The sequence below is a fragment of the Prionailurus bengalensis genome, chromosome A3, assembly GCF_016509475.1.
Source record: "Prionailurus bengalensis isolate Pbe53 chromosome A3, Fcat_Pben_1.1_paternal_pri, whole genome shotgun sequence".
In the NCBI taxonomy this organism is placed as follows: domain Eukaryota; kingdom Metazoa; phylum Chordata; class Mammalia; order Carnivora; family Felidae; genus Prionailurus; species Prionailurus bengalensis.
The window spans coordinates 4732514-4804192 of NC_057354.1; positions in this window are offsets into that span (position 1 = coordinate 4732514).

The window sequence follows — 71679 nt, forward strand, 5'->3', positions numbered from 1 at the left end:
GGGGTGGCAACTGTGGTAAATAACCGGGGTTATAAAAGGCCTCGGCTGGCCTCTTGCCCACAATAAGCGGGTCCTGAGGACCTCCGGGCCCAGTCCTGGACCAGGAGCCGGGGGGACTAAAGCCTCTGCCTCTGTGGAGCTCATCATACCACGCAGAGAGCAGAATGTGAAATAGGCACGTAAATTAAAAAACGAAAAACCACACCGGAATTGTTACTCACGATTAAAGTAATAACAAAATAAAGTCAAGCAGGACTGGGGGGTGGGGGGCAGCACGGGGAGCCCACTTCAGATCCGGTGGTCTGGGAAGGGACAGCTAAGCTATGGCTTGGAGGCTGAGAAGAATGCAGACGTGGGAAGAGGGTTCCATGCAGTGGAATGACATGTGCAAAGGCCCTGAGGCAGGACAGGCAGGCAGCCAGTGTGCTGGAGCCCACTGAGGGAGGAGGGCTGGAGGAGAGGCAGGAGAGGAAGGCAGCCGGGCTGGACCGCATGGGTGCCAGGGAGACCCTCCTGTCCTAAGACAGCGGGTATTCACCCAGTTTTGAGGGTCGAGATGAAGAGAGTGAGGAGATTACCTTCTACCTGGGGCGGCGCGTGAACCGTACAAACCCCTCCCTCCCTGCCGTAGCCAGGCCCAAGGGTGCGGAGGGGAAGGGGGGACAGATGGGTGCCGTGGCCAGAAGGCTGGGGACGGTGACCCTGGCTCCTACATGTGAGAGCGGGTTCATGTACCAAGGACACCTTGCCCCGAGGCCAGCATTCAAACAGAGCTGTTTCCTGGGTACCTACGGTCATCAGGGATGTGCGCTGGTGTGCAAAGGCCTCACCTTACTTCAAATCGGAGTGCGCTGCTGGGTTACTGCCCCTCCTCCCCGAGTGCCGAGGCCAGGCCCCCGTGGCTGAGGCGGAAACCAGACCAGACGCCTCGGAGAAACAAATCCTTCGAGGGCTGACCTTGAAACACCATCTCTTACGGCTTCCCCCCCGCTTAGAACCATCGGCCCAAGTCTCTGTGCGTAAAATAACTATTTCAGTAATAGACATTAACAACCGCTCACGTTCCTTAAGCGCTTACAGCACGTCACCCACTGAACCGCCTACGCGACACCAATCACCTCATGTAATCGACACGCTAGCCACACGAGAGGAGCCAAAACTGAGGCCCAGGAAAGTCAAGCAACTTGCCTGAGGCCACACAGCGGGCCTGTGACAGAGGCCGGATCCCACCCCAAACAGTGCGGCTCCAGAACCCAAGCTCTTAAGGGCTCCCAGGACACCTGCTGCCAGTAACAGGAATTGCAACGCGCTAACGTTTACTGAGCACATACTATACACCCCCCACATCGGCACTTTGTAAGCTTTTTCCATTACCATCCCCCGAAGGAGCATTTTGAGATGATTTTTCCCAACTGCCCCTCCCCTAAAGTTTTAGCACCACAGATAAACGGTGTATTTCTGTACGTATCTGTGCTTGATACACAGAGAAGCAGAATCTTTGCCACCCCCTCCCCCCACCTCCAGGAGCCAGATTCAGGCCCCGTGGCCCCCAGGGGGGCAGGTGCGCTCTACCTCAGTGAACTCAGGTTCCCACGACAGCTCTAGGGTGGGCATGACCGCTATGCTTTGGCGGGAGCCTGCCGCTCCAAGAGGTTCGAGTCCTGCTCCTGGGTCACGTGGGACAGCCAGGGTCGGAGCGAGTTGTCCCAGCCGGCGACCATGCTGGAGTCAGTCCTGTGACCCCCCCCCGCCCCCACCGTTATGTACATACGCAGGACACACGGGGATATGACAAACATACACCAGGGTTGTTTCATCAGGGCCCCGTGAACCCCCTGAAATTACATGCCAACGTGTGTTTCTTTTCCCGGAGCAGGTTAACCTCAGGAGTCCCTGACCCCGAGCAAGGCCCCAGGCCGGCCCCCGAGGGAGGAAAAGGCTCCCCGGGGTGGGGGCGGGGGGCCCGGCCTGGCGGCACGACCGGCCCTCCTCCCCTCTTCACAGAGGAAGCCGGGGACGCCGTGGGAAACAGAGCCAACAAGACGGACTTACCCCCCAGGCCGGGCCCACTGACCTTTCTCCTGAGAAAAATGCTCACAGCAAGCACATCCAGGCCTTCACCCGGCCCCAAAATAACGCACTTCCGGCCTGGGCCTCCGCGTCCTGAGCAAGCTCCTTGCGACGACCGGGAACAATGGGGCATTGTCGGCCAGGGCCTCCCAGACAGGAAGCCGGGTCCTGCAGAGCCATCCGACGGTGACCCCGCCGCCCTGGGCCGACACGTGTGACCCAGATGCCAGGTGTGGCCTGCCTTCCACCAGCTGGAGCAGGGCGAGGAGAGCGAGGGCAGGAAGTGCCAGATGGCCACCTCACCCCTGCAGTGCAGGGCCTGGGGCAGGAGCGTGGAGGAACCAGCAGGCCGAGAGACAGGGAGGCAGGCCGAGAGACAGGGAGGCAGGCCGAACCCTCGCTGCTCCCAGGCCGGGACGTCCCTCCAGAAAGCTCTCCTGTGACGGCGGGGACGCTGCCCGCTTCCAAAGGCCAACAGTTGGCAAATGTCTGCTCTGTGCCCAAAGACTGTCTTGCGTGGGTCACACGCTGCGTCACTTAGGTTCTCCTCCGTTTCGTTTCCCCCCATCCTGCTCCGCCGCCCTAACCCCTGGCCGTTCCTTGAATGCACCGTGCACCCCAGGGCCTTTGCATTGTTGCTCCAGCCCCCGGAATGCTCTTCTTCCAGCTGTGTTTATGTTCTGCTCCAGTGTTATCTTGGCAGAGAGGCTTCCCTGACTGGCGGGTCTTTTCCCTCCATCCCCTCGCCTCACCTTCTGGGCGATGCCCCAATGTTGATGTATCGTGGTGGTGTTTTTACCGGTTCATTTCTGCCTCTTGCACTCAAACGTCAGCCCCGGGACGGCAGGGGACCGGCTGACTTGCTCACCATCACATCCCAGCGCCTGCACGCACAGGCGCTCGCTTGGCGTCTGTTGAATGGACGACCTGGCGTGCCGGTTCGGTTCGTGTGGTTGGATTCGGCGTGGCTCGAGTGTAGGGAGCGTGAGGCAAGGAGATGGGACCTTGGAAGCCCGCTAAGGGACAAGGAACCAGAAGGCCCAAGACCCGCCGGGAGGCCAGTGAGACACAGCAGGCAAGAGACGAAGGCAGCCTGGCAGGGGGAGCGGGAGGGCCACGGACAGGTGGCAATGGCCTGCGGCACAACCTCAGTGCTGATTCGTGGAGCTGCCACTGTGTTACCTCCAGTGAGACACTTAACCTCTCTGAGCTCACGGGGATGATGGTAACAGTTGCGCTCTGTGATACCTGTCTCTGCGGTCAGAGCTCTGGAAAGGTTCGCTATCGTTGCTTGAACCGTAGGAAACTGCCCTGTTACATGGACCAAAAAAGTCAAACGCTGGCAGTTTCCCGGGGGTCCTATCTTAGCAGGATTAACGGTTCGAGATAGTAGCTAGAGTTTAAAGTCAGATGCGCTTTCGCACAAACTGCCTCCGGGGTACCAGGAGGACGCTGCAAAATCACGTACGAAATTGCTTAGTAAAGTTGCCGCGTAATACAAATGTTATTTACAAACATAAGTATGGGATTCACTTTAAAAGCAAAGCCTAGGGCTTGGTCCCTACAGTCAGAAGGGATAGGAGTTTGGCCAGCTAAAAAGAGCCTCCAGGGGCCCCCGGGGGGCTCAGTGGGTTAAGTATCTGACTCTTGGTTTCGGTCAAGATCCTGATCCCAGGGTTGTGGGACTGAGCCTTGTGCCAGGCTCTAGGCTGAGTGTGGAGCCTGCTTAAGATTCTCTCTGTCTCTGTCTCTCTCTCTCCCCCTCTGCCTCTCTCCCCCACTCACATTCTCTCTCTCTCTCTCTCTCTCTCAAAAAAAAAAAAAAAAAGCCCCCAAAGGAGGGCCATACCTTTTCAGGCACAGATATTAAGCTCCCATAGGTACCCCCAATATTACAGGTCTTTTGGGATAGACTCACAGCAACCAAATTTACAGGAGACTGAAGTATAAGGCCCCCCCCGTTTGCTTATCCATCTGAAGGGACAAATGTGATTCTTGGCCAGATCGGGATCCTTGACTTTGCTCCCCACATCATGTGCTGGTGGTCGTGAAGGAATCTGGACGGTCAAACGTGACTTTGAAAGGTTGAAGTGGGCACAGGAGTTAGAGAAATGCCACCCAGCAGATGGAAATGCCTGAGGGACAGTCTATCGGGCTCCAGAGGAGTCAGATGAACCATTTGATTCACAACGGAACGTGCCAGAAAGCAGGACCCAAGACTTAGCAACTCTCCTTTGACGGTATTGGCTAAATGTACCTTCCTGTTGTCGCACCTGGCTGGCTTAGTCGGTTCAGCGTCTGACTTCGGCTCAGGTCACAATCCCATGGTTTGTGAGTTCGAGCCCCGCGTCGGGCTCTAGTGCTGACAGCTCGGAGCCTGGAGCCTGCTTCCGATTCTGTCTCCCTCTCTCTCTGCCCCTCCCCCACTCGTGCTCTCTCTCTCTCTCTCTCTCTCTCTCAAAAATAAATAAATTAACATTAAAAAAATTTAAATGTACGTTCCTATTATGGCTCTGGAGCTCCCAAACACTGGTGGGAGAGATGATTGTAACTGATGTGGGCTCAAATGTTTTTATTGTGATACTTGGAATCTCGGAAGGCACCAGAATGAAGGGAGACGGAAGCAAAATTCTGGGTTTGGGCCTGCACTCGGGCCTGGCACTCACCATGTTCCACACCCGCCTCCTGCCCTCCAGCCCCACCCACCCCCCACCCTCCTCTGTACTTCACGGGAAATGAGCATGCCAAAGCCATGACCATCAAGCTGCGGACTTTCCTTCAAACCTTCTCCTGATCGTGGGAGCCCATGTTTGAGCCAGTATGGGACGGGGGCTGGAGGGGGAAGCGGAGGAGATGGGGGGGCGGGGAATCTGAGAGCTCTTTCCCTGTGGCTTGTTCCCTTCTGCCTCCCAGGGACGTGCTGGTGTCCTCTGGGCCCCGGGACGGGAGTCCAGAGCAGGATGTGGCAAGGGGGCAGGTGGCGGGACCGGGAATCTCCTTCCCTCCCCGCCACCGAGCAGATTCCTGCCCCAGGGCTCCCCACGGGCCCAGCACACACGGGCAGCCTGTCCCGGCGAGCTGGCAACTCTTGTTGGGCGGGAACAAGCTGACTGCTGTGTGGCCTGAACATCCCGAGCCAGGGGCCAAGGGAAACCAGAGCCGGGCCCCGGCGTGTCCGCGGGGCAGAGGGCTCGGCTGCGGCCAGGGAAGGGAGAGGCAGGAGACGGGGAGCGTGTCTATTTTGGCACGAGCCAGGCTCAGAAAAGCCGCAGAGAACATTTCGCCACAAACGAGCAAGACCCATGAGCAAATGGCCTCTTTCGCTTCCTCCCTCAGGCTTCAAATCTCTTGGTTGGCTCTGGAAGGGACCCAGAGAGCAGAGGTGACACGTAGGACTCAGCATGGGATTCTTGGGCCTCCATTCTTCTGCCCCCTTCCAGCCAGGGGCCCATGGTGGGCCATGTGTTGTGAGGGGTGCTGGAGACCGCGATGAGCAAAAGGAAACGTGGCCCCTGTCTTTTCAGAGCTTGCGGGCCAGGGAGAAGGGGATTATATAATTCCTCCAGGGTGGGCGTCGAGCCACAGCTCCAAGTTCAATGAAGGAGAGGTGTGGGGTGCCGCTGGCAATTAAAATAGAGGGGACAGGCATAGTCAGTGGGCTCAGGGAAGAGAGGGCATTGTGAGCAGAGGAAACAGCACGTGCAAAGGCCCTGAGGCAAGAGGAAGCTTACGAGGCTGGTCACAGGGGGCCAGGAATTGTTTTTGAATCTTCCCTGGCACATCATGGAGAATGGACTGGGAAGGACCAGAGGGGCATGGGGAGCTCAGACGGAGGATGATGTCAACACCAAGCCCTCGCTCAGCCAGCCCTTTGCAGCCGACTAAGTTCTCTACCCGATTCCGTGTTCATCCCCCAACCCACAACAGCCCTGGGAGGTGGGTTTTAAAACTCTGCTCGTCACAGGAGTAGAGTGATCCTCAGAGAGGGTCTCAGCGCTGGGTTGTGTAGAAGCCAGGACTCAAACGCAGAGCAGACTGACGTTGGCATCCCTACCTGCCCTTTCCATGGGTCTATGGAGTGGACGAGGGCTTTCTGGGCCCCCACCCGCCACGTTCGCGGGTCACACCCGGCCACGTCACGTCCGGGGTGCCTATATTTCAAGCCTTTCGACGCACACAGGTGGCAGGGACCAGCTGGCCCACTCTCTTCACAAATCCCACACCCAGGGCTAACAGTGACCCGCCAGGCGGCCACATAGGCCTTCTTTCTCTTAAGAAGAAGCCCCCCGGGCTGGTGTCTCTCCGTCCCCCCACCAGCCACAGGCCAGAGCTGCCAGACCAGTCGATTTGGTTCACGGGACCCATCTCTGACTCTCACTGCCGCGTTCCTGGATTTATTTTGTACCTCGTGGTCCCCTGTGTCCTCACTGTGACGGAGGTTCATTGTCTCACTTACGTCTGGACTTGGGTGCAGCCCGACGGATCCTAACGGCCCCGGGGGCCTGAGCCGTGCGTGCCACGGTGAACGTGCCCACGCCAGCCAGTGTGGCCGTGAACGAGCACGCCGCTCCTCTCCGGGCCCCAGCCTCTGCGCCTGTTCAGTGGGATCGGCACAGAGCTGCCCCTCGGCCGCTACGTACAGGTGTTGAGGCCCTTGCGGCAAAGGCCTGCCTGGGCCGAGGCGTCTGCGAGCCAGCGAGGCAGGGGCAGGGGCGTGCCCCGTACGTATCAGCAAGGACCGTTACTCGCACCGGGTTCCCATCATCGACCGTCGTCATGCTTCGGCGCTGTGTTCGGCACTTGCCTTGTGTCATGTCCGTTCTTCCGACGGCCCGTGACGTCTCCCCACCAAACGCGGGAGGCCAGAGAGGCTGACTCGCCCCGAGCCGTGCAGTGAGTCCAGGAGCCCGGATCTGAAGCCGGGACCACCTGATCTACATTCCAGGGCTTTAAGCCAGGACCCTGAGCTGCCCCTCATCGGTGCTGCCCCCCTCAAGTGTCCCTCCCCAGCCCTGCGGTGCGGGGGCAGGGGGCACGCTGTGTTAACAGACGAGGTGAGGGCAAGGCCTGCTCCTGAATTCATTCTCCTGAAGCACCGCATGTTTCATCCTCGTGTGAATGAATCACCCTGCGCAAGGAGATGTCCGGAAAATGGGGGCAAGATGCAGATTCCGAGGCCCAGCCCCCAACCCTGAATCGCACCCCGGGTCTCTGAGTGGCCGATACCTTCCCTAGGTAGGTAGGGATTTAGGAAAGGAAATTCAGGACACTCAGTTAAACGTGAACTTCAGCTAAACAATGAATAGCGTTTTAGCATAAGTATGTCCCAAATACTTCATGCGCTATGGGCTATACTTATATTAAGAGATGATTTGTTGTTTATCTGAAATTCAGATTTAACTGGGCATCCTGCACTCAACCTGGCAACCCCTTCCCCAGGTGGTACAGGCGCCTGAGTAACAAAAACTCTCACAACGACTTGTGTTCGGGAACCCACGCTGGGCGGGTCCAAATGGAGTCCACAGCTGTGTACCAGCCCTGGCGTGAGCTCAGGGCTCCCGCTCGAGTAACACAGGTGAGGTCTCTGCTCTCTGAAAACACACATTCCAGCTGCACCCAGGTCTAGCCAGGGTCACCACCAGCTTGCACAGATCGGGGGACTGAGGCTGGTAAGATTGTGGAGGTCCCTCCAAGGGAGGCTAGTCAGGGAGGCCCAGAGGCCGGCTGGACCCCCGCACGGAGATGAGGCCCGAGGCAGGCCTTCCCGGTAGTCAGGGGCCATCTGGGCTCTGACTTCAACACCCGGCATCTCCCGAGCGGGAAACGGCCCCCCCTACCCATCCCCCCCCAGGATGGTTTCCCGCCCGCAGTGGCCAGATGGCCCTGCAGAGCAGGGGGGCTGCTGGGGGGCCGGTGAGGGCCGGGAGATCTCGCGCTGGAGCCAGCCCAGATGCCTTCGCGGGGCAAGTGCTTTTATTCCAGCCTTGGAGATTGGCCCTGTTTCTGGGAAGGGAGAAGCCGACGCATGCACAATGCGCCCTATAGCCCTCTGGCTGTTTCATTTCAAAGAAACCCAAGGTTTAGAAAGAATCTAATTAAGCATCTCCTGCACAGTCTTATCATGCGTGGAATGGAATTGCTCATGAAACCTGGCTCATTGCCGACCGTGTGCTGGGTGTGTGTGTGTGGGGGGGGGGTCAGTGGCTCTGCTGGGACCTGGGTGGGTAGGGGGGCTCTTGCCAAGGGGCTTCTTTGGAGGATGCTAGAACTCGTGAGCCAGCCCTCTCCCCTTCAGTCCAGCATCCACCCCAACCCCTCCCAAAAACTCACAGGTGCTTCAGGACTTTTAGGAGTTGACTCTCTTCCCCAGGTCCTCGGAGCCAGACAGCAGTGGATCCGAATCCTCTCGACTTAAGTTATGAGCTTGGGCAAGTCATTTTCTCTTTCTGAAACCCTCACAAAAATCTGTAAAATGGAGCCAACCATTGTTTTGTTCTGGGATTGTTGTAGGAATACATGAAACACAGGCCTATCACATCGTTGGTACCCCGTGAGTCACAGATGCTATTCTGATCATTTTTTCATTTCCTTTCCATTTTGGTTTCCCTCCGTAAGAAGCCCCACGAGGATGGGGCCTTGATTTTGTCCGCTGCTGGATCACGAGCACCTGGCCTCTGGAACAGCTTTGGGCTCATGGTAGCTTTTCAGTAGATAAATGTGTGAAAGAATGAATGCCTTAGGGTCTGGGAGAAGTTGCCATTTTATTTCAAGGAGCCAAGGAGAATGGGGCTAAAGCGGGATGAGTGTCTGCACAGGTCCACAAAATGCTTTCAAAAGTGTTTTCCATGTGGGTTGTCGTCCCCACTTTCAGATGAAGGAACTGCAGCTCACGAGGGAGAATCAAATTCCCCAGGCTGCTGAGAAAGTGGAAACACAAAGGTGGGCACCCGTCACCATGGTCCCCAAAGATTCTGCCTCTTGCTATCCATTCATGCCCTTACATCATCTCCCCCTATACCAAGTAGGGCGGACCTCTGTAGACCTCCATGGCATTGGGGGAAATGACCACATGTGATTTCTGAGGCTGTCACAGAAGACATTCTGCCTTCCATCTTGCCTTGTCTTAGATTGTTCCTTGGGGGGGGACTCCAGTAGCTGTGTTGTGAGACACTCCAGCAACTCCTGTGGCACCTGAGTGCGCCACCTTGAAAGCAGATCTCCTGCCCCAGTCAAGCCTTCAGATGAGGTAACCCTGGCTGACATCTTAACCTGGTACCTCGTGAGGGATCCCAACCAGAACCACCCAGCCGAGTGGGTGAATTCTGACCCACATAAACTATGCGAGATAATAAATGTTTATCATTTTTATCACTACGTTTGGGGTTAATTTGTTATGTGGCAATAGACGACAAATACAACTAACCACATATTGGGGGGAAATGTTTGCCAGGCCCATGTCTGGTAACACAGATCCAGAACGCATGAAGAACTCTCACATCACCATAGTCATAAAGACAAACAAGCCAAGAAAATGAGCAAAAGACTTGAACTGGCATCTCACAGAAGATCTACGAATGGAAAACAAACACAGGAAAAGATGCCTCACGTCATTAGTCATTTGAGAAATCCCAGATTAAAATCACGCTGAGATAAGGGCGCCTGGGTGGCACAGTCGGTTAAGCGTCCGACTTCAGCCAGGTCGCGATCTCGCGGTCCGTGAGTTCGAGCCCCGCGTCGGGCTCTGGGCTGATGGCTCGGAGCCCGGAGCCTGTTTCCGATTCTGTGTCTCCCTCTCTCTCTGCCCCTCCCCCGTTCATGCTCTGTCTCTCTCTGTCCCAAAAATAAATAAACGTTGAAAAAAAATTTAAAAAACAAAATCACGCTGAGATACATCTACACACCTATTAGGATAGATAATATTTTAAAATCTGACAACACCACATGCTGACAACGATACAGATCAGCCAGAGCATTCATTTTTGCAGGTGGGAATGCGAAATGGCACAGCCACTTTGGAAAACAGTTTGGCAGTTTCTTATGAAGTTACACATCTATTAATCAGACGACCCAACCATCACAGGCACTTACCCAAGAAAAATGAAAACTCATGCACACACACACACACACACACACACAGTGGGTGTGAATGTTTATAGCAGCTTTATTGGTATTCGCCAAATCTGGAAATAATCCAAATGTCCCCTTAAAACTTGGGGGTATATCCCTACAGTGAAACACTACTCGTCAATAAAGAGAAACAAACCACTGAAGAACACAAGGCATGGATGAGTATCAGATACGTTCTACTCAGCGAAAGAAGCAAAACTCAAAAGGCTATAGTATGGTTCCATTTATACGATGTGCTGGAAGAGGCAAAAGTATGTGGACAGGAACTGGTGATTTCCTGGGCTGGGGGCTAGGGTGAGAGCTTCACTGTACAAAGAGACAGGAGGGAACTTTGCGGGGCTACAAAGCAGTTCTACACCCTGTTTGTAGCAGCGGTTACTCCCTCGTATGTGTTTGTCAAAACTCATGGAAGGGTGAACTTTAAGTAAATTATGCTTCGATAAACTTGACCTTAAAAGAGATCCCCCGAGAAGGAAGCAAAGAAAGATCTCTCCGACGATGACTCCAACATCCAGAAGTTGTAAAGGAAAAACTAAGTTCAACCACATAATCAAAATTGCCGTGCGATACAAGAAAACCTACTGGAGAATCGAACCCAAAAAGCCTGTGGGCAACATCGAAAGACAAAGTGGCACACTGGTAAAGACAGTCAAAGTGTACGTTGCAGACAAGGACCTAACATCCCTAAAATATAAAGCGCATTTCAACAAATAAGGGGGGAAAACACCATAAAAATAGCAAAAGGATATGAATGGATAATACGCCAAAAAGGAAGTATCAATTGGTTTTAAATATGTGGAAAAGATGTATAATCTCATTCCTAACGTAAGGAATACAGAATAAATTCTACATTGAATTGCCCATTTTTACCTGGCAGATGGATAAAAAACCAAAAGTCTGATAAGGCGCTATGTTGGTTAAACTTTGGGAAAACAGGCATGCATACATTGCTGGTGGGGCTATAACTCAGCACAACCCCTAATGGGATGGAATGGGGCAACATCTACAACAAAGTCGTAATATACTTTGGAATTAGCAATTTCAGCTTAAAAAAATTTTTTTTTAACGTTTATTTATTTTTGGGACAGAGAGAGACAGAGCATGAACGGGGGAGGGGCAGAGACAGAGGGAGACACAGAATCGGAAACAGGCTCCAGGCTCTGAGCCATCAGCCCAGAGCCCGACGCGGGGCCCGAACTCCCGGACCGCGAGATCGTGACCTGGCTGAAGTCGGACGCTTAACCGACTGCGCCACCCAGGCGCCCCAGCAATTTCAACTTTAAAATGTGATTCTACAGAAGTACTTGCAGGTATGAAAATTGGCGTCTGTACATAGTTATTAGCTAAATTATTTTTAATAACATAAAATTGGAAACAACCCAATAACATCTTATGCAGCTATAAAAGAGAGAGAGAGAATAGGAACGTCCCCCTGTCCGCTCAGTGACTTTTTAGTAGCACTTTATTCCCCCCCCCAATGGAGACCTCAAAAGTTGCTCTTTGGGGGCGCCTGGGTGGCGCAGTCGGTTAAGCGTCCGACTTCAGCCAGGTCACGATCTCGCGGTCCGTGAGTTCGAGCCCCGCGTCAGGCTCTGGGCTGATGGCTCGGAGCCTGGAGCCTGTTTCCGATTCTGTGTCTCCCTCTCTCTCTGCCCCTCCCCCGTTCATGCTCTGTCTCTCTCTGTCCCAAAAATAAATAAACATTGAAAAAAAAAAAAGTTGCTCTTTGGCATTTTGGGGACCTCTCAAGAATCACATCCGAGTACTAACGACTAGAAGCAGAGGTTTTTAAACTTGACTTACGGATCAATCTTCAACAACAACAAAGACTGGTTTTGCTTACTACAATCTGTTACATATGTAAACTTGTAAAATAATGGCAGATAAAAAGCCACTGACCACTCCCCTCTCTGATTTAAAGTCTAGAAGAATGAAAAAAAGACACTCCCTTCTATTTGACGAGGCTGCCAAAATTATCCAGTGGGAAAAGAACAGTCTTTTCCACAACCGGCACTGAGACAACTGGATAGCCACACGCAAAACAATGAGGTGGATCCCTACCTCACACTGTATATAAAAATTAATTCAAAATGGATCGAAGATCCAAATGCAAGAGCAAAACTACGAAACCCTTAGAAGAAGACAGAGGGACAAGTCTTCATGACCTTGGCTCAGCAAAGGGTCCTTAGGTGCAACACTGAAACTATGATAACAAACGTGAAAGTCGTTAAATTGGACTTCTCAAAACTGAAAATTTTTTGTGCCTCAAAGGACACCATCACAAAAGCGATGAGACTACACACAGAATGGGAGAAAGTATTTGCAAATCATATATCAGGTGAGGGGCTTGTATCCAGAATATATAAAGACGCTCAGAACTCAACAATAAAACGACAAATGACCCAATTTTTAAAATGAGCAAAGGATCAGAGAAGACATTTTTCCAGGGAAGATATACAAAGTGGCCAACGAGCACATAAAAAGATACTCAGCAGCCTTAGTCACGAGGGAAATGCACACCAAAGCTACAATGAGATGCCCCGTCATACCCACTAGGATTGCTAGAATCCAAAAGTCCAATACTAAGTGTGGGCAAGGATATGGATAAAGGGGACCCTCACACGCTACTGGCGGGATATAAATGGTTCAGCTGCTCTGGGAAACACTATAGCCATTTCTCTAATGATTAAACACAGGGGATTTACCACATGACCCAGTAGCCCAGCCCTAGGTATCCAAGAGACACACAAAAATATGTAACTTGTACGCAAATGTCTACAGCAGCATTATGTTTAACGGCCAGAAACAACCCAGATTCCCGTCAAGTGAATAATGCAACAGAATGTGGTTTATGCAGACGACGGCATATCACTTATTCAGCCTCGAAAGGAAAGGAAGCATCAACGTGCATTACAACACAGATGGACCCCGAAAACGTTATGGTAACAGATAGGAGTCGTCACGAGAGATGAACAGTGTGTGATTCCATGCCTATGAAAGTCAAGGACAGGGAAACCTAGAAAGACAAAAAGTAGATTGGTGGTTATTTAGGGCTGGGGTGGGAGTCAGAGGATAGCTAAAGGTCTCGGGGTTTCTTTCTGAGATGATGATGATGATGAAAACGTTCTGTTTTTGTTGTTGTTGTTGTTTTTGAAAATGTTCTAAAATGACCCTGAAGTAATGTTTGCACAGAGCTGTGAATATACTAATGACCATTGGGTCACACACTTAAAATGGGTGAATTGTATGGCATATGAATTCTATCTCAATAAAGTGCCCCTTTAAAAAGAGGAAAAAGGTGGGGTACCTGAGGGGCTCAGTCTGACTCTTGATTTCGGCTCAGGTCACGAGCTCACAGTTCATGGGTTCAAGCCCCGCATCGGGCTCTGTGCTGACAGTGTGGAGCCTGCTTGGGATTCTCTCTCTCCCCTTCTCTCTCTGCCCCTCCCCACTTGTGTACTCTGTCTTTCTCTCTGTCTTTCTCTCTCTCTCTCAAAATAAATAATAAACATTAAAAAAATAAAATAAAAAAGTCGGGGGGGAGGGAAGAAGATACCCCCAGGTCCTGCTGGGTGGAACGTGGAACCCATAAGCAAAGGTCCAGGTAAAGCTTCTGTGTTCATGGAAGATCCCACCACCTGGCTACAAATGCATCTTCATGGTGATATTTTCAAGATGTTCCCTTCCCATATGTTTTCCCTCTGGGGAACATGTGCCCAGAAACCAGAAACTCTACTCTGGGGGTGAACCTTGGACCACATTTGAACTCTGTAACAACCCCTAGGTGTGGCCCCAGGGGTGTGATTTGAGAGAGTCCAACAAGACTCCAACCTTCTGCACCCAGCAATGCCCCTCCCTGCCGGGCGAGCTTCTGCCCTGCCTTCTCCAGAGAGCTGTTTTAAGTGTAATTATCCCAGGGAGGACATAAGGTACCAGGCTCTTTGGGGAAGAATTAGGTAATGGGATCATTTTTTTCTCCTTGACAAGGAAAAGCCAGGGACAGCTGGGGGATGCTGGAGGCCTATGAGCTCTTTGAGGGGGAAATGAAATCTTAATTACAACTCAGGTCCTGCTAATGGTTGAACGGAAGAACAGATTACCTAAAGCAGGGTGCTCAAAGCGTGGTCCCTGGCAACAGCAGCCTTGCCGGGAAACTAATTAGCAATGCAGATTCTCAGGCCTTACCCAGACCTGCTGGGTCAGAAACTCTGAGTGGGACCCAGCAATCTGTTTTAAGAAGCCTTTCAGGTGATTCTAACGCGAGCTCATGTTTGAGAACCCCCAAACTAATGGGTGATTTCATTCATTCAACAAATATTTACGGAATGCTCCCAGATATGCCTGGGATTACTGGAGACTCAAGGGTTAAATACATCAGGGCACAAGATGTAGTGGTTTGGATGGTCTTCCCAAAAGACATGTCTTCCTAAACCATGATTGTGACCTCACTTGGAAAAAGGGTCTTTACAGACACAATTAAGTTAAGGATCTTAAGATCAGATCATTCTGGATTACCTGGACGGGCCCTAAACCCAATGACAAGTTTCCTTAAAAGAGACAGAAGAGGAGAGAAACAGAAAAATCTAAGCCAAGACACAGGAACAGATTGGGATGAAGTGGCCACAAGCCAAGATGCTTGGAACCACCAGAGCTGGGGGAGGGGAGGAAGGATTCTGCCCTAGGACCTCTGGAGGCACCTCTGTCCCCCAGGACAGTGAGAGGATAAATATCTGTTATTTTAAAACACCTAGCTTGTGTTCATTTGTTGCAGCAACCCCAGGAAACTAATCTACAAGGCAAATAAGGGTCATGACTTTAAAAATCTTATATTCTAGTGAGGGAGATAGATGAGATGATAGATAGATAGATAGATAGATAGGGATGGATGGATGGATGGATGATTAATGATACAGATAGATCGATGGATGGATAGATAGATAGATACATACATACATACATAGAAACATAGATACATAGATCCATAGATGATACAGATAGATCGATGGATGGATGGGTGGACAGACTGATGAATGGATGGATATATGGATGGATGGATGGATGGATGGATGGACAGATGGATAGATAGATAGATAGATGATACAGATAGATCGATGGATGGAAAGATAGATAGATAGATAGATAGATGCATACATACATACATACATACATAGAAACATAGATACATAGATGATACAGATAGTTCGATGGATGGATGGGTGGACAGACTGATGAATGGATGGATAGATGGATGGATGGATGGATGGATAGATAGATGGATAGATAGATAGATAAATAGATAGATGGATGATACAGATAGATCGATGGATGGAAAGATAGATAGATAGATACATACATACATACATACATACAAAGAAACATAGATCCATAGATGATACAGATAGATCAATGGATGGATGGGTGGACAGACTGACGAATGGATGGATGGATGGATAGCTAGATAGACAGATGATACAGATGGATGGATGGATGGATGGATGGATGGATGGATGCATGGATGGACGGACTGACGGGTGGATAGGACAGATGGACAGATAGGTAGGTAGGTAGATAGGCAGGCAATATAAATAAGTGATGAAGATAATCTCGCACCGTCAAAGCACTACCATAGCAATAAAACAGAGTGATGTTCTAGAGAGAAACGGAAAAGAGATCACTGAGTTGAGACCTAGAGGAAGTGGCTCCAGGACCAGGAGCTTACAAACACGAAGCAAAGGGGGCACAGAGAAGCTTGGTGCAGAAGGAAGGACGGAGGGTAAGAGTGAGTGAGTAGAGGGGAGTGGAGGGGAGCAGAGGGCAGTGGGGAAGGGGATGAGGCCGGGGAGAAACAAGGACCATGGGAGGAGTTTGGATTCTTCACTAAGGACGGCGGGAGCCCTTGGAGGGTTAGAAGCAGGAAGCTCGTGGGAAAGGACTGGGCCCGTGGAGTAGAGACGAGCCGAGGGGCCCCTGTGAGGGGCGCCTGTGGACTCCCGTGTAACCGACCCTCAGACCTCAGCAGTGGCCTCCCATCACCTCTGCCTCGTTCTCTTTGCTACCAGGAGGTCACCGGGTCTCACCCACACTCAAGGGGAGGGGGCCACACAGGGTGTGAACAGCAGGCTCACTGGGAGCCTTTTTAGATGCTGCCTACCACACTGGAGGGAAATGGCAAGTTTTATTTAGGACATGTTAAGGTCTAGCCGCTTCTCGGTGATCAGTTAAGATTGTAGCATGACTGATGGTAAAGAGGTAGTTGAAAGATGAATGAATGAATGAATGAATGATGGGTAATCCGTTGCTGAAGGCCGGCTGGGCCTGCCAAAATCGCTTAAAAGGCGCCTGTCCCCAGCCCCCACGGACCAGCTCTTTCTGCAACTGGGGGCTTGCTCCGTCCTGGAGCCTCCCTGCCCTCCCTCTGCCTGCGTGGAGCCAGCTCTGGGAAGATGAGCTCGGCGGTGAGCTTCTGCCCGGCCAAATGGAAACACGGGTTTCCATCCTGCTGCGGAAACGTCAGCGTGCTGGGGTCCGCAGGGGGAACCGCTGGCTGCTCTAAAGAACTGCTGGGAGATCCTGGAAACCCACCGGCCAAGCCGTCATCCTCAGGCCAACGAGCTTGAATTATGACCGAGAATTAGGAGCGGTGGAAACTTGGAGGCCGCCCACGAAGACGTCTGCACGTTTGTTTCTATCTCCAGCCTCGTTTTCCAGCTGCGTGGTACACTTAATCCAACACGACATCTTGCTCATGACATTTTCGCCGCGATTCTAGCCCTTCTCGTTCTCGAACCGTCTTCGGCACCCAGCGGGTACTGTCTTCGATGCCTCTTGGTGCGTGCCCGTGCAAGGTTTAAGCTGAGCCTTTTGTATTTTGCACTGGGTTTTCTCTCAGGAGTCTGTGCTAGGATGCGGGCTGCAGCGGGGGCCGGGGAGGCCGAAGCGTGCACGGGGCCCGTCGGTGAGGCAGGCTCCCGGAGCTGGGTCCCAGAGAGCAGGCAGGCCGGAGATAATTGGTATGGTCAGGGCAAGACAGAGGCTTTTCCAGATTAGCTGAGCGACTGGGGGTGAAGATTCTGAGTTTCAAAAGAAGCTTCCCGAACTTAAGGCTATTAAGTTATTACAGCTGATTCCATGCCAAGGGGCCTCAGCCGAAGGGCAGACCTCCTGTGACTTTATGGGAATGGGGCTGGGGGGGGGGGGGGGAGGCTGAGATCACTGAGAAAAGCTGCCCCACCCGCACGGGCCAGATGAACAGGGCTTTGAATTTTTATTCTTGCAGCCCAGCTGCCATCCCAATGGCCCCTGGGTCTTTGCGGGTGGCCCCCTTCACAGAGGGGGGGCAGGTCAAGATGAAGGTCGGGGGCTGCTGAGGGCCGGGAGTCTCTGCTGGCCTTAGCAGCCCCCCTATACCAGTCCTTCCTCAGTCCTTCCTCCACCAGGAAACGCGTGTTGAGACCTGGTGACGGGAGGGGAGCCGGCAGCTGGCATGATGGAGTAGGGCTGGTGGTCAGAGGAGGAAGCCAGCTGGGGGCTCGGAGGAGGGCAGAGCAGTAGCACCGGGGCCCCGGCATCTCCAAGGGGAAGGAGCTTCGGAGCCTCACGTGCGTCACAGACCCGTGGTTTTTGCTTAGGTTGTAGATTTACTTGGAGTGCCTCGGGGGACCTTATATTATGGGGCTTGGCTGTCACAGCAAAAGGACCGGAAGGAGTAATGGCTTAAGCGACACAGAAATTCATTTCTCCCCCCAGGAAAGGTCTAGGGTCACAGTCCAGGGTCGGTAGAGCAGCCCCGCAGCCCGCAGAGTCAGACCTCCTTCTGCCTCGTTTCTCTGCAATCTCACGCCCGCCCGCACCTTCCCTTCCAAGATACAAAATGGCTGCTCCCGTTCCTGCCATTACTTTTGCGTTCCAGCAAGTGCGAAGGAATAAAAGGGCAAGGAGTGGGCCGCCCCTTCCCTTTCAGAGCGCAGTTTCGGAAATGGCTTACACACTTCACATCGCGACGGCCAAAATCCGTCACGTGGCCGCACGCAGCTGCGAGGAAGGTGGGGAGACGTGGTCTTTATTCTGGGCGATCACGCACCCAGCCCCATTCTGTTCACGTAGAAGGAAAATCAGCGGCGGTTCCACAGAGGAGGGTGACGGACGAAGGGCGAGAACCAGAGCCTCCAGCCCGGGGCCCCTGGGGCACGGACGTCCCTCGAGCTATAGGAATGGCTTCTTCTGTCAGCATTCACGACAGCATGCAAAATCCACCTCCTCCAGGCAGACCTCTGAGATTAGGAACGCCGCCCGCTGGCCAATGGTTCAGCCTCAACCCCAGCCCACCCTTCCTTTGGGGGGTGGTCCCTGGCTATTTAGTTCCCCAGGCATTTCCAGACTATGTTTCCTGAGTCAGGGATCCGAGTTCCTCGTCAGCGTGCACCCCGTCTCCCAGTCCTCCCCACGGATGAGACAGAAACTGGTTCTGGGAGGCTGCAGATGGAACCAGGGGAGCAGCCCTGCAACGGGTCCATTTCGCACCTGGACATTAGGTCTCCCGGCACCTTCTCCCCTGTCCAGTGTATCACACGCCCCCACGTCAGCGCCCAAGGTTCCACCTCTAACCCAGCACTTTTGGCTTGTTTTGAATAACGAAGGGTTGGCAAACTACGGGCCGCTGGCCAAACGCAGCCGGGGCTTACTTCTGCAGGTAAGTTTCATCGGCACACAGCCACGCCCCTTCATTTACATATTCATTTACATATTCCCCACAGCTGCTTTTGAGAGGACAGAGCCCAGGAGTCGCAACAGGGACCTTCTGGCCACCCCCCCGACACCTGGAGTTGGGACACAGCCCCTCCGTCCGTCTCAAACCGAGGGCGCGTGGACTTAGGAGTCGGGGAGCAGAGGGGGCAGGCTGCAGGGACAGCCCGGGTGGCCCGCGGGTAGAGAGAGGCGGTGTTGAGAAGCCCCAAGACTCCCCGAGACGTGCTGTATTCCGGGTCCCGTGACGCCCCCTGTATCCCTTACAGAACGCCTCCCTGTCCCTCAGGTGTATCCGTGGACTTTGGTTATTTCCCACCATGGAACTTAGGGGAGACAGTTCACCTCCTTCTGCGAGCGGTGACACCTTCTGGGGCAGCCAGCCACCCCCACTGTCCTTCTTTCTCCTGCTGGGGCTCCTCTTTTGCTGTTCAAGGGCTCATTTTTCTGGAGGAGCTCAGGACATTACCCGGCTAAATGAAGAATGTGGAATGCTTGAAATTTCCACTCACACACTCCTTGGAAAAAACACATTAACCTTTAAGAAGGGAATAATAGCTTCGTTTTCAAGTGACCTTATGTATTAGCTCTCGCTGAGCACTTTCTGGAGGGAGCCGTGGCCCATGGCAGGGGCCCAGCGGGTGCAAAAGATAAGAAAACATAAAGCCCAGCAGAATCCTTGGCTGGCTCTGAACTGAGGCAGACAATTGTCGACTGATAGCAGCACTGACGTCCCTCCCTCCTGCGAGACACCAAGTCGATGGGCGGCCACCTGCTTTCCTGGATTCGCCCTTGACCTGGGGCCGAGTGAGCAGCCGACCGACACTTGGCCGGCCGGGCCTCTGCTCTCTCTTTCTGGCAGAAGATGCACCTTCCTCCGCAAGACAGCCTCCCCCCACCCCGGGAAAAGCTATCCCACAGGGATACTGTGCGGAACCCCCTCCCCCAACCATGGACTCCACGGCCAACGTGTTGTATGTAGACAACCGCATCATCTACACTCTTCGGGTCTTGGGGGGGGGGGGGGTGGAATTTGCAAAGCACATTAGCATGATAAAAGCTCTGAGAAGTCCTGCCAGAAAGAAACCTGTTTCACTTCGTCGAACACCAGTATTTTCCAAACTCTTCTGGCCGGGAAAGCTCCCGCCCTCTTTGTGTTTTTTGGATAACACCTGTGAATGTTGGGCAGTGCTGCTTAGCCATGGAGCGTGCTTTAGAAACTGCAGACCGTAGAGCGGCCCTTATCCAAGATCATCCGAGCCACCGAAAAGACCAGCCGTCATTCTTCATTCTCCAGTTCGTCCGTTGATTTATTAACGCATGCATTCGCTCCCCCGTCCACCATTCATTCAGCAGCGCAGGTTTCGGAGGCCAGATGCCCCGGGGGAGCAGACACAGGCCTGAGGGCCCCAGCGTCCCCCAGCCTCCTGGACGGCAGGGAAGCTATGCGACGCTCACGGGTTAGGGAATAGAGAAGAAAAGCACCCGGTGTTCCCGGACATCAAAGGCCCAACTTCCAGAGACGCGTTTTGAAGATAAATAAGGGGCAGGTGATTTCAAAAGCCCACCACAGAGTATCAACATTGAGACAGTCAAGAAGCAGCCTGGAGGAGAATGCTGGGAGGAGAGAGGAAGGGAGACTGAGCAGAAAGTAGGCGCTCAATGGCAGCCGCCAGGTCCCGGCAAAGCTTTGGCTGAGGGCCGGCTCCGTGCCCGGCACTGTGCTAAGTAAGAGCTGTTCATACCCCGTGCCTCATTCAGCCAAGAAACATCTAGAAGGTGCCTCTCATGAGCCAGGTGCTGGGGGCACCACAGTGAAGGTGATCTAGCTTTCATCGGAACAAGCCGGGGAGACAGAATCTCCCCCGTAATCACAAGGAGGGTGCACGGCTGCCCCGAGCCGGGGCTCAGAGGCTTGCTCCAGCCCCAAAGCTCGAAAAAGACAAAGCCAGAAGTCCCGCGTGGGGCCCCTGACTCCCACACCCCTTTACCCACGAAACCAGCCGGCAAAGGGACGACAAGCCGATGGCACAGCCAGTCCCAGTAGAAAATCAGTGACATGCCCAAGCAAGAGCCACGCTGGCAGAGGGAATGCTCACGGTGGATGCGAAGGTGAAAGGGGGCGGCCGGGAGACACGGCAGCGTCTAGGGACACGGGCTGTTCTTCCGACAGCAGCATCATCTCGCCCCCAAGCCCACCTCTCGCCGTGGGGCCAGCTAATCCCATCACGGTTCGGCCCCTTCCCGGCGAGCTGGCCGCTGCTGAGCACGGGCCCTACCACCAGCCCCCTCTGCCCTCACCCCTTCTCAAGGCGAGTCCCTTGGTCTCCATTTTTCAGAAAGCCACGGTGCCGCTGTCGCCAGGGTGTTGGGAGACTCTGCGGGGGGCGGAGCTGTGCCCCTCTTAGCAGCCCGATGGTGCCACGAGACCAGTGGGCGGCCACTCGCGTGTGGTCCCAGAGGTGACAGCTCAGCCCTGGCGGCTGCAGTCTGCGTCCCCGAGCCTCCCGGCTCTTCCGGCACCGCCAAAGTCCTGGTGGGAAACCCACCCCGCGGTGCCATCGTTTGGACATCATCTTTCGCGATACGGACTGTATCAGGTTCCCCTTGCTGCTGGAACAGCCTTCCGCAAACAGTGACTCAGAGCGCCACCGGTCCTGAAGTCCAGAAGAATCTATCCCTGTCTCTTCCAGCTTCCTGGGGTGCCTGTGTGCTTGGCTCCTGGCCCCTTCCTCCTCTTCACACCCAGCGGGACAACCTCCCCCTCCCGGGGGTCCTTGATCCCATCTGAAAGTCTCTCTGCCACGTTAAGGTGACACGTTCACAAGTTCCGGGGTTTAGGAGGCGGGCATCACCCGGGCGGGGGGAGGGGGGCCGTTTCAGCCGGATTCGGCCGACCACGGAGTCCCCGCCTGAGGCCTCCGGACTCGGCTGGTAGCTCTGTCCTACTGTCGTGGACACGAGCCAGGGCCGGGGGTCTGGGGCGCTGCAGGCGGCCGGCCGGATGCCTCAGAGGACAAGAGAGGCATTTTGTCCCAGCTGTTCTGGCTCCTGCAGGGTACAGGGGAGCACGTTCTGGCCATGCCGTACCGAGTCAGCCTTCCTGAGCCACGGACTCGGTGTCTCACCGGCAAACGGGGCAGGTTGAGTGCTCACAAGAGCACCGACCGGGGCGGCCGTTGGGAGGACGGCCTGACGCGAGCACGCCACCCGGGGTCCCACGGGAGCACGACGAGCGTTGGATGAGCGAACGGATTATTCTCTGCTAAGTGGTTGTTAGACTCTGGGGCCAAGCCCTTGTGCGGTGAGCCTCGATGTGCTCATCTGTGAAATGGGGGCGTTCACCCCGGCTCCTCCTTCAGAGGGCTGCTGGAGGCCCACCGACGCGGCGGAGGAGGGCAAGAGACGCGAACACCGGTTAACAGCACGGCCCGAGGAGGACGGCCTTTCTTCACCCCCCAAACCCCCACCGAGCCCCACCGTCCGCCCGCCCGTGGGGACTCGTGACGGCACAGCCCGTGTGGTCAGCACTGGCGCACTTACCCGTGCCAGGCACTCTGCCGAGCACGTTGCGCAGGGTGGATCCGTGCTCCACCCTCCTGGGGAGCTTTCCCCACTCACGCGCGGGGGCCTCGGAAGGGGGGCGGTGACAGCAGCGACGTGGCCCCACTGGGGGTGGGTCCAAGCACTTCACCTCCAAGCCCTTTGTTTCGAGGGCACACCCAGCGCTCCGGCTAGCGTGGTGACCGGCCGCCGTCTGGCACGGGCAGAGGTTTGCAGGACCCCTGTCTTGTCACTTTTCCTGGGAGCCGGGAAACAGGATGATTCGTTCGCCTGTTCCGGCCACGCTTACTTATCGAAAGCCTACTGTGTGCCAGCACCGGGCTGGGGGCTGGGTTTGCGCGTTAGGCAAGAGCTACTGTAGGGGACGGGGAAAGACAGCGTGACACCCACAATCCCTGAGGGGCCCACCGAAGCCTCGGGCTTGGGAAGCGGGGTCTGTGCTCTGCACAGACGGGGGCGGGTCACGGGTCCTCCCCAGCCCCAGCAGGGACGGCCCCGGAGCGCACGCTGCGAGGGTGGGGACGGCGGGGATTTCAACCCCGCGCCGCCCGGCTCCTTCCCCTCACCCCACCGTGGGCCTCGATGGCCCTCAGGCCCCGGGGCAGCTGTGCAGGCCCCCCGCTCTCCAGCCTCGAGCTGCACGAACGCTGCGGCCCCCAAAGACCAATCGATTCCGTCCACGGCCCTTTGCCTAGCAACCCAGGCAGAACGGATTCTTGTCACCGCTGTGTTGATTCCCTGGCTGCCCCAGAAGCCCGCGCTCTGTCCCAACCGTCTCAACTGGCATCTTTCTGCAAAAAAAAAAAAAAAAAAAAAAAAAAAAAAAAGGAAAGCCCCTTTCCTGCCGCAGGCTTGGACCCTCCCACCTTATTTGTCTCCAGTATTACTGAGAGGGAAATCTAAGCCTCCTGTCCTCTCTCTCTCCAGGGAGATACCCTCAGATGACGCGACTGTCCCCAGGGTCTCCGGCCATTTGCCATTTGCCCGCTCATCCCATGGATACTTCCTGCCTCCGGCACCTGCTAGGCCGTGGGGGTTCCACGCAAAGCAGGTGGACTGAATCCCGGCTCCTGCGCCAGTCCCCCAGCAACCCAGTGCCTTCTCTTGGCCTTAGGATCAGCATACGCAGCCCAAAGTGCCCAGGGCCAAGGCCAACACCCCACCCGCTCGGCACCCGCTCTGCCAGGTGCGAGGACCTTTTGTGTGCCCGCACGCCCACTAATCCCGGGGCACGTGGGGATTACACCTGACGTTCAGAGGGGTGAAATAACTTGCCCGAGGCCCCACATCTAGAAGGTAGTAAAGTCAGGACTCCCACCCCTGTTGCCCGACTCCAGAAGCTCGTGGTCTTAACCATTAAGCCCTGTGGCCTCTAAAATCCAGCTGGCCTGAGAGGAGGGACTTGTGTCAGCAAAGAAACTCTGAAAGGGTCAGAGGAAAAGGCGGTGAAGACACTCCAGGCAGGCCAGAGGGGAGCCATCCGGGATCGTGAGGTGAGCCGTGGACACCGAGCCCTCAGTGCTCGCCGTGGGCCTGGCCGTCGTCTGCCGAGAGCGCGGCGCTGGCCAAGGTCTGCGCTGCCCAGGACGGTTACAGCGGCTGACCGGGTCCTCACCACCACCCCCACGGCAGCTCCAAAATCACATCCACCTTCTCACGCTGAATTCGCAGTAAAAATAATCCGGTGGGCGGTCACGTTTTGTTGATAAAGGTTACCATCCATCATTAAGATCTGTCAAACTGTACTCAAAATACTAAAGCCATCTTTTAAGGGGCACACTGCTTGAGCCAGCCTTTCCACTTCCGAGAATTGGTTCTAAAGAAATCGTCGTGGATGTTCCCAAAGGCCCGCAAGCAGGGATATTCAATGCAGCATCGTTTACAGTAATGAAGAATTGGAAACAACCGGAACGTCCCAAAGAAAACCTGTTCAACCAATGACAATGCATCCACGCAATGTGAGACTGTGCCCGCAGCACACGCAGGGGTGAAGGGAAGCCACGTTTATGGACACGGAGCGGTGGGTGTAACAAATTTGTTAAGGGAAAGCAGAAAGTTGCAAAACGGTACGTGTAGAAAGCTCTTGTTTTCATTTAAAATATGTGTACAGATTGGGGCGCCTGGGCAGCTCAGTCGGTTGAGCGTCCGACTTCAGCTCGGGTCATGATCTCACGGTGCGTGAGTTTGAGCCCCGCATCCAGCTCACTGCCGTCAGCTTGTCAGAGCAGAGCCCACTTGCGATCCTCTGTCCCCCTCTCTCTGCCCCTCCCCCCACTTGCATGCTCTCAAAAATCAGTGAATATTTTAAAAATTGAAAAATAAAATAAAACACGTGTACACAAAGAAGATGATAGATAGACAGATAGATGCACACACGCTGAGATGGATGGACAGAATGAGAGAGAGAACCAACACATATTAACTGAGCACCTAGCAGGCACCAGGCACGGTGCTATGTGCTGGGATATAGTAATGAACAAAACAAAGGACCCACCCGAGTGGCGCTTACATTCTAGAGGTAAATTGTACATAGACTATTCACCTAGAGCAGGATAGCCGAGTCCTGGGAGCACAGCTTCGACGTGCACATGCAGCAGTGATGTGAGGTTTGGGGTGGGCTCCCGGCAGCCAAGGGCAGAGAAGAACAGAGCGTGGCCGGCACTGGTGGGGGATGGGTGGGGAGAGGCTCCACAGACTATTCCCTCTTCTCTCGTGCACGTCTGAAACTTTCTGAAATGATGATCAGGGGCAAATGGGGGAGACAGCTCCCCAGTGAGACGGCCCAGGTTCAGAGGCCATCTCCTCGCTTTGTGAGTCAGGTGAACACTCACCTCTCCCCACTCGTCACCTGACAGAGGGGGGGACTCATCGCCCCTCCTTGCAGGGTTTGGGGGACACTCAGAGGGAGGCCTCAGCATCTGGTAGCCGGGGTGACAGGCACATTTGCATAGGAAAAGCCAGGAGGCCAGGCATGTTCTCTGTGCAGGGAAATCAAGGTGACTGGACTTATTTGCATTACCGTCGGGGTTTTTGTCAAGGGCCGTGGCTAACTCGGATCATGAAGGTATAATTGGGAGGGTGGGGTACAGGGGGCCTCAGATGCGTCCAATGTAACCCGGTGGGGGAGTGAGGGGCGGTGGGCCCAGGGAGGGGCAACCGTTGAAGGTGCGGGTTTAGAGCCCAAAGACCTATTTTCACATTCTGGACACCAGTCTGCTGCTTATTCTCAGCATGACCTCGGGCCTTGGTCGTTCTTCCCACCGTCACCCCTGTCCTCTGCAGCACAGTATCCAAAGCATGCCCCAGGGTTGCTCTTCACCAAAGGTGCCTCCAGGTGACAACGGTCTCTGGGCAAGTTAAGGGTGGGCACCGTGCAGCCTCCCACTGCCCCTCCTGGAGTGCCGCCGTGCACACGTGGAGCCAAGGCTCTGACAAGTCCTGCAGTGGTGGACAGCCGTCTAACTTTGCTTCATGCCATGTTGAGTCCCCGGCCTGACGCATCGCTGTCTTGGGTCAAGTTCTCAGAAACACGCTTTGAGATGGGGATAGACGGAGAGGGATGTGTTAGGAAGCATTTCAAGAGGGACCAACAGGGAGTAGGGGAGCGAGCCCAGGAGGGGTCGCCAAGCAAGGGGAAGGGCCTCCGGAAGGAAACTGACTCGCTTCTGTAGGGGTTTCCGGAAAGCAGCGGGGGCTGGTCACAGGGTTGTTCCCACAAGGGAGCAGGGTATTTCTACCCTCACACCCACACTCTCTAGTCATCAGCGAAAGGCTGCCCGCAGGACGAGGCATGTGAATTCCCAGGTACTTCCTGCTCACCATGTTGGCAGACAAAGTAAGTTCTGGAAACACGAGGGTGGCCTTCAATGGAGAGACACAGGCGCTGGACCCTGGGAGTGAAAGCTCCCAGACACCGACAAGAAAGTGGCGGGAGGACCAGAGATAGGGGCAGGTCATGGACAGTGTCAAGGCCCTGACAAGTCCTGCGGGAGAAGCCGCTTTCTAACTTTGCTCAATCCAAGCCTATCTGTCCAGGGGCTTCACTCGGCCTCTGTCAGCAGCTTCTAGAAGGCCTTGTCCATGACCACAAACACACAGGCTCTGCCGGGCACCGTGAACCTGCTCTCAGCCGTTTTTAACTTTGCAGCTTATGCTAATAGAACGGCCCCACTCCTGGTTCCTGTAGGGCAGAGATGATGACCTCTTCTTTCTGTGTCCTCCAGGCCTGGCGTCCCCACAGAGGAGAAACAAAACAAATCTCTCCGCGAAGAAAATGAATCAATTCACCGTTTCTTTAAGCTGCGGTGTTCTATAGCTGGCTTGGGGCCGGTGGGAAAGAACCGTTCTCCCCTTGGAAAATGTGAGGCATATGTATATTTAATAAAGTACAAACTTTCTGTGCAGATGGAACATAAACCAATGACGTCAGTAGAGACATCAGTCTCTCGCTGGGGCTGCACAGTGGCTGCAGCACCAGAGAACAGAGCGCGCCGGGAGGCCCGGGGCCCCCAGCCCCAGCACGACTGACGTCAGCGACAGGTCGTGCAGGTGAGGCCACCGAGGGCCTGTGGCCATTGCCGCCCACTCCCAAATCTGACCTCCAGAAGTCCATCGTGATGACTAACGGGCCCGGGAGGCTTGGTACGAGGTGGGAGTGGGGGTGGGTAGCCAGTTTCTTTTTCTTCTCTAATCCTTTAGAATAAAATCCAAACGCCTCACCAGGGTTCAGGCCCTGGGGGGCTTAGCCTCTGTCTGCGTCTCTACCCCCTCCCCCCTCCCCCCCCCCATCAATCCCTCCCCACCCCCAGCCCCGTCAGTCTTCTTTCCATGCCTCCAAACCACCAAGCTTGCTCCTGCCTCGGGGCCTTTGCACATGCTGCCCCCACTACCTGGAAAGCTCTGCCCCACACCTTCACTTGCAGGCTCTTTCTTGTCTTTCCGGCCTCAGCTCCAGCTCCCCTCCTCAAAGGTCCCGAACGGGCAACCCTCACCCCTTGCAACCTTGCCTCCGAGCTCTTCCATTTTCTGAAACTCCTTCTGTTTGTTTTCTTAAGTACTGCCTGGAGTGGGCCTCCAGGAAGGCAGGGACCGCATCGGTATTTGCTCGCCTCTGCGTCCCTCTGTACCAAGAACAAGGACGTGCTCAACCAACGCTTGAGATGATGGAAGGAAGGACGGAAGGAAGGAAAGCAGGAAGGAGGGAGGGAGGGAGGGATCATACGACTCTGCCTCCATTAAATGATGTGGGCTTCTTGGGTGAGGCCAGGAATGGGGAGTAAAAACTCTAAAAATGATCTCCGTCGGCATGGGTGTGGTCGTGGGTGTGCTCCCCAAAAGCAAAAGTACAGAACTCTCGCGAAGGATGGGTGACATTCTTTGAATGTGCTAGGTCCCATTCTGAGTGCTTCAGATATACTTCAATAATGCAGATCGCCATCCCCACGACCCTCTGAAACAGGCTCTGTTAATACGCCCACGTGACACAAGAGGAAGCTGAGGCTCAGAGAGGTTGGGCATCTCGCCCGAGGTCACACAGCCCTGGGCACGCTAACGCCTTAGCCTGCCTCCCGCCAGGACGGCCCGACCGAAGTTCCTCCACAAGGAGGCCTCGCCCGACTTCTCGGTGTCGCCCCAGGCCGCCCGACGCAAGGCCTACAGGGAGCTCGCCAAGTGACCGGAAGTGACATATTTCACGAACCGGTGAAAGGCAAGCGGCCCCCTAGGGCCCACCGCATGCGGGCCGCTGTTCTGCCGTCTTCTCCCAGGATTTGTGACCTGGCCCGTCCACTGGGTTAATGAGGGAAATGTCAACAGGACCGATTGTGACCAGCTCTACAGAGAAACGGCCCTACTGAGTTTGTTTTTAAGTGAAATCTATCCATAATTCATGCCCTGCCTGCTTCCCAAAAGCAGGTGGTTTACGACGAACGACCCCTAACACGGAAGGGCTGTTCGCTAGAAAGAGCGAAATCAAGAGCACCGCGCAGCGTGAGGGGACAGAAGATCCCCCAAATGCCCAGGCTGAGGGCGAAGGGGGCAGAGCCCACACTCCGCTCCCACGCCCCGCATCCGGGCGGCCGGCGCGTCCCCGCGTGACTGCTGCCTCCGTGACTCAGAACTTGGCGCTCGGCGGTTCACTGGGCGCCGGCAGCCTGACTCGACCCCCCGGGGCCGGCCTCCCCTCCTCCCTGTCGGTACCCCCCCCCCCCCCCCCCCCCCCCCCCCCCCCCCCCCCCATCACATCGCTGCTCGAGTCACAATCTCCTCTTCTTTGTTTCACAGGTGAGGGGACGGAGGCCCAGGGAGGGGAGAGCAAGCTGCCCGAGGCCATGGCCGGGACCTGCATGCAGACAGTCCGGCCCCGGGCCACCACTCACGCCCCCGGGGCCCTCCTGCGACGCCCCCCTGCTCTAAACCGGGTGGCCCTGCCCATCGGGGAAACTGGGTGATTGCACAGACCGGCCCTGTTTCCAAGTCGCAGACTGACTCCTGAGTTGTCCACGCCAGCCTCCGCAGAGCGAGCCGCCCGTGCCATCCTGAGCTCTGCGCCCTTCCTTGCCTGCCCTGCTGCTCTGCGGCGGCCTCTTTCTGGAAGGTTCTTTGCTTCCTTCTTACCCTGGCTAGCACCTATTCCTGTAGCTCTCTATAAATACGTACGAAAACAAGGGGGAAGCACCTTCTGTGCTGCTGGGACCACACATCCCATCAGATGGGGACGCTATGGGGGCACCTAGTAAAACTTTCCCCGCGCACGGGGGCCCCCCCAGCAGTCCTGCGTCCACGCAGCTGTCCCAGAGAGGCATCCGCACCCCGTGCCATTAAGCGGGTGCCCCACCCCCGGCAACCGTGAACGCTCTGTCTGTCTCTGAATTTGCCTGTTCCGGGCATCCCGTGTGAGCGCAGTCAGGCAAGACGTAGCCTTTTGTGTGTGGCTCCTCTCACCGCGTGTAACACCTCTGAGGTCTCGCCGTGTTGCCTCAGATGTCAGTGCTTCGCTGCTTATCGTGGCCGCGTGGCCGCAGCGCGGATGTGCCACGTTTCGCTTATCCCTTCCTCGGCTCGTGGCCGTTGGTGGTGTTTCCACCTCCGGATCCCGTGAATAGCGTGCTGTGAACGTTCACGTCCAAGACCTCGTGTGGACGCCTGTTTTCTTTTCTTTGGGGCCAGCCCAGGAGCGGCGCTGCTGGGCACGCGGTCACTCACCGGGGAATCCCGCGTGCTTCTCACCTGCCGCGTGGTGTTCCAGGGCGCGGACCGCGGGGGCTGCTTCCCTCGCTCCTCTGTGGGTGGAGGCTGAGGGGGCTTGCTGGCTTGCCGTCTTCAACCTCGTTCTTTCGGTTCGTGCATTCGTTAGCGTCTCCAGCCTTAACTGAGATGTGACTGACGCAGAACATGCTGCAGGCAAAGGAGTGCAGGCCGCAGGCTAACGTGGACGACGTGGCCCAGTCAACGGAAGAAAATGATTAAGATGCGTTTGAACGCGAACAGTTCGTGGGTGACGAACGGGGTGGCTTTTGGGGGGGAGGACGGAGGGGAAACCCCCACTCTGAGTCCTCCGGGGAGGTGTTTTATTTTAAATTTTTTTTTTTAATGTTTATTTATTTTTGAGACAGAGGGAGTCAGAGCATGAACGGGGGAGGGGCAGAGAGAGAGGGAGACACAGAATCGGAAACAGGCTCCGGGCTCCGAGCCATCAGCCCAGAGCCCGACGCAGGGCTCGAACTCACAGACCGCGAGATCGTGACCTGGCTGAAGTCGGATGCTTAACCGACTGCGCCACCCAGGCGCCCCAGAGCACCCAAATTCTGAGCCAGAATCTCCAGCCTGGGGGTCCCTCCCCAGGGCCAGTTTGGGGAGCACGGCCGTCAGCCCCACTGCAGCTGCCAGCGCTCCTGCTGCCACAGCCCACATCCCCTCTGCCCCTGGCAAGACACTGGGCCTGCATCCACAGCCCTCCCGATGTCCTACTGGGGCCCGGGGCTTACGGGAACTCATGCCTCACGCCAGCCTTCCTCCCTCTGATCCCACAGGGGCCCTTGAAAAATGTTAATGCCCAAGTTGGAAAACTCTTAAGCCAGACAAGGGGCCGCTGTGTCAAAGGTGGACCACGCTCCTCAGATCGATAACCTGTAGCTGGAAATGATTTGGGTTTGGGAAGTGAACGTGACATTGGATCAGAGCTGCCAATTAGCCTGCAGACCCGGCCCCGGCCGGAGGGTCTGTTTGCTCAAGGTGCTGGTCTGCTTATGGAGGTTATGAGCCTTTTATGTGCCAACCTGTGCCCTCCTGGCCTCTTCGCTGGGCCATTTAGCTGTGTCTAAATCAAGACATCTCCATCTGCAGCGACCGTTAGGCATTCACGCACGGGGCCGCCTTTCTTCCCCCTTGTAATCGAAATCTAATTTATTGGCCCGGGGACGTAGGGAGCAGCCTACGCACATAGCTGGTGTGCACTGAAGAATATAATATACAACGTTCCCGTGTAATAAGGCTCTTTATAGGAGGCATTAAGTAGGGGCTGGCTTGGAGCGCCGACACCACAGTGATTAATTCCCGCCTGGAAAACATCTACGTTACAGACCTCAGAAGGCTCTGTGGGGGCAGGACGGGGCCCGGCGCCTCCGAATTCTCTGGCCGGTTTTACATCTGGGTGGTTTATAAGATTAGATGTGATTAAGCTCCCTGAGGGCAGGAGTCATGTTTTATAGGTCCCTCTCCCCCGTCCGGCCGTGATGAAAGGTGTACAATAAAATCTCGCTGAATTAATCTGCATGGAATTGAAGTGAAAAGTTATTCTTTGTGCACTTGCTATGACTTTGGGTTTGGCTTCCTCGGCTGATAGAGAACCGTACCCCCCCCCCCCCCGCCTCGAAGGGCCCGTGAACCGAGGGGGCACGCGAGCCGGGAGGCCTGGCTCCCGTCGGAACCGCCACAGCCGCTCGGCCTGAACAAATCCTTGGTCTCCTGGGGCCTCAGTTTCCACTTAGGCCCTGCAGGGCGGTGGGGGTCCCCTGAGGGAGACTAGAGGCTGCTCGGAAGACGTTCACAGAACATCCACGGAACCTTCTTCGAGGTATCTTTTTCCCCGCCGAACGCGCGGGAACACAACCGAAGCAATCAGTCACTCATTCATTCATTCACCCAACGGAGACCACATCCCCTTGACTCTAAGAAACACAGTGATTCACGTTATAATCTCTTGGACACTAGGATGCCTTGCAACGTTGATATTTTTGATTCAGCAGGAGTCCATGAAGGAAAAGGCAGTGCAGAGACAGAAATCCTGGGTGGAGAGTCCCGGGGGCTGGGAAGCCCAGAGGCAGCACCTGACCCAGCTGGTGGGCAGGTCACGGAGGGCTTCTTGGAGGAGGCGGAATCTACGTTCGAGTATAAGGGATGCCTGGGGATGCATTAGTGTTCGAGCTGAGAGCAAGGGCCTCGAGAATCTGTCAGTCCTCGGTACTTCACGGGCTGTGCTATCTTAACTGAGTCTCGTCATCACTCTGTGCTTCTGTTTCCTCATTTCCGGGGGGTAACTGCGGTGACAGTAACTACGACCAGTAAGAGTGACAACGACAATGCCACCCTCCTGAGGCGGTGCAACAGCAGTTACTTAACAGATTTTCTATTTGCCTGGCCCCGGGGATACGTAGGACACAGACGCAGGCCTGGTCCTCGGGAGGGGAGGGAGAGAGCAAGTCAGCGAGGAAAGCAGTGCGTGATCCTAAACTGGGATAAATGCTCTAAAATGCACAGAGTGGAGGGATGGAAAGCGGGCATGGAGGGTGGGGTGGGGCCAGGGACAAGAGACATAGGTGAAGGCTTGCGGTGGCCGGTTCATAGCCCACACTGGCAGGTTGAGTTCAGCCCCCAACCCGGCAGCATCCCCTGGCCCCCTCATCTCCGAGCCCTTTCCGGCCAGGAGGGTGGCCAGAGTTCACCTCATGCCCCTCCCCCCCACCCCCGACCCGAGGTCCCCAGTCACTCAGGAGTGACATCCAGCCCACAGACAAATTTCACTTGTCCCGCCTGCAAAATGTTTTTTCTCTTCCAAAATTTGACTTCACTGCCAAACGTAGCGACCAAGGGCTGATTTCGCTTCCGCAGCAACCCTGGAAGATCTGGCCACCCCAGGCCACGTCTGCTTCCTGGCTGAGCAGGCCGGTCTGCCCTAGTCTCCACCTCTCCCTTTCCTCGCGTGTCTGTCTGGCTCCCCTTCCTCATACACCTGCCAGCCTACGAGGCCCCCGTGTCTGAACCCCCAAACCAGGTGCTGACAGCTCCCCGCAGGAGCCTCACGTGCCTCCGACCTTGCTCTGGACCCCAAGAGGCGGCTCCTTAGGGACCGGCCAGCAGGCCCTATGCCCTCCAGCTTCCAGGTCGTTCAGCCAGTGAAGGCACCCGCACAAGTCCTGGGGAGATTTATCCTCCCAGCTCTCTTCCGGCCACACCTCCTGCCAAGCAGCCCCCCAGGGTCACCCTCTCTGGGCTCGAGGCGAGAAGAGGCCCGCTGTCACCAGCCCTCCAGGACCACGCCATGCGTCCTGGCTTCCCCTGAGCCCTGCCCATGCCCCACGCCTTTCAAAGAGTCGCTTCGCCAAACCTTCCCAAAGGACCTTCACCCCTGCCCGACTCTGATCCGTGGGTTGGGCACACGGCGGGGGCTCGGTGCACGGACGCGGAATAAACGAACACACTGTTGCCTCTGTGATCTCTGGGCTTCTCCCTAAGACTGTGAGCCAAGGCGCTGGTCGCCTGTGGCCCGTACCCCCAGCCCCCAACGACCGGCACCCCCACCTCCGCAGCCTCGGAGCTGGGCCCCAGAAACGTCTCCGTCCCAGAACCGCGCCACCTTCCTGCCCGGAATTCGCGGGCCCGCTTCAAATGCAAGTCTCGTCTGCTCCGCGAGAGCGTAAACAAAGCGTGTTTTAAATCACGTCGGATGGGGTGCCTGGGTGGCTCAGTCGGTTGAGCGTCCGACTTCAGCCAGGTCACGATCTCGCGGTCCGGGAGTTCGAGCCCCGCGTCGGGCTCTGGGCTGTTGGCTCGGAGCCTGGAGCCTGCTTCCGATTCTGTGTCTCCCTCTCTCTCTCTGCCCCTCCCCCGTTCATGCTCTGTCTCTCTCTGTCTCAAAAATAAATAAACGTTAAAAAATTAAAAAAAAATGCTTTAAATCACGTCGGGACGCGGGGCCAGCGGTCATTACAGGGTCTCTGAGAGGGAGTTACAGCTGTCATCAGGCATTTTAACATGGCCGTGGAAAGCCACGGGCAGGCTCGGTCAAAGGCGCGGCCTTTGTTGGGCCACAGGCAGAGGCTGTCGCAGGGGCAGTGAGGCTGGGCCGCTCGGCCCAGGGGAGTGATTTCCTACACCTTTGAGGACAGAAACAGAGAAAAGAGCACCCCTCACCTGCCCCTGCTCTCGGCGCCCAGAAAGCGCCTCGCCCCAAGCACTTAGGAGCCCCAGCTCTGCCTTCAGCCAAAGCCCAGCGGCGGTAAGTCTCGCTATGGTGCGTGTGCTGAGCGCCTACTGCACGGACACTGTGTTATCTCAGTTTACAGAAGCATTAACTGGGGCTCGAACACGCCACAGCCCTCTCCGCAGAATCGCAGTGAGAGCGGAGGCCACGCCGCCCGTGGTCAAGATCTGCCACGACAGCCCTGCCGTGGGAGGGTGGGTGCCAGCCCGGGGGCGGGCAGGCAGGGCGCCCGCGAGGTCAGCGCTCTGCTTGGAGCCACTGCCCGGCCCGCTGATGCTGACGGAAGACACCGGCCAGCAAGAGGGCGACGCGCGAATATCCACACCCATTGGAGGTCACGCGAGCCATCAGTAGAAACCTGCTTTCATGAGGCTCCTTGGATGGCCTTGGAGAATTGACGGAGGTAGAGACGAGGCCAGCCCGGCGTGGGGGAAGATGAAAGTCCGACATTAAATAACCCGAGTGGAGGGGCGCCCGGGTGGCTCATTTGGTTGAGCGTCCGACTTCGGCTCAGGTCATGAGCTCACAGTTTGTGGGTTCCAGCTCTGCATCGGACTCTGTGCTGACTGCTCGGAGCCTGGAGCCTGCTTCGGATTCTGTGTCTCGCTCTCTCTCTGCCCCATCCCCAGTTATGCTCTGTCTGTCTCTGTCTTAAAAATAAATAAAACACTAAAAAAAGTTTTAAATAACCCGAGTGGCGCAGATGCTCTATTTCTGCAGGAGTGGGGCATGAAATCAAGCATGAGCTTGGAGAACAGTTCCTGCAAGGCATCCTATTGAGGCCATTAAACATTCTGGGATTCAAATGCGCTGCCCGCATGAAACATTTATTGAGCACATACTAAGTGCCAGCCCTGTCCTAGGCACTACGGCTGGACACGAGCAGAGTCCCTGCCCTCAGAAAGCTTGTGGGCCAGAGAGGGACAGGCCGAGGCACCACTCCTGCCAGGGTGACCCAAAGAGGGCAGTGCCTGCAAACCGCAGTGTCCCCAGCTCCTCGTGGCCCAGGCTCGTAATGAGACCTAGTCAGGGATGTGCATCCCAAACAGCCAAAGCTTATCCAAGAAATTAAAAAAGAATGCATTCTAATTTGCTTCTTTTGAGAGAATAAAAACGGCACTAAAGCAAACCCTTCCTTCCTTCCTTCCTTCCTTCCTTCCTTCCTTCCTCTCACACACACATACACTCTCTCTCACTCTCTCTTCCTTCTCCTCCCCCCCCTCCCCCTTTTCTTGGTCTAAGACCTGTTTTTAGACATCTTAGACCTGGTGGAGAGCATCATGGCGATGGAGTAGAATTTGGGGTTGAGGTGGCTCTAGAAACTGAAAAGTTAACGTGTCCACACGGAATTGTAGATGGCAACACAGTTAAGAGAGCTGGTGCGTGAGCAAAGCTTCAGACCTTGTTTCCAGCGAGAGACCCTCAGAGGGTCTGGCCACGGCAGTGCGTTTTGGTCTCGCTGCTGACTTTCACAGAGTACCTCTGTCCGACTTGTACCTACGCGGTCTGTGTTTCACCCTGAAATAAAAATTGCGGTCTCCAGTGAGCTCTTGCTGGCCCTTGAGGATCCGAGGAACATGTCTTTACCCCGTTCCTCGCCCGTGCACACCTCCTTCCGAGGGACTCACTTCACCTCCGTAAATCTCACTCGTGCCCCAACACCGCGTGGTCTTTTCTGTTTCCCCTTTCCTTCCTCTCCTCGTTCTCCTTTATGTCCCCGTGGAGCCCCCTCGTCAGAGAAAAAGAGTTCCCTCCCTCCTCCTTGCCCCGTTTTCTCAGCTCTTCCCCTGCACCCTGGCGTCCAGGTGACCATGCCTCTCGGTTGAACTGAGCCGGTGCTGGTCTGTGCCTGTCGCCCTGGAATAATTTTGAGTAGCTTTCCTTCTCACCCTCGAAAGTGTCTCCGTTGGGACAACCTGTTCTTTCTGCGAATACAGCACCTTTTGGTGAGGCCCACGACTGCCACAAACCTTCTTTAGGTAGGCCCCCTGATGTCCTTCTCCTTCTAGATGGCCTACTCTTTTTCCTCGTGGGTGTCTTACTTTGAAACTCACTATTTTGTTCGAGAGCAGGGCATGTGTTTTGTTTTCCACCTACACTAGGACCTACACAGTGCTTGGGTCCTATTAAAGCACTAAACATGTGTGGTAGAGGGCTGTATGGACAGATGGATGGATGAATGGATGGATGGATGGATGGATGGATACATGGCTGGCTGGCTGGCTGGCTGGCTGGATGACTGGATGGATGAACAGATAGATGGTGGGATGGATGGGTGGATGGATGGATGGAGGGAGGGAGGGAGGGATAGATGGGATGGAGGGGATGGATGGGTGGATGGATGGATGGATGGATGGACAGATAGATGGTGGGATGGATGGATGGACGGACAGACAGATGGATGGTGGGTTAGATGGGTGGATGGATGGGGTTTAGGAAAACCATTAGGAACTTATTATAATCATCAAGTGAGAGAAGATGACCTAGAAGGAGATGATGATAGAGAGAATGGGTGATTTGGAGTTATTTTGGGTGGTAGTTTGGTGACCCCTGCTTTAGGATAGAGAATGGAAATTCTTCAGGTGCCCATGTTACCACAAATATCAGTTGTCAGATGTGTATACAACAAAGAGTTATAAAGTGGACAATTACAGCGTCTGTGTGGTGGTCCCAGGATTTTCTGTGAAAAGATGTGTAAGGAATCTCTTCTTGACATTTCTCTGTGGGAGATACTAAGGTGGGTTTTCTGACTGAATGCTAAACCTCCAAATTGTTGTGTCCTTGGAGAGGTGTTTTTCCTTCCCTCTTTCAACACCGTTCAGGAAAAACGAACCAGTCTTTCTGCATGGGTGAGGAAGAAAGGAAGCAGTGGACTGAGAGAGATACATCATCTCAATTACTCAACCACCTTGAACCCACGCTTCTCCTGGGAATACGTCGGGTACGTGCATAAACATGATTTTTTGTGGAAAGAAAATTCAACTGGGTCCTTCAGACGAACATATTGCTTCTGGACATCAGTACTAAGCCTTCTTAGAAATATTTTCCAGGGGCGCCTGGGTGGTGCAGTCGGTTGAGCGTCCGACTTCAGCCAGGTCACGATCTCACGGTCCGTGAGTTCGAGCCCCGCGTCGGGCTCTGGGCTGATGGCTCAGAGCCTGGAGCCTGTTTCTGATTCTGTGTCTCCCTCTCTCTCTGCCCCTCCCCCGTTCATGCTCTGTCTCTCTCTGTCCCAAAAATAAATAAACGTTGAAAAAAAAAAAAAGAAATATTTTCCAGAGGGTCGGGGTGGGGGTGGTGAGGCCACTCTATGACTAGACCTTAGCTCTTCTGTCCTCTTTCCGTTGAGCTGGTGGCTTCCAAAGTCACCACTGCATAGGTGGCAGGAAAGAATGGGGTGGAGGAGGAAGGCACAGAAAATGGATTTTTTGGAACTGTCGGCACATTTTTATAACAGAATGGTGACCGTATAATGTTATTGTATCATTCAACTGACATGTCTACTTTGGAATGTTTATAACTACTGTAAATCAAGAGGCTGTCAAGCCAGGGCAGCGGCCGCACATAGACATTCCAAGGAAAACGTATAAAATAAATAAAACAATCACACAGTATCAACATTCCATTCCCGGCTAGAAAACGGAAAATTCACAGCTCCCGCACAAATGCAAGCGCCCAAAACGGAGTTTGTGGGAGCTGAGGTGGCCGGGGCCTCCTTGCTAGCTCTCCATAAAGATGTCAAGTGAGAAAAAAGTTAGGAAGGCAGTAAGAACAAAATGCTTGACCCCCGACAGCAGCCTTAGTCCCGCCACCTGGCTTCTTGGGCCTTCCCCCACGGCGGGAGGGTGGCGGCGGGACGGTGTGCGGGTGGGTGGGTCGGGGGGAGCTCACGGATTTCTACATCTACGGCGCGCGACTTCCTGCACCGGGGAGCAAAGTGGGAAATCACAATAGTCCCGCCCCTTCCCTGTTTTATGACTTCTGTCCGATTTACATCATCTCAAGAAAAACAAAGATTTGCTATCCCCAAGGCAAAAAAAAAAAAAAATCTGGGGATTTACAAACTGCTTGAGATTTCTGACCTCACTGATCGTCTTAGGGCTTCGACCACCTTTATGTTTTGACCAGCGGCTTGTAAAATACACGTCGAAATGAATTCCGGCTACACAGACGTCTGGTCACCAAAACTAGGTGGGCCCTTGGTTTGAAGTCCGTAGCTCTGTCATCCTTCTGGCTCATCGGCACTTTCGGGACACCTGGTGCCTGTCTTTCTTTGCCTCACACGCTGGGACGTGTGACAGTACAGTCAGAGCGATGGGTCCCCAGACTGTAGTTGGCTGGTTTTGTGTGTGTGTGTGTTTAAGTGTTTGCACGTCTCTTCTGTGCCTTCTTCCCTGTCTTGAGGCCTCTGAGGTAGAAGGTACGAGCTTGGGTGATACAAACTACCAAAAGTTAAAAATTAATAACCACCGGGGATTAATCACCTCTTGGCGGACTCTCTGGGAGTGGCAATAGTCTCTGCTCTCCAGCAGCCGAGTCTCTGCTCTCAACGCCAGACTCGTTTCCCCTAAAATGCTCGAGAACACAACTACGAGGAACTTTCAGACGCTCCATTTTCGTCTTCTCGAGTTTTTCTTTTTTCTTTTTCTTTGCACATCAAGTCAGGAAAATGGGACAGACTCTGGATTTTTCTGGAGGTTATGTGTGGGAGTAGGAGGGGGGTGCGGATACATCTTCTTCCCCACCTCTTTGACGGCCTGAGACATGTTCAGAAAGTTCAGCGTAAAAAAGTACGGAGTCGCACAGAAAAGAGAATTTCCAGGGGCGGGGGGCAGTGCCAATAACAGACACCCTGGCACTCCACGGCCACTCCAGCCCCTTGGGGGGCAAAGCGTCTCCTTCCTTGGACTTTAATTTCAGAAGGAAAAAAAAAAAACATCTTCAAATTCAGGTCTAGAGTTCATATTTTGAGCCTGGGACCAAAATGCGGGGACAAGTGCAGATATTTGATCAAGTCTGGTTTCTCTCTTGGTGCTTTTCAGAGGAAGTCGGTTCGGAGAGCAGTTGCTTTTTTTTTTTTTTTTTTTTCTTGCAAGCCTCTGTTGGTCTCGGGTTTGAATGCTCGTTTCTCTGGATTGTCAGTCGCTGAGGACAGGGCCTAGCGGGGGGCCCTGTGCCCTTGCAGCCTCTCCTGTGACACTTCGAACAGAACTGAGCCCTCCCTGTACCTGTCCTTCCCCAAATGCTTTGCTATCTGTCCATGGATGGGAAAGAAACAGAGCCTGATTAGCCCCCGAACAGACGACGGGGGCTTTGACTGCAGAATCCCAGATGTTGATATTTGTTATTATTGGATCATAATCACATTTCAAAAACACAACCGCTCCCTGGAAGTTACAGCAATCGGCCCTTCTTTGTCCTTCGTCTGCCTCCTCGGGCGGCCCTCGGGTGATTTATTATTTCAGGGACCCAGAGGGGACGCAGCGTTGCCTCTCTGCAAAGGTCATGCGGTTAGAACAGACTTTATCCGGGTCAGGAGTTGCCCTCGGACACCAAGGGGAAGCTCCTGGTGAAGTTCATCAACACCCAGTCCCGAGCGGGTCAGTGAGCCCAAGCTGGAATCCGGGAGGGAAACCCGGCCTCCCCGCGATCCGATTTCTCTGTGAGCACATTTTCTGCCACCCCCTCGTCCCCCCACCCCCGATGAAGAAATCCGTGTTTTCAAAACATTTAGAGTTCTGGTTCTAGCTCCACTCCCGAATGAAATCCTCGAAATCCATTCTCCATGGAGTGATGCCTCTAAAAAAAAAAAAATCCGTTATCTTGGGCCTTTTTCTCCCCTACCATAGCGCAGCTGGTGAGTGTGGGAAAGACTTCAAACATCTCCACGGCCGGCCCCTGGTAAGCAAGCTGAGGTCCTAGGGGTGCCCCCGCTGGAGTCTGGGGCCTGTTTAGTATAACAAGATGCAAGAAAGAGATAAGAAGGGAAACAACAGGTGAACTCCAAGTTGCCCCTGACGTTTCCGGGTAAGGCAACAGGTCCTAACGCCACTAAGGCGCCCACGGGGCCATCCGGGGTGACATTTGTAAGTTTCAACCCACAGCCACAGCTGTTCCCTCCGGGGCGCTGCTACGTGGCCCTGGTGTGGGGAGTCCCGTCCACACTGACCCGGACCAAGGCTCACAATTTAGACGATGGTAACTCGCCAACGGTCCACAAAGAGCCCCTGAGGACTACTCAGCGCCCCCCCCCAGTACCCCCCAAACTTCCCTTCCGTGTAACTTTTCTCTGGTTGAAGGGACACGCCCAGGTGGGTGGAGGTGCCCGTGAAAAGCGTACCAGGGTCACCGTTCTCAAGAAGATGGCAAGAGGGAAGTGGTGTGAAAAGTAGACGCTGCTTGGAAATCATCCCGAATCCCATTTGAAAAGGCCCGGAAACCCCCAACACAGCAGCAGCTGGCCCTTCCTCCCCATTCGGGGAAGGACCCGCCGTTCAGACCTGCCAGCCCCCCGGGGTCCGCGAGGAGGGCTCCCTGAAGCATGGGGCTGGCAGCTTCTCACGTAACGAAGCCAGTCTTAGCAGCCGCGGGCACACCCCGGGCCGAGCTTTCCTGTGGGTTCCAGCACTGAGATAATGCGGGCAGAGCAACGAGCCAGGATCAAGCACAATTACAATGACTGACTGTCTCCAGCTCTATATTAATCTTTCAAAACGGCTTCGCTCTGGAGGTAAGGGATTAGGTGGCTCAGCCAACTTCTTAAAAACGTTCCTCTTTCTTTACAGAATGTCAAGTGAGATTTCAAGGGGGCATACTTCATAACCGAAGTATGTTTTCCTTAGGGCAAAAAAACCACGACTACGTTTACTCTCCCTTACCCCACCCCCCCACCCCGCCCCAACCCTCCCAGACTTCCAGCCAAAACCTTCATCAGAGAAACAACACAACGCAACACAACACAAAGAACCGGTGGGTGTTTTTTTCAAGTGCGGTGAAGGTCCCTCCCGGGTGGCAGTACAAAACTTAGACAAACTTTATAAATCTCCAGGGAGAGCGGATTTTGGCAGTAGGAAGAGGTCGAATGGGTTTTTCTGTGGGTGTCATTTAACATGGTACCAAGAGGCGCCCTGCCTCCCCGGGTCCCCGGGGTACAGAGGGCTGGCCGGGCCCCCCGCGTGAGTAACGGGACAGCACAGAGGCAAAAAGTCAGGCTTGCTTGACTCCGGGGTACCCACCAGGAAGAAAGAGCAAAGGGCGGGAGAGGGGCAGCTGTGGGGGGGGGGGGTTTACAGGGGCTGGACGGAAACCACGAAATCAATCGGTCAACATGATTGTACTCAATTCTGGGAACCCAAACCGCGCAGACCCAGATGTATCTGTCACCGACTGAACAGGAGCCAGGGCCAAAGGAAGAAATTCGGCGTGATGTCCGTGCGCCCTAAGCTGCACGCCCCTTCGGGAGAAGTCACAACGTGAAGACCACGCTCAACGGAGTGAAGACCTTCTCCGGGGGCCGCGTGATGCCAAGGGGACATCTCCGTGGCAGGGGAGGGTGGCGGGTGGGGGCTTTCTGGGGCAGGAGCAGAGCCTCGGGAGGCCCTAACTGTGTGGCCGGGAGGAGCAGTGGGGGGTCCGTCACCGGCTTCCCGTGGAGCGGCCGGGACTCGCCCAAGGTCACCAAGGGAGTTAGGAAGAAACATTCAGCTCCTACTCTGTCCCTAACAAGCAGAATCCTATAAAGAAGAAGAAAATGACTCTGGGGATTTGAACAAAGAAGCCAGGCTATAAATCCACTCTGCACACAGCTGTGGTTCATCTTCCTGAAATGCAAATCGGATGTCGCCCCGCAGCTATGGGATGCCCTTCAGAGGCGGCCCGGCGCCCTCGGGAAGGATCTGAATCCTGAGCCCCAGCCGCGGGGCCGGGTGGTCTGTGGCTGGACGATATCTGGATGCCACTACCAGCCCCCTTGGCCTCCGCCCTCTGGCCGTCTACACGCGGGCATACCGCCTTTCGTGGAGTTCTCCGTGTCTCTGTCTCTCTCTCTCTCATCCACTCATTCAGTCCTGCAGCAAAGACTTCTCCAGCACTGCCTTTACCCCTGGCCCTGGGCTGAGCACCAGGGACAGAGGAATGAACAGACGGACAAAATCCTGTTCTCCTGGAGCTTCCAGAGAGAAGTTAACCGAACAATCACACACGCATTTGAAATGTAAAAGGACATAGAGGCGCGAATCTGTAAAACCAGCGGCTTGGGCAAGTTCAAGGGGACTGGAGGGCATTGACGAGGCCCTGCCTCAGAGAGGGGTGGGGGGACACGTGCCTGAGAAATGACCTCTGGGGACTGGAGGCAGGAAGGGCAGGTGTGTCCCGAGGGGCCAAGAAGATCAAGGCTGGACGGAGCCTGAGGGGCGTCGGGAGGCCCTGGTCTGGAGGCAGCATCACGTGCACGGGAACGTCTTGCTCTGACCCCCCCCATATCATATAGAGCAGCAGCAGATCTGGGCTTGATGGTGCTCATTCGACTCCCACACGGTCCCCTTTCATCCCCTCCCCCGCCCCCGGAGTAGATGCTGAGGAAGCCAAGCACAGGACGTGCTCAGAAACGTGCCCGGTTGCAAACCTAGCAAAGTGGCAAGGCTGCGATTTGAACTGGAGACCTTGGGACTCCAGAGACCGCTTTTCCCACGCACTTCTGCTGCCCTGTGCCCATGCCTCCCAGGCCCTGGTGCCATCAGAGAATGAGCGTCCGTGGGGATGAGTGAGCAGCATGTCTCCTGGGCTGCGCTGTCCCTGGGCTGAGAGGAACAGCCTCCTTCTGGGAAGGGACGCTCGCCTGCACCAGAACCTTCAGAGGCCGCAGCAGAAGTCCGTCTCACCCGATCGCCTGCCCTACTGAGAAGTCGTGTGGGCCCCGAGGTACAGCGCGCACTTTGAAGGGGTGCTGAGCAGCCTTGGGGGCGCGAAAGACGTACTGACGCCCATCGACAGGGCGTGTGGGCCCGCATTGATCTGAAGGAAATCTATCGTTTTGGAGAAGGCCTCGCTCAGAGGGAAGACAATATGTTAAGACTATAAAACCGGGGGTGGGGAGAAGTTAAGAATCCAGAACTGCACTTTCGGAAGCTAGGAAAATGAGGCACACATTTAAGCCAAAGTAAGTGGAAGGAAAGGACACTCTGGGGAGCAGGAAGAGAGGTCGGGGGAGAATCCAGAACATACACCCTCACCCCCTCGCGTCGAGGTGAGCTGGAACCTGGCTGGGCTTGACCGCAGGCGCGGGGGGGACTGGGGGCGCCCGGGGGCTCCTGCGTCCCCACGGTTCCAGAATGCAAACAGCCTCTGCGTGCACACGGAGGGCAGAGCTCGGACAGCCCCCGAGGACGGACCCGGCTTCTCTCGCAGGAGGGAGTGGGGGGTTCGGGGCCGGGAGCGCGACCTGGGCAGACACACAGGGCCCCGCGCTCAGGAGGGTCCCCACTTGGTTCAATGTTCTGCTGCCTCAATATTCTTTGTCTTTTCTGGACAGACAAGGCCCACCTTCATTTTGCACGAGGCCCTGCGAGCTCCGCATGGGAGGCCGTGGACAAAGGCCACCTCCAGGGGCCCACCATCTGCTTGGCGCTTTCCTGGGGCAGCTGTGGGGAGCGTGGGCTCGCCCGGTGGACGCGATTTCACACTGCCGAAGAAACGTGCTTGCGAAGTAGTGAAGCTCATTTACCCGTGGCTCTGGTCGCCAGTCTAAAGTTAATACTAATTGGGGCCGCTCGCTCCCACTGCCGATGGCTGTGCCTCGCAAAGGGAGCAGCGGACAGGGCAGGAAGAGAGCTTCAGAGAAGCCCTTGCATCCGGAGAAAGGCAAAAAAAAAAAAAAAAAGCCCCCAAACAGCGACAGGAAAGGTTGAGGGGCCTCCTCTCCCCCACGTCTGACCCCTGAGCCCCCCTCGCTTCCCCTGTAAAGAAAGGGACCTGGGCCACCAGTTGGTATGGCCTCCATTCGCATGAATGTTTGCAATCTGATAGGTTTGTGAAACTTCCAATTTTTAAACAATTTCTTAAAGTTTGTTTATTTACTTTGAGAGAAAGAAAGAGAGCCAGCCGGGGAGGGGCAGAGAGAGGGAGAGAATCGCAAGCAGGCTCCACACTGTGATCACGGAGCCGATGCGGGGCTTGAACTCACGAAGCGTGAGATCGTGACCTGAGCTGAAACCTACAGCCGGACGCTTGACCGACTGAGCCACCCAGGCGCCCGCATTCCGATGGCTTTGCTGTGAGTAGAGGACTCACGGCAGGGCAGCTGCGCGTGGGGCCCTTGGCTGCGCATTCATGTGGTCAAATGCAACACCTCCACCAGGCATCCGAGGCCCGGCACAATCTGGCATGAAATTTGCCGCGGGCTCTCCCACCGTCCCGCCAGCTTGCCACTAGGCTGGTCCTCTTGAGCACCTCTAACTGGGCTTGTGACTTCCCTCTGCTGCTCAGAGCCTCTGGGGTCAAGATCCCATTCCGCGTGCCCTGGGAAGCTCGCCTGACCACCCAGCCCCTTCCTGTCTTCCCCCGTTCACGTCCGTCTGGGCACGATGTGGTGCTGACAGCTGAGCTCTTGGGTTACACCGTCAGCTTCGTGCTTGAGGACACGCCAGAGCCAGACCCGGTCGGAGGCCACAGACCCAACACTGTGCTGGGGCTGGAGGCCTGGCGGTAAAGGAGCGCGGCCCTCTCTGCCCTAGCGGATGAAGTGAGATGATGTGAGAAGCCAGAAAAACAGCAATACTGACACTATCCTTGCTTTGATGAAAAACACAGCAGATTGAAGACACAGTAGGAAAGGGGCTGCTACAGATGGGAACATTGACCAAAAAAAAAAAAAAAAATCACTCTGGCAGCAGGCCAGCCAGAACTGTCAAAATTGGACACAAGCACGTCATAAGACCTAGCAGTGTAGACCGAGCAGGGCAAACACGGCCACAGACCTGAAAAGATCACAGTGAGGTCACAGCAGCCCTGCCCGGGTGATGGAGTTTATGACGAGCAATCCTCCGGGGGCACACGCCCAGAAGTGTGATGCCGGGTCAGATGCTAATGGATCTCCGTTCTTAAGAAACTGCTAGACCTTTTGTCCAACCAATAGTGCAGGAGAACTCATTCTTCCACATCCTCACCACCACTTGGTGTTCTTGGTCTTCTTAATCCTGGCCATTCTGGTGAGTGTAGTGAGTGGTTCCACATTGTGGTTTTAACTTCCATTTCCCTGAGGTTTAGCGATGCCGAACATCCTCACGCATTACTAATTGGCCATTCGTGTGTTTTCTTCCGCGAAGTGTCTTTTCAAATCCCTCTCCGTTTCATAGGCGGCTAGTCTTTTTTTATTACTGAATAGTACGAGTTACTTACATATTGTAGCGACAGGTCTTTCGTCGGCTAGGCGTCTTCAATTTTTTCTCCTAGTCTGCGTCTTGTCTTGTTGTTTATTTAATAGTGCCAGAAATTCTTCCTCTTTTTTTTTTTCATTCCAGAAAGTTCCTGCATGACTGTTTTTAATCGACCCCTTCCCTCCACCCATGGGTTTGCTTTTCCCAGATTGTGAGCGTCACGTAAACGGAATCATATGTGATCTCGCCTATTGGCCTTGGATGCATTTCCTCATCATGATGCCCTCATAGTTACCCCCGTGGCTGGGCCAGCCCTTTGTCCCTCAATACCACCAAGGAGCTCCATTGTGAGAATGTCCCACCCGCTCATCAGGTGACAGACATTTGGGTTGTTTTGGCTTTTGGCAATTAGGAATAAAGCCACTCTAAACATCTGTGTACACGTTTCTGTGTGCATCTGTTTTCATTTCCTTTGGGCAAATTCCTAGAAGTGAGATCGCTGGGCCTCGCAGCAAATGCGTATTTAACTTTGTAAGAAACCGCCTGACTCTTTTCCGGAGTGGCCATCCTAGTTGGCAATTTGGCATTCCCATGAGCACAGGATGGGAATTCTGGTTTTCCCTCATCCTCACCAGCATTTGAGAAAGTCGGTATCTCTGGCTTGTGCTTTTCAGCGGATTTATGAGCATTCCGTGGCCGGGTGTTGTTCGGCACTAAAAAGGTCAGTCGGACCGTGCTGGTTGAAAACGTTGGTGGGAGCTTCCGCACCAGTGTTCTTCCTACTTCTGTTAATTCAGGGATGTTGAAACTTCCAACGATAACTCTGGATTTGTCTGTTTCTCTTTCCAGTTCAGGTGCTTTTGTGTCAAGTATTTTGTATCTCCGCCATTTCTGTGTGTCTCTTTAGGATGGTCATGAGTTGACTCCTTGAGCATTGAAGAATGTCTCTTTTTAGCTCCGGCAATATTTCTTGTTCTGAATTCTACTTAATACACCACTTCAGCCTACTTGGACACTTTATTTACTTATTTATTTATTTATTTATTTATTGAAAGGGCGAGAGTACACGTGCAAGCACAAGCATGCACAGGCAGGGGTGGGAGAGGGAGAGGGAGAGAGAGAATCCCAAGCAGGCTCTGCACTGCTGGATCGCAGGGCTCAAACTCACAAACCTCGAGATCGTGACCTGAGCAGAAGTCAAGTCGGATGCTCAACGGACTGAGTCCCCCAGGCGCCCCCAGGCTGCGTTGGATTAGCGTCTATAGAGTCCGTCTTCCTCCACCGTTTCTGGCTCCTCTGTCTTCACGGCGCAAGCGGCTTTCTGGAAGACGGCACGCGGTAGTGTCTTGCTTTCATATCCAATCTGATCATCTCTCTCTTTTAACGGGGGTATTTCAACCATTGCATTTAATGGAGATTTAATATAATTACTGACGTCGTTGGGTTTATATCCACCATCTTGCTGCTGTATTTTAATGATCCCATTGTATTTCCACTCTTGGCTCACAAGCTAGACGTCTTTGTTTCACTTTTGAGAACCTTCACCTTTACCTTATCCTAGTCAATGCCACTCACATACGCTGTGATGCTTTATCACGTTTGATTCTGCTTGCCCCCTCATCCTCTGTGCTTTCGTGATCACACATTTCACTTGTCCGTGTTATAAAAAAATTTTTTTTAATGTTTTTATTTATTTTTGAGACAGAGAGAGACAGAGCATAAGCAGGGGAGGGGCAGGGAGAGAGGGAGACACAGAATCCGAAGCAGGCTCCAGGCTCTGAGCCGTCCGCACAGAGCCCGACACGGGGCTCGAACCCACGGACCGCGAGATCATGACCTGAGCCGAAGTTGGAGGTCCAACCGACCGAGCCACCCAGGCGCCCCTCACTTGTCCGTGTTGTAAACCCCAGCTGCACATTGCTACCAATTCTTTTGAGTATTTATCTTTTTCAATAATTTTTAAATGAGAAACAAATATCTCTTATATATCTTGCATAGCAGCCTTTCTGTAGCCAAGTTTCTACCTGGCATTTTGCTTCTGCTCCGAGAACTTGCTTTAATGCTTCTTCAGGGCACATCTGCTGCTGTTGTTGGATTCTAGCAACTATTTTCTTCTTCCATAAGAGTCTTCATTCTGCCATTGTTCTGAGTAACATTTTTTTTCCGGGTATAGACAGATTGTTTTCTTTCAGAACTTCAAAGATTCCATCATCATTCCATCATGATATTGTTGTGGATTTTTTCTTCCTCTTTACATAATGCGTCCATTTCCCCTGGATATTTAACGTCTCTTCTTCTTTGTCTTGTTCTTCAGCACTTTGATTATGATGTATGCCGGTGGGGGTTGGGGAGGTTGCTTTTGTTTTTGTTCGTTCTGTTCTGTTTGCTGTTTACCCTGTTTGTGGCAAGCTGTCCTTCTTGGACCTGAGCATTTACTGCGTTCATAAAATGTGGAAAATACTCAGTCATTATTCCTTCAGACTAATTTTTGCCTTCCACTCTCCTCCACGAACACGCTTCTCTTCTTGAGACTCCTAATTCCACAGGCGTGGAATTGTCCCATGGGTCACTGAAAGTCTGTTCCATTTTTTTCTAGTCTTTTTTCCTTGTTTCATTTCAGCTTGTTTCTGCCTTCAAGGTGATTACTCTTTTCACTTCACTTTCTAATCTGATGTTAGTGCCATTTGGTAACTGTTACGTTTCTGATATTGTATTTTTCACCTCTAGAAATTCTGTTTGGTTCCTTTGATCTCTTAAATTTCTTCCTTAAATATTGAATTTCCTTAAGTGTTGAATATACATTTAATAGTTATTTTAGTGTCCTTGTTTGCTAATTCCATAATCCTCGTCATTTCTAGGACTATTTCTGTTGACTCTCTCTAGCTTATGGGTCACATTGTCCTCCTTATTAATATATCTAGTAATTTTTGATTGGATGTTGGACATTGTGATACTACACCATTGAGTTCAGATTTGGTTGTCTTCCTGTAAAGCATGTTGGGCTCTGTTTTGGCAGGCAGCTAGCAAAATAAAGACTTTTGTGGACAAAGACTTTTTCAGACAAACTGAACTTATGGTTCAGTTTGACCTTTTGAGGCTTGTTTTTAATCTTTGTTGGGGTGGGTCTAATGCAGATTTTATTCTAGGATTTGTATAGGCCACTATGAAGGTGGTTTCTCTAGTGAATGCCCTGAGAGGCCAGTGAGGACTCTTGACTGTGGTTAATCTAAATTTGAATGCCCCCCAACCCCCAACACACACACACACACACACACACACACACACACACTCACACACGCACACACCCTAGGAACTGTTAGCCTTAGGAACTGTTTAGCTCAGAGCTCCTGAGTCGTTATTTGCATGGCTTCATGAAATTTCATCCTATATGCATGTAACTCAATGTTCAGCTAAGACCCAAACCAACACATATTCCTGGAGTTCTTTCACTGCATAGCTCCCTCCTCTGTGTAATTCTGCTCCACACGTTCTAGGCTCTTTGACCTCCCCAAATTCCTACCCCTGCCTCCTCAACAAATGGGGACTGTTGTGTTTGCTTGGAACTGTGCTCCCCCCGCCACGGCTCCACAGACAGCAAAGTGGCTCCAAGCAGAGAGCCAGGGTGACTATAGGGCTCCCCCAGTTTATTTCCTTCTCTGTGATCACAGTCCTGGACTGCCCAATGGTTACCCCGTTTAGCCCCTGTTACCCACCTGTTATCCACCTGATATCCCTGTTATCCAGGCAGAAGGTGACCCTGATTTTCCACAAATGTAAATCATTTCACGCTTAACTCTTGCTCAGGATACTCTCCGTCATTCTGAGGATAAAGACCACAGTCCACTTCCCCTAAAGTCTTGCCTGAACTTACCCAGGCCCACCCCCCCCACCCCTTTCCCTCTCTGATCAATTGTCCTTCCCTTAGGGAAGACCTATCGGACCATGTCTCCCTATTATATCCATCCCTAACATCTTATGCCACTCCTTCAAAGAACCCACATTTCACACAACGTGTGACTGCTTTGTGTTTATCCCCAAAGAAAATAAGTGCCCGGAGGCACGGACTTCTCTCTCCCCAGCTCCTACCAGATGCCAATCCCATGGTAGGTGCTCAGTGAGGATTACTGAAGGAAGAGGCATCTACTAACAGGCCCATCACCTGTTCCCTTTCTCCCCATCCCCCTTACCTTAGTCTAGACTCTCCCCATGTGTTGCTGGGACCACACAACATCTCCTTTGTGATGACCACCCGATCACACACCCTGGCTACAGTTTCACCTTTCCACACTGCAGCCAGAGTAAGCCTTCAAAACCACTGACTGCGCCACTCCCCTGATTAAAGCCCTCATGGTCTTGTCTTTCCCTGACGGGCTTCCCTCATATATGGAATGCAACAAACAAAACAAAGGAACAAAGGAAAAAAGAGACAAACAAAAAACCAGACTCTTAAATACGGAGAATAAACCCGGCAGTTCCCAGGCGCGAGGTGGGCGGTGGGGGGTGGGGGGAAGAGGTGAAGGAGACGAACAGCACATTTCTTGGGATGAGCTCCGAGTAATGCATAGAATTATTGAATCACTGTATTGTACACCTGAAGCTAATACGACCCTGCATGTCCATTATATTTGGACACAAAAATAATAATAATTACAATAAAGCACCTTATGGAGCTTCCTGTCACCTCTGGGGGGAAGCGGGAGATAAAAAATTTGACCTTCCCAAACTCTCTGTCTTTTCACATCCCATCCCAAACTTGACCCTCTAGCGACATCACTAATTTGCAGCCCCCAGACACCGCACGATCACAGGTCTCCGTGCCGGTGCCCAGGCTGTCCTTGCTGCACGACAAAACACAGACGTGTCTCTGAGGAGGTAGCATGTGTGCTGGCCTTTCTACAACCAGCGCCAGTCTGAGTCAGAGGGGACCAGATAAATCACAGGGGTTAGAAGTTACCACAAGGGGGCTCCTACCTCTGAGCCACGCCCCCGCTCGCATGGCCCCTGAGCTGTTGGACCGTTGCTGCAGATAACCCTTCGTCAGCAAGACGTCCACGGATCCTCACTTGGCCCCCGCAGGGGCCACCTAGGGAATTCCGGACCCCCTGGATCTGGCAGCGGGGTGCTGGGAAACTGTGATGTGCACCAAAGTGAAAACACGGCCACGCTCTCTTGTCACGAGCAAATGACTCTGGACCCAGACCCGCTTCTGGTCCCGCTCTCGGGCCCCATCGCCTCTTGTGGCCTCAGTGGGTTGGCCAGTACTCTTGCCTGTAAAAGCCTCCCTTAGAAGGGCGTGACAGGGGGCCGCCTGGGCGGCTCAGTAGGTTGAGCGTTAGGCTCGGGTCACGATCTCACGGTTTGTGGAATCGAGCCCCGCGTCAGGCTCTGAGCTGAGCACAGAGCCTGCTTGGGGTTCTCTCTCTCCCTCTCTCTCTGCTCCTCCCCTGCTTGTGTTCTCTCTCTCTCTCTCAAAAATAAAATCAGTAAATATTTTTGAAAACTAAAAGAAAAGGTTGTGAGAGGGAGCCCAAACCCAGCAGGCTCCCATCCAAACCCGGACCTCCGTCTCCCTGTTCCAGCTCTTCCTGACACACACACGGCCGCGGGGCACAACGCGACGTCTTCCTCGCGGGGGCCAGCAGCATCCTCCTTGTCAGGCGACCGGGGGCACTTGGTGGCCACCCCCGCTCACACACCGCGAGACCGTTGGGGGGAGGCGGTCAAGGCGTCTTGCTTTGTAGTAACACAGGGACTAGGAAGGCTGTTGCAGCAACTCAAAGAGACTGGGTTGGCTCGGCCGGTCTGACAACGCGGGAGGCCGAATCTAGGGGGGTTTCAGCGAGCTGTTTACACCCCAGCAGCAAAGCAGAGGCTCAGAGGCAAAGCTGGAACCCCCTCCCTGCTGGCTCTCCTGCTGTCCGACTGCTCTGGAAAAAGCAATCCAATAAAGTCAATATGACCCACGGCAGGCGTTGACCTTCCTGGCCCTGGGGAAGGTTCCGGATGACCAGACAGGTTCCTGACAAATCGGAATTTCTCCTGCACTCGGTGAGGGCAGGTTTGAAGGTAAGAAAGTCATAAACCACTGTGGTGCCTTCAAAAAATGAGATAATGCACTCAAGCGACACCGGCATTAGGCGGATGGGGGGATGCCCGACACACTATTTCCTCGGAAGGAGGCCGTGCTGCTAGCCCCCCCAATCTGGGGAGGGGGGTGGTGCAGAGGGCAAGGAAGTCACGGGTGGGGGAGGGGCTGAAGTCACAGCCGCTTGGACTCTTGGGAACTTTTCCTTCAAGCAAATGATAACTTAATGGGGCGAAAAACTTGGGTGGTTTTGAAATTCGAGCACAACGTGCCCCCATCCCCCTCCCCTTCTCCCCTCCCCCCACCGGTGGAGTCAAGGGCACGGGCTTCGGCCTCGGTCACTGATGCTTAATTCAGCCCACGGTCCAGATCCGACAGCTGGGGGACTGGCCACGGGGAGACCATGGAGAACAGCGGCAGAGGTAGATTTAACCGGAATGACGGCAGTGGCCAGCCACGAGGCTGTGACTCAGGTCCAATTTCTCCCTCTCCGCCTCTTGCCTTGGATAAACTCCATGTAGGTGACACCAGAGTGATTGCCTGGCTGCCATTTGAAGGCACCGTGACATATAATAAGCCACTCAAACCATAAGTCAACATTTATCTGTAGGGAGCCACATTCTGCACGTCTAGAAAAGGCGAATTTTCCAGATGAGAAGGACCTTGAAGATTTTCTACTTCAGTGGTTTCCACCCTCCTGGCTTCCCAGCATCACTTTTGTTCTTTTCCCCGCCAGGCCTCGTGTTTGCAAAGATTGTGTCGCCCAAACTGCCTCCGTTAAGTAGTAATTAATTTGTTTCCCAATTGTTTAATTAATCAAAGACATAAATAACTGCCAACCTGAGCTTTTAATCGGTGTGGGGGTAGAAAGGGCCAAAACGCTGACACTTATTAAGCGCCTGCCACGCACCAGTCGCTGGCCAGACGCTCTCCCTGTTGTCTTTATCTTGTCCTCACACAACCCCTCTGTGCGAGGACACGGAGGGGCAGAGAAGCCCGTCTCCTCGTCCAAGGTCACAGGGCCAGACAGAGGCAAAGCAGGACTGGTGCCTGGGTCTACTTGATGTCACAAAGGGTCTACTCTTCCAACCACCCTGTTCCCACCTCTACACTCGCCACCCTGGGGTGCTATAAATCCAGCACAAGGCGGAGGAAAGGCAGCCTAAAACACTGAAAATGCCTCCCGTGTTGGGTCAAGACCCTTTCCACTGCAAGTGGCAGAAACCGGCCTCAAACTGACCCAGGAGAAACAAAGGGAACGGGGGCTGGCTGGCTCACATAGGTAGAGTCGAGGTGGGCAAGCTTCAGGCATGGCTAGATCCAGGAGCTCAAAGTCGTGCACTCTCCCCTCCGCCCTACCATGTCCCGACTCTAATTGGTTCCGCTTCTCCTTGCCCCTGGCTCCCATTTTCTCCTGCCCCAATGTCCCCACTACATCCAGACCTCCTTGAAATCTAAAATGCATCTCTCACTCGACATGGCTACATGGGACTTTCTGACTCTCCTGTCCCGAGATCCGTTCCTCCTCACCTTCCCCCAGCCCCAGGGAAAGGGGCCCCATCTAGCCAGCTGCTCAGGCCTGTTGGGAGAGCTCCATCACCTCCATCCTGCCAGTGTCTGATATCCAACATCCAATATTCCACATCCAATCGTGCACTAGATCCCGGGTGCCGGCCCCACCTCCACAACAGATCCCACATCGTCCTCTTCCCTCCAGCCCCTGACAACCACCCCCCTTAACGCTGTCTAAGGCACCTGGTCCCTCTGTGACTGCACAGCCCCTCGCTGGCCCCCAGCCTCTCTTCCCACCCGCGGCCAGAGCAAGACATCGAAATGAAGCACAGTTAGCATTTTACTGCACTTAAAATCAAAACTCCTTCCTGTGGTCGGCAGACCCTGTGCCATTTGGCCCTGGCCACCTTACCAGGGACTCTCTGGACCCTTCTCACCCTGCTGGCGAGCCTCTCACCCCACTAACATTTCTGTCTCTCAGAACACCTCAGTTCCCACCCACCTCAGGGCCTTTGCACTGGCTGCTCCTACCCCTGCTCTCCCTTGTCTGGCTCCTTGTCCTTCATGTGATGGCTCCAATGTCACCTCTTCAGGAAGCCTTCCCAGAGCACCCCACCTAAAATCGTCCTCCCCTGAAGTTACCCGCCAGGGGACCCCTCAAATATTTATTGCCGTGTGTAATTATCTTATTGAGTTATCTGGTGGCTTGTTGTCTTCCCCCAGTTAGACGGTGCTTGGCTGTCTGGTCAACCTCTGTACCCCAAGCTCAGGACCTGGCCCCTGCTATCTTATGCTATCGTAACTGTCTGTTGAATGTTGAGCCGATGGGTCTATTGGGTGAACGTGTGATTTGTCTGCAGAGCACCAAGGATCTTGTCTCCTTCCAGGGGTGCGTGCGGGTGTCACCCACTCTGTTGCCCCATCGTAAAATGTTCTGGAGAATCAGCACCTGGGACCCAGGCAAAAGGTGTGCAACATTGGGCAATGCCTCCTTTCCCTTCCAGCGTGGCAGAAGGCGTGTGCTGGGGGCCTGTCTGAGGGTGCTGTGATGACAAACACATTTCAGCCTCTGCTTCTAAATGGGACTCCATGTTTCTGAAGCCAGCACCAAAGGAAAGGCATGCCGACTAAAGAATTAGGCCTCGTTAGGGACATTCTTGCCGGTAACGAGGCATCTGGACAGCAGCCTTTTATCAACACTGCAGTCACGACTCAGCCAAGCAGAGACTTGAGGAAGGAGGGGCAGGCCGGCTGGCTCCCCCAACCTGCCCTTGCCTGGGCTCTGGCCCTCCGTTCACTCTGGTCTCACCTGCAGCGATCCGTGGCCCTCGGCTTCTATCTCTCCGTGTCCAAATCTCTCCTCTAAGTAAAAATGCTACCTCCTCCACAGCCCTCAAGGATTCACCTGAGGAGAAGGGCTCTCTCTTTTCCTCAGCTTCTAGTACTTAATTTCCCCAAGGACAGAAATCATTATCTGGTTACTTGTACACAGGAGATAGTTTGTATTAAACTAGAAGCTCCCTGGGGCACCTGGGTGGCTCGGTCGGTTAAGCGTCTGACTTCGGCCCAGGTCATGATCCCACACTTCGTGGGTTTGAGCCTCGCGTCGGGCTCTGTGCTGACCGGCTCAGAGCCTGGAGCCTGCTTCAGATGCTGTGTCTCCCTCTCTCTCTGCCCCTCCCTCACTCTGTCTCTCAGTCTCCCAAAAATAAATAAACGTTAAAAATTTTTTTTTCAAACTAGAAGCTTCCTGAAGACATCTTAGATCTACCAAAGCCCTAGTGTTGTGCCCAGAGTATGGAATGACCCATCTGGAAAATGTTTGCTGGCTGGATGCTGCTTGCTTGGTTGTACGAATGATGAGTGGATGAACGGGTGGATGGGTGGGTGAATGGGTGGGTGGGTGGATGAGTGGATGGGTGGGTGGGTGGGTGGTTGGATGGATGGATGGATGGATGGATGAACAGATGGGTTGGTGAATGAGTGGATGAGTTGGTGGGTGGGTGGCTGGATGGGTGGATGGATGAACAGATGAGTTGGTGGGTGGGTGGGTGGGTGGATGGGTGGAGGTGTGGATGGGTGATGGATGGATGGACAGATGAGTTGGTGGGTAGGTGGGTGGATGGGTGGATGGGTGGGTGGTTGGATGGGTGGGTGGATGTGTGGGTGGGTGGTTGGATGGGTGGGTGGTTGGATAGATGGATGGATGGATGATGGGTGGGTGGGAGGGTAGATGGATGGATGGATGATGGGTGGATGGATGGATGGATGGAGGGATGAGTTGGTGGGTGGGTGGTTGGATGGGTGGGTGGATGGATGAACAGATGAGTTGGTGGGTGGGTGGTTGGGTGGGTGGATGTATGGGTGGATGGATGATGGATGGATGGATGGATGGATGGATGGGTGGGTGGGTAGATGGATGGATGAATGGATGAATGGATGGGTGAGTTGGTAGGTGGGTGGTTGGATGGATGGATGGATGGATGGATGGATGAACAGATGGGTTGGTAGGTGAGTGGATGAGTTGGTGGGTGGGTGGCTGGATGGGTGGATGGATGAACAGATGAGTTGGTGGGTGGATGGATGGGTGGAGGTGTGGATGGGGAATGGATGGATGGATGGATGGATGGACAGATGAGTTGGTGGGTGGGTGGGTGGATGGGTGGATGGGTGGGTGGTTGGATGGGTGGGTGGATGTATGGGTGGATGGATGATGGATGGATGGATGGGTGAGTGGGTGGATAGATGGATGGATGAATGGATGGATGGATGGATGGATGAGTTGGTAGGTGGGTGGTTGGATGGGTGGATGGATTGATGGATGGGTGGGTGGATGCGTGGGTAGATGGGTAGTTGAGTGGATGAGTTGGTTGGGGTGGGGGGAGATGGAAAAAGATGGATGACTGAATGAATGGACAGATGGTTAGTTGAATAAGTGGTAGAGCGGATGAATGAATGGTTGCTCGCTGCCACCTTTTAAAGTTATAATCGACGGCAATGGTAATAGTGTAATGCCAGTTTAAAGCAGTGTATCCCAAAGTGATTTCCACCAAATCCCTAGCCCATGAGAGGTACCTCAAACTAAGCATTCGTACCTAAGTAGGTTTGCAAAACATTGCATATTATAACCCCCTTATGGTGTGCTCATGATGTCCATTAGCATGTAACAGCCCTGAGAATTCCTGCAGCAAGGGAACATGTTCAGTTCAGGGTACTTTGTTAAACATTGGCTGAAAGCCTTTGTGAAGAACTCACTCACAGAGCATCCCTCATCCAAGGTTTTTAAAGCTGGTTAACATTCCAGGCGGGTGAGTGAGATGGTGGAGACCCCGGGCTGGAGGCTGAATATCTGCTAAGTGGAGGTTGGGGACCAGGGAGCCGCCTGCCCCGACCCATCTTCCTTACTCCTGCACCCAGGCCGTTGCAGGGTGGGGGCGGGGGGCTGTTGTCTCACTTTCCTGAGCTTTCACGACCCAAAACTGAGTCATCCCACTTTATCTTCCCTTTGTTACGTTGGCAAGCATTCAGATGGTTTTAGCTGTAGCTACAATACAGCCGCGATGATAAAATACTGTCTATTCTCCTTGGAACAAGAGGTCGTGAGGAATCTGATCATTTTTCCTGAAGAAATCATCTTACATTTCAAACTGAAGACTCTCCAACCTCTCCAGTGGCTACAGCATACAAAAACTTAAGACGCAAAGGCTCAGAGACTGCACGAGAAACCTATCTGCCCCCCCCTTCCCCACATCCCGTAAGGGGGGGAAGGCAGTCTATAGCCCCCACCTGCAGGCACCGCTAGGGAGGGTCCTAACCAGCCTGCAGTGAAACAGCAAAGCTGGGCTTCCGCCCCCCACCACCCCCCGCCCTTTCCCTGCCACACGGACCTTGTGCCCCAGTAGCTTTGTGCACCCCACTCTTTCTGTCTGGATCACCTTCCCCCCACCCAGCAGAGTGGTCTTCGAACACCCCTTGGTGAGCTCAGCTGTCCCCTCCCAAGCACACTCACTCTGACCACCGTTGTCTGCTTCCTTACACTCTCACGATGGCCAGGCCTCCGCCCGCTGGACGTCACATCGTCACACCATGTATCACTCGTCCCCGGCACAGTGCTCAGTGCATAATAGGTGCTCAATAAAGATTCGCTGAATTGGTCACTACCTAAAAGTGGCATTTCTGGGCATAATGAGAGGATGATGTTTTCAGAACGGGGCCACCCATCACCTCTCAAGAAATCCACCCGCACATCTCTCCCATCGGGGTCACTCATGGGGCCAGATAAAGCCATGGGAACAGTAGCCTCGCTTTCCTCTTTCCTTCCTTCTGACCCACCATGGATCTGAACATTCATTCCTGGAAGAATTCTATTTTTATCCTGAGAAAGAAAGGCCCACGGTGACAGGCTGGCCCAGAGCACCCAGCAGTGGGGTTCTTTCTGAGACGCCCCTGCACGTGCATGCAGACTTGGAGCGAAACCGTCCAGAGGCCACTGGCGTTACCCCAGAAAGGGAAAGGGCCCACCAGAAAGTCCCGGCCCGTGAGTCTGTAGCCGCGGATATTTCGGTTTAGATGCCGAGGCCACTGCGCGCCCCCATCCCAACCCCTGTGCACCGAGCAACCTCATACTTGGAGAAGGCTGCTCTGTAATTAGACCCCTCCGGCAGGACTCGGCTGGAGCCATTTCAGAATTCGCTCTTGCTACTTCAAAGCTTTGGGGGTCCCCCGCCCTTCCTTAATTAGATAATGACAGAGGGAGGCAGTTACACAATCTCACCAGCAGAATCCTTTTCTGCTTGCGGCTTTGCTCTCACTCCGAGAATCCATTTTTAGCTTCCAGAAGAGGGTTAAGGGCGCGAGGCACAGAGATCTTAAAAGCGGTGATCCGTCCCCTGAACCCTATCCTGGGAAAAGGATAGGGTTTTCCCTATGTGAGACCCCATCCTGGGAAAAGGCTACCTGTGTCCACTCTGACAAAGCAGGGCTGAATGAGGAGCTGGCTGGGTACCATGATGCTTCGTCCAGCCCTCTCTTCTTCCTCCGCTAGCCCCACCCCCTAAACATCGGCGACTAGGCACGTTCTTCTATTGCTCCCTGGATACGTGGACCCCAGTCCCAGCTTTGGGCCTTTGCCTATACAGCTTCCGTTCCCAGGAAGAGCTGACCCCTTTCCTGAACTCAAGGACTCCTAGGCATCCATCAAAACCCAGCATCCAACCCCCTCCTCCCCTTCTAAGTGCCTTCCCTGACCGCCCCAGCAGATTTGGGTGACTTCCTCCATGCTCCAAAGCCCAGCACACACAGCCCAAGTTGTCTCCCAGCCCGGCAGTGTGGCAAAACTGTCTCTGTACCGTCCCTGCACCAGCCCACGTCTCAGGGCGCCCGATGGTCCCTGGTGCAGTATGGGCGCCTCGAGTCCCTACTTTGCTCCTGGCTGAGCACGGCGGTGGGAGTTCCAAGGCCTCGGTAGAAGCCCTGAATCCGGCCTGGTTATCCCTCAGACTTCAGGCAAGTCCTCCCCTTCTTAGGCTCCCAACTTTCTCGCCAGTAAAAGTGAGGGGAGCACGTTTACTTGTTCAGTTCTCGATCAAATGAAGGGCTTCTTGTTCCTGTTACCTCGGCCTGTCTTCCATCTCTCCCCTCCTCTCCTCCGGTCCACCACTCCTCCCCCACCCCCCACCCGCTGCATCATACAAACAGGGCCCGTGGGAAAACGTCCCCCCGCCCCGGCCACCAGGACAAACCCCAGCGGGAACCCCCGAAGCCGCGCGGCTCTGCTGTCGCCCCGGGTGCAGCCCCACTGGTGTGGGGAGCGGTGTCTGCACCATCTCACTGCTGTTAAGACCCGATCGATCTCTCCAGCAAAGCCTCCTGCAACAGCAGAACTGCGGCCAACAGACGATGGAAGGATTAATCACGGCCGCCCCCGCGCTCCCACGACGTTCCGCACCCACCCCTCTAAGTGCAGTTAATCAGAGAATGTGCAGAAAACCTCCCCCCACCGGCCTCGGTGACCGCAACGGTGCTCCGTCACACCGCTCAGGCGTCGCCTCTCGGGGAAACCTTCTCCGGGCCCCCTCCCCATCCCACACCTGCCAGGGACCCCCCCCCCTTGCACCCCCACTGTCATACAGTCTTGCTGGGCTTTCTGCTGACGTCTTTGTGCCCGTGAGGGTCTGGGTGCCTGGGCAGCAGGTGTGGGGCTTAGAGACCAGCCTCCCGGTGTCACCAGATCTCCTTGGAGCCACTCAAGGGGGGTGTATCACAAAATCCAGGTCTAGGCAAACCCCATTTCTTGAGCCCCAGAGCGTTTGCGTAGGAATGGAGGTTTCTGCAAAAGGACATCTCATTTACCTCCTCCGAGCCTCAGTTTCCCCACCTCTTAAATGGGGGTCACGATCCTGCAGCCTCTTGGGGTGAATATGAGCGGCTCTCAGTAAGGCTCCAGCCTGAGGCCTGACCCCCCTACAGGCTCAATAGATATGAGCAAATCACGTTACTGTTATCATCAAGACGAATGCAAATCGACACATCTCATGGGGAGAACAGGAGCCCCAGAGGGGGAAAGAAAGGAATCATTTTATTTTCACGGATGAAATGCAGTAGTTTCAACTATTGCCGCGATTTTCAGTGGGGGAGGGGTGGGGATAAAGAGCTAAGGAAGCACGTGTCCCTTGGGGAATTTCCACAGCCCAACCTCCCACTGCAACTGGAGTTTCACTCCCGTCAGGTTCCAGCAGGGAGCCAGCGCGCCCCACCCCCACCCCGGACCCGTCTTCCGGGGCGACGTTGCACCCACCGGACCCATGAGGGATCTGAGGCAGAGCGAGGGCCAGCACGGAAGGGATCCAAGCACTGATACACGATACAGCGCCCATGAACCTCGGGGACGTGATGCCGAGCAAAAAGCCCGACCGACACGAAAGGGACAGCACCAGAGGACCCCGTTTCTATGGGAAATGCCCAGAGCTGCTCAGGGCTGAAGGCGCACGGGGCGCAGGGGTGATAGCGAAAGGGCCCGGGGTTTCTTTCTGAGGTGACAAAAAATGTTCCCGAATCTGCTGCCGTGGTGGTCGCGCCCGTCGATGAATATATTAAAAACCATGGGCTTCTGCACGTTAAGTGGGTGAATTGTACGGTGTGTGAGTTATATCCAAATACAGCTGCTTAAAAAGGAAGGCAGACAAGAAAGGGGGAGGCGTTTGCTCAAGGCCACGCGGCCAGAAAGTCTCGGAGGCACGTCTCAATCCGGGTCCACTACCAGGAGACCCTCACCCCTCCACCCCACGTCACGTCTGCAGCCGCCGGCCTCACAGACAACGCTGGGCTCTCAGCGCCTGGAGAACGTCCGTCCAAGGGCCGAGCCCACCTGCCCCGTGTCCCCACCCCGCCAGAGCCCTGTTTTCAAAAGTGCAAGGCGACGATCCATTTCGCGATCGCATAAGCAGTCTGAGGATGGTACTTTCTGGAAGCCCCCCACCTCCACAGGCCCCTAGCTTATCTGATCTGGTACAGACAACTATAAATAAACAGTTACAGACTGCCCTGTCTGGATGAGCCATTTTCCGAGATCATATGAACTTGCTTTTAAGTAGCGGCTTTTCACAGATCGGTTGCTATGAGGCACTTTATTAAAAACCACCCATTTGCAGCTAAAATCCGACTCCGACCAAATCCAATTTTCGTATCTACTGCTTTTTTAGACATAATGATGAGGACATCGTTTCTGTTTCTATGGGGAAGAATGGATTCCAAGGGCTGTTTTTCTGTGTGTTTTCTCTATTTGCCATGGCCCTAGAGGCCTTCAATAGAGAACAAATATTTATGCTTTGTTAGCGCACACAGACATTCTCGGCAATGTTGATTAGCGCTTGGGGCTTATCCAGCCAAGGTCAGGGGCCTGTGCCCCCCTCCAAACTGGGCCCATTAGCTTCTCTTAGAGGTAAAGTTTCGGCCTCAGCCCCCACGCCAACCTCTCTCTGACTAACATATTACTGATTGTACCGGAGACTGAATGGAAGACGTAGGTGGGTGGAAATGGTCTGCACCAGGGCAAAAACAAACAACATACCCTTTCAACAGGACCTGTACATCATGCAACCTTTTTAGAGGCCCAGAGACAAGACGCATAACGGCGGGAGGCAGGGATTCAAGTCCACCATCATGGAGGACCCGATGGCCTCGCATGGCGTTCTTTGGCTGTGTGATGGTGGCTAAGGCTTTCTACCTTGCGTCGCTTTACCTCCAGTGAGGGTCAGGGTGGAACTTGCTTCAGGGGATCGCAGGAGATCAAAACAAGCTCATATGTGCAAAGCCCTCGACACGGAGCTCGGTAAGGACGATACGCCTAATCTCAGGAGCCCTGATGACCACGATGTCTGATACACCCTCAAGACGGCCTACGTCTACCGACAGTCTTTTCGACTTTTTTTTTTTTTTTTTCCTAAATTGTCACTTGTTTTCATCGCTTGCGATGAAATAGATTGGCTCTGACTCAACTTGGAAGCTCTTCCTCAGGCTTCCGTTTCTCAAATGCTCCTTCGGCTCTTTCTCCCCCCATGGCCTGGATTTGAACACACGTGCAGTCGTTTGATAGCTATCTGCAGAGACCTACGGTGCGTCAGGCCCTCCCAGGGAAACTCAAATGAGCAGCCTATGCTTCAGGGCATGTGCATCTCCTTGAGGAATCAGAAACAAATGTGGGTCATGCATGCAGTCTGCAGATACACGGCAGGTCCACAGGAAGCGGGGGCTGTCCCTGCACTTGGTGGGCAGGAGGAAGAGAAGGGTCAGTAGAAGTGATCCCTGCAGCAACGTTTTAAAATCTGGAGACGAGATGTCACGGGGACGGTGGGGAAGAAGCATTAAAGGAAGAACGTCCAGTAATAGGCAGTCCAGTGAGTGGGGCTGGGGCTCAGAAGAGAAATGAGCTCGGGCATCAGAGATCTGGAGGCCACCCTGGTTGGCAAATCGGTCAGGGCGGGGGGGGGGGGGGGGGGGGAGGGGGGCGGAGGGTGGTGCTGGGAAGGGCCAGGCAGGAGGACTGTTAAGAGGGTCAGGTGGGGCGCCGGGGAGGGGGCTTCACGGTAGGGAATTCTCCCTGTAGGCTTTCTTCCATTCACTGATTCATTGCTCACTCACTTTGCATTTTGAAAGGTGACTCATGCTAGCTCTGATTCCTTTAGGGAGCCCTCCTGTTTCTCCCTACCCTCATCAGACCCAACCACGAGATGCTCGCGACGGCTCTCCCCCAGGCTGGGAGAGCCACCTCTGGACTTCAGCATTTGGAGGGATATGGCTCACTACTTAAAAAAAAAAAAAAAAAATTAAAACAGTCATCGGGCTGAAATAAAACTCTCATCTCCGCCAACAACTTCAAAACAGAGATGAAAGGCTGGTCTTAAGACTTAAAGGCACCCGGTTGATGGCTTTGGGTGGGAACCTGTTTCTGCAGAATTCATAGTACCAGCAATTCTAGAAACAGGTTATAATAACAGCATTCACCAGAGACACGCTATGTACTGAGGTCTCTGGATGATGAAGTGGATGGAAATAGCTGATTTCCATCCCCAAATTCACTAACAGAGAGCAGTTAGCCAGGGCAGATCACGGGTGATGACGCTCGGTTGTCTGTGAATTAATTTCTGGACGTACTGCCAGGAGCTAATGCATTTTTCAGTGAAGGAGAGCGTCAAGAAATCTTGATGCTAGTGCGGATTGGTTAATCATTATATTTACATCGTCTCGGTGGGGTGAGGGGCCAGCTGGAATGTCCTCTGGGGTTAATGGACATTTTGGAAACTGTAAGGATGCAGGCTTGGCAGGGCAAAGATACATGAGCCGTCTATCTCAACCCTGGGGCTCTGCCTGTCGTCAGGACTGCTGAATCGCCGCTTGGTCGTTTTGGAATTAAAAATGCAGCTACTCCCTGATTAGCAGAGTTCAGCTTCTTTTGTGAAACTTCTCAGGTTACCTCCACATTTACTCTCAAATCTCTCCTCCGAGGAGAGGCTGGTGTCAGGGCAGAATTGACTCGGCAGCTTAGTGTTAAGTGATTTATCGATAGCGGCGTGAGATAGTCTACAAATTTGGCTTCTCGGTTTGATGTATTGGCCATACCTGATGATAAGGTATGCGTTACTATAAAAATAAACTCATTGTGGCTCCTGAATGCCTTTTTCTTTTTTTCTTTTTGGCTGCACAGCATACCCGGGAAATTATTAATAAGACGTTTCATTTAAGTACCGAGCAATCTAGAAACTGAGCAGAGGCACCGGCGCCCGGATGCAGGAAAGCTTGAAATTAACAGGCAGCCATAGAAAGTATAAGATTAATTTCATTTTCTTTTCTTATCTTACGCTCTTTTTTATGTCTTTCCCCATGTAAAGGGGGAGATTAATTAATCCAGGAACGATCTTTTTGTTGGCAATTTTATATTATGTTTGACTACTTAATAGAAATCTGAACTATAGCGAGGCGCCATGCGGAAAGCGTATCCCGCAGGCCAGAAGGAGTCATTTTCGAGCAGAGACCGCAGATTTCATGGCTACTCTCAGAAGCCGCGGCCGGGAGAGGAGAGCAAGTGCCACAGACATTCATTCATTCATTCATTCACGGATTCATTCATTCCACAGACACTCCCGGCCACCTGCCTCCCTCTCACTGCCCCTCTCCCGGAGAAAACCTTTGGGCCGCACCTGACCAAGTTTTTAGGATGATTTGGAACCGATCTGAAATTCAATTCCATTCGGTAAATATTTATTGAGCGCAGCCATATGTTCAACACCATCCTGGCTGTGTGGGGAATATCAAAAGGGGCGAGACATGGTGGCTGTCACCGAGGATCTCGCATCTAATTGGGGAGGTGAGATACACACACACAATACAAGGCAATTATGGTAATAGCACGCATTTAAATACCACCCTCCTGTTTACCCACACTTTCATGTCACTCTCTCATCCGTTGTTGGAGCCTCTCAACAACTCGGGGAGGGGAGGCAGGGCAGATATGATGAGTCTCATTCTGTAAATGAGGGATCGGAGGCTCAGTGGGGTGGGGAGGCTGGCCTCAAATCACCCAGCCATAAATGACAGTGGCGGCCGGGCCACCGGCCAGAGTCCTCGACCATTCTGTGGTGTGTTTCAACTAATCAACTCCACTGATTAAACGCCCGAAGAGGGGGCACAGAAGGTGAGCTGGGGGGGGGGGGCACTGGCACCCCTCGGCCACCCTGGTGGGCAGAAGCTGACCTCATCAGGGGGTGGGGGATGGGATGGGGGACGTCCATCTTGCTTTTGAACCCTGCCCCGATTTTCCACCAAATACCCTGATGGCAGCCTTGAAGAAGGGCCCCCTTCTCTGTGGCACCCTACCCCTAGAAGAATCCTGCCCCACCCAGCAGGAGACCAGGCAGCTAGGGAACACAGGTCCGCGAACAGGTGGCTGGTTCAAGCACTGGATGTCGAGAATTGGTGCTGATCCCTCGCAGACCCCCCTCTCTACCATCAGGGGTGGGCATCCATTTTAGGGTACCATGGCAGCAAGGGCACAGATGATGCCAGAAGCCAGGTCTCCCCGGGATGCGGGCGTGGGCACAGCGAGGGGACATCCAGTAGAGACTTCTGGGCCAGCGCCTGAATGCAGGCGCCTGGCCGCCCTCGTCTCGGGAGGCTGCCCGTAGACACCCAGCCTGCCTTTGCCTGGTCTCTCCTGCCTCTCATTCTGAGTGAGAAGGACAGATGAAATCAGTCCTACTCAGGCCCATTAGCCACATGGATCGATAGCAAGGAATAAAGTTTGGATTTTTCAAAAATCTTCGCAGCAGACAGCCCCGGGAGACCAATTGCAGGCTAAAATATGACAAGATTCCTAATTAAATATAATTAAATAAGCATTAAGAGAGAGACTGATGCTCTCCTCCACACATTGCGCCACTATGTGCCCAAAGAATATAAAACTGAAGATGTCATTCTCTGGAGACACACACACACACACACACACACACACACACACGGTGCAGCCCAACTCCCCGGTGACCCGGCCGGGGAAACTGAGAACAGAGGGGGTTTATGGATTCAACCAGGGCCGGCCGGGGGTGGAGGGCCCATGACAGAGAGCTGACCAAGAAAAGTAGACCCCCCCCCACCACAAATCCCCTTTGGAGGCAATGCTGTTAGCATCTAAAAGGCTCTGTCATTTGCATGCTGCGTGACCTTGGGCAAGCTGCTCGACCCCTCTGTGCCCCTTTTCTCCCAGCAGACCCGCACCGTGCAATAGGAATGAAATGTGAGTCACATCTGTTGTTTTTTTGTTTTCTAGCAGTCCCATTGTTGTATAGGTAAGACAAGAGTACGTTGTAAAAAGAACAGAATTCGATCACAGGGTTCGTGTAACACGGTGTGTCCAAAAGAGTATCATTCCACATTCCAGCATGGAATCAATATAGAAAATTATTAATTAAGCAGCTCCCCTTCCCCCCACCCCCCAAGTCTGAATCTGGTGTGTTTTTCGCTTACAGCTCCTCTCAGGGTGGACCAGCCCACCCTCGCAGCTGCACACGGTGAGTGAGTGGTTGCCATATGGGACGTCACAGGCCCAGAGGATGGGCCCAAGAATCAAATCCAACCCATTGTCTCGAGTTTTAAAACAAACAAGACGTGAAAGGCACCGAGCAGCCCCCTTGCGTGTCATTAGCGCCCAGTAAACATCAGCGACGACTTATCAGAAAATCCCTGTCCCCACGGTTCGTCCAGACAGGCCTAGGATTCATGGCTCCTGTTTATGAAATGTTCTCTTTCAAATCCCTTCCACAAAAACAACCCTGGACACCGCCGCAGAGGGGATTTCTTTAGTCTCTTGGGTAAAGCTCTTGAAAACAAGTTGTGGCTTTTGGAGCTCGCCCTTAAAGCAGTCGTTGGATCCCAAGATTAAAATTCAAATTCTGTTATAAATGGCTCCACTCCACCTGGGGTCTGGAAGCCAGGCAGATGTAATCCCCCCTCCTGGGGATACACGGATGAAAACCGCCTCCCTCCATCACCCAAAGCTCTAAATCAGCCGTTATCCTGGGCCTGACGCGGGAGGCGTGCGGGGTCCCTGTCTACGGCTCTCTCAATTCTGTGGCCAGGGCTTCCTAAAGCCTGTTCTTACCCAGCAATCCAAATAAAAATAGCGCTATTGATCACAAAGGCATCAATAACGTCAGCCCTAAAGCTACTCGTGCACATTTTTAATTGTCCTGTCCCTTCATGTATCTTTAAATATTACCATAAGCTTCCAGGAAACCTGCTCCTTCTGGTTTCGTCCCACACGTCCAAGAGCACCTCGGTACGATTAAGCATTGTGAGGTCCCTTTTTAAAAAAAAAAAAGGAAAAGAAAGAAAACAAAACACCAGCTAATCCCATGTTGGGCTCGGTGTTCTAACGCGTCCGGAAATGCCGCCCAATTACGCCTAATTTCTCACTGTTTTTCCGACTGGATCGCATCTCAGCAATTACACTTCATTTGCTGTAACAGAGAAAAGTAAAGTCCCCAGCTGGTAGGCAATTTCCCCATGATTAAAGCATCGGGCTGATCAGAAAGTTGACGTCCAATAAATTAATCAAGAAGTGAGGAATGAACACCCGTGTCTGATGTTTGCAAATTGCACATGTGGATCGCCAGATGTTGTGACTCAATTTTTCACCACCACACACACACAAAAAAAAAAACCCTAAGAAAAAGAAAATCGGGAGTTACCCCAAAAGGCAGGCGAGCCCCTTGCCCCGCCCCTAAACGCACAGCGATGGTCCAGCAGCCTCTGGAACTTTCTCGTCTCCGCTGAGGGCGAGGCTCTCCTCAGAGCCTTAAGCGCGGGCCTTTGCTGGGCCTGTGCAAGTGTGCGCAACGTGGACAAAAATTATCGGCTCCGAAATTCAACGAGAAAGCAGCAAAATCAAAATTAATAAATGCTTCATTAAATGGCTGCCAAATGCAGCAGTGAGAACTCCTGGCCGCGTGCTGGATGCAGCGTCCATGATGCAGTGGTCATAAAAACTTCATTACATTTGAGAAAACAGTTGCAAGAATTCCTAAGGATGCCATCGGTCGTGGGGGAAATCACAGGTAATTGCCACTTTGATGAATTACCCACCGCCAGATAATTTAAGAAGCAAAATCATTAAACCCCTTTCAAATATTTTTACTGCAAATAAATTACAGCAAAAGTAAAGCGTGGGTGTGTTCTCATTTGCCTGAGATGGTGGGGATCGAGGTCTCCGAAGGGAAGAAGGCTGCCGGGAGCTCACAAAGGGCTCACGGGTTAGCACCCCGCGGAGGGGGGCTGCCCGGGGGTGGGGGCGTGCTCCCTCTGTCCCTGGACAGCTTAGGTAGCACTAGCCGCCTTCAAGGGCCCAGAGGCCAGCTGCACGCGTCCTGTCCCTGTCATCGATGACACTCTCGACCCGCTCCAAAGGCGGCTCTCCCTCTCCCCTCCCCCCAGCCCAGCGCAGAAACGCGCTCCCCACTTCTGCGTGCCTGCGACTGAGGGTGCAAGCTGGTAATTACATGCTCGCTTAGGCAGTGACACTTCCAAGTGGCGCTGGGGAGCTGATTAACCACCTGGTTTGCAGGCACAGTTCAAATGGGCACCTGGGAGGCAGGTTACGACGACTGGTAGCTGGGCTGCCCGGACGGAATCGTGCACAGGACACAAGAAGACGCCCTCTCCGCTATCTGCGGCCCACAGCCTCGCTCACCCAGCCAGAGGTCTCGAGGCTTCCGGTGATCGTCTCTCCCCGGGAGTCACTCGGACACCAGCACGTCTGGAGACATGTGGGGTTGTCACGACCGGGGCCAAGGCGCTGCTAACAGCATCTAGGGGGTGGAGGAGGCCAGGGATACGGCCAAACGCCCTGCGGTGTCCAGGGCGACCCCGCAGCCCCCCAGCGATGCGGTCCCTGATGTCAGTTAGCACCAGTTCGGAAGCCCCGCCCTGGAGGACCATCTGAACCAAAGCAGCCCGCCTCTGGGGGGGGGGGGGCGGTTTGTCTTTCTTGGGGACCCTGTACAGCTCAGAGGGCGGGAAATCTCAGCCTGAGGGGCCTCACCGATTCCCAGCAGACAAGACACCCGGATCTCCAGGCCGGGGGAGAACTGTGTGGGGTCTCGCCGGCCGCAGAAAACCCACTTGTTTGGCAGCTCTTGCGACTGGACGTGTTTTTGATGGAGTCAGACCCAGATGAGGTCGTGAATCACCAACTTTGGAGAGGACAGAGCTCTCCATTTCTACGCCGTAAATTCAGGACCGGGCCTCTCCGTGCCATCCGTGGCCGCCACCTCCCCCAGGGTCCCCAGGCCAGTGCCTCTCCGCGAGCCACGCTCTCTTCTTCCGCGTACATGTCCCTTTTCAGGGGAGTGTGTTCTGTCTGGGGCTGGTTTTAGATTATTCTTTCAAATAAAATAGCATCAGAAGAGATTAATCATAGCCTGAAATTGAATGGGATGAAGCCACATCCCATGGTGACCTTATAATTTTCACCGTGATTGCCCGCCCGGTCTCAGAGGAAGGCTGGCCCCGGGGTGGGTGGTGATGTTTTCAAAGTGGCCCTCCGCTCCGAACCCCACTCACTGCAGCGACTCTGACAGCTTCTCGGATTTATGAATTAAGCGGTGACCTCGTAAGTATTAGTTTGGAGCCTCACAATGGAAACACTGATAATAAATACTGCTCATCAGCGACTGTGCCATCAGATATAATTTGGGGGCTGTTGGTGGAATTGCCTGGTGCTGGCAAAGGTACGAGATGAGCACCCTGAAAACAGTGACTAATTCCTGCGTTACTGTGAGCCGGGTAGATATTAACTCTATTTTCCAGGAGATGAAACCAAGACAGAAAGGTTAGGCAAGGCCTGCCCTGTTCCACAGGGAACCGGTCCTGGGTGGAAGTTAGAACCCCAACGTTGTGGGCACCAAATAGGAGATAAAACCTTCATCCACACGGTAAATTGCAGTTTGAAAACTCCCTGCGGCAGTGTTGAGGCATGGGAGCACACGCAACCCCTGGTTCGAAGAAAAATAAGGGTGGAAGGGAGCTGAGGAGAAAGGGCTGGTTGGGTGGGGGGAGGGAGGGAGTGGGACCCATCAGCCCCATGGTGAGCGTCTCCCCATCCTACCCTCGGGCTTCCTCCCTCACCCCAAACCCCTTCTCTAGTAACAGGCGACTCCCAGAAGCATCCTGGAAGCGGAACCCAGTGGGCTGATTCCAGAGCTCCCAGCTCAGGTACAAACTGGGGGAAGGACTCAGCCTGATGATTATTAATCGTGAGGAGCGGAGTTCGGAAAAAGCACCCCTTGCCTGCTTTCCTAACTTTTCGGGAAACGCGGCACAATTATCCTTTCCCTTCCCTCGCTTAAAAGTTGAACTGAAATTAATTTTTTTTTTTAAACGAGCCGGTTATAAAAGAAAACTATAATGCCTAGCCACTGGGTAATTCCTTCTTGATTAAAGACGGGGGCTGTTGCTAAAATTGATGCCCACTAAAGCTCAAAGCGGATGAAGACCTGTGTCTGATGTTCATTTAGGACTGGATGGGTTTTCCAGGCAGGGGATGAGCTTTTGCAGGAAAGTGGGGCAAAGCAAACCAAAGTGAACTGAGAGAGGGTGGCGCCATGGACGGAGGTAAGGAGACAGGATGGGACAGCTGGTGTTTTTTTCCTGCCCGGAATTAATTCACCTTTTTCCTAGTAATAGCCCCTCCACTTTACTTGGAAGGCTCTCAGTCCACGAGGCTCATATGAGGTGGCCCTGCAGCAACCCTTGCCGCCCTCCCTCCCTCTGGGGAAGGACACACAACCCAGCCTCGTTATTCACTCTCAAATTTCCTGCTCCAGTTATTGGGAACAAGGTGCCGTCTTTTTAAGAGAGTTGCAAAACTCGCAGGGTGTAAGCCTGGTACCCCTGAAAATCAGCATGGACACCAGAAAAGAGAGTCTTCTGAAAATAGAGCCACTATTCCTCGCTCTGGGGGAATCCAGGACCTGAGAACAAGACAGGGGCGCCACATACAGCTGGGCAGGGTGTGCACTGCACAAGGTCTTCTAGCTGAAGGGGCAAGTGGGGCCTGAAAGCTAGTCCACGCGCCGCTCACCGAGCCACATTCCTGGAGGGGCACCTCTTTCCAACTGGCTCAGAGGCATGAGCTGCTTACCGAGGGGGTACCCGGAGGGCTATGTCTGCTCAGAGGGGATGCCTTCTTCAAACTCACATAAAAAACACCACGTGGGCTAGTGTTGGCCTGAATACAACTGGATCTGTATTCTGACCTTCAAATCCTCAGTTAAGTAAGCCAATATATTGTTGATTGATTGCTTAAGCCAGCCAGAGCTGGGTATTTATCGCATGCACCAGAAGAGGTGAGATGAGGATACCAAATGAGCACCAGTACCACCTTCAAAAATAAAAGGAAGGAGCGGTCAGGAGGTCCTCGCTGGAGGAGAATCACCCAGTGATGAGACTGACCAGTAAAAAGGGAGTGTCTCTCTCTCAGCGAAGCCCAGAGACGCCATCAAAAGGGCATCGGGAGAAGCTAGGCTTTTTCAAATGCACCTCGTGTTATACTTTTGGCTTTAGAGCAATGAAATTGTTTATGTACTTAATAAAACAAGGGAATTTTAAGTGAAAAAGCCAACAATTTAAGTGAAAGTAATTGCAAATCAAAAGGAAGTATATGAACCTGTCCGTCAAGTTGGTGATCTATGGTGGGGGGTCAGCAAAATATGACCCACAAGCTGGCCGCATCCAGCCTGCTGCCTGTTTTTATAAATAAAGTTTTATCGGATCCCAGCCCAGCCACCTCATTTACATTTTGTCTAGCTAGGTGCCTTTGTGCCACAATGGTAGAGCTGAGCAGTTGCAGTAGAGACTGGAGACCACGTGGCCCACAAAGCTGAAAATATTTCGTCTTTGGATGAATATCCTGATGGGACGAAAAGAACTACTAGGAAATCTTAAACTGTTTTTAGGAATAATGATATTGTTAGTAATGTCATCGGTACTGTTATTTTGAAACACACATGCATACACACACACACACACACACACACACACACACACACAAAGCCAGTTAAGTAATGATGGTAATTATTGTCAGCTTAAGAGAAAAATACAAATATCAAATGAAAGCAATCAAGGAAAAACCTTGTCAACTTAAACTTGAAAGGAAAGTCTCAGTAGGAACCCATGCTGTCTTTTCCCGTTACCTATCTCCCGGCTCTGTCCACTGAAACGGCCTAGAGATGGCGATCAGTCTGGTTGCACTGAGCACCCACACGACACAGGTTGTGGTCTCTAAATACTCATTTCCCCTAAAGAGAACCAGGGGTCCTTGGAGATAGGTCTGGTTCCAAGGCTGGAACAAGACATTTACAACACGGGCCCGAAACATCTTGTCACCCCAGGAAGCAAGAAAGCCATCAGACTCCACCGAGGGGTGGGGAGAGGGGATCAAAAGAGAACAGAAAACAACTTCAAGAGGCTCCCGCTGGCCAAGGACAGGACAGTGTCATCATCAAGCAGGATAATCACTGCAATTGATTAAAGCACATCAAATATGTTAAAATCATGAGCTCATAATGGTTCTCACATTAAGACAAAACAATACATTGGTCACCTTCAGAAGTTGCGAGGGATGTAGTTCATTATTCTGGAAACAGGTGAATAAAGAGAAAGGTTCAAACATTTATCCTGCCTTT